Raw genomic sequence first — 72,089 nt, 5'->3', positions numbered from 1 at the left:
CACCATTTTTTTTAAATCATTTAGTTTTAAAAATAAAGTGAAGTTTGTGAAACATTTAGATTTATTACTTTTTAAATTTTTTTTAATATTTGAGAAAATATTTTAAATTAGTCATGTGAATGTAAAATACACTTTGTACAACAAAGAGATATTACATCAGATTTTTTTGATATATTACACTGATTTTATAACTGATGTTGTATTAGACAATCTAATAAGAGAAAAGCATGTTACATTAATTATTAAAACCGATGTAATATAATATATTATAACATTTGTTAAAAAAGAAGCGATTTAATAGAAAAAGTTGATTTAAGACCGGAAAAATGAATATTACATCAATTGTTCGTAGGAACCGATATAATATCTTGCACTGTTTTTTTTTTAAATATAGTACATGTTGCCCAGTACAACAGTTGGATATAGATTTTCATTTTTGTACCTCTAAAAATTTACATTGCATAAATTTATCCACAACATTTTCACCAAGAAAGCATCCAAGCACTACCGAAAACCAAAGACATGAAAAATTCTTCCAACAATGTAATATCACAATATTCTTATTATAAATTGTCCCAATCTTTCTGCATTTATCATTCCCTCTTCACAAATCGTCCCTACACAATATACCAAAAAGAAATTCATTTTACAAGAGTTTAGCATGACCACAATAGGATTAACAAGTTTCTGAAAACTCACTTTTAAGATACAAACATTCAAACAAACATTATACAAAAAATAAAACAATTTTATGTACTTATCAAAACTAGTTAATAATTTATGTTTTCATCCATTTCTCCCTTTCTCCCTTTACATTACCTATATGATGAAGTGGCATCACAATTAAACAGAAGCAATCAAATAATAGCACAATAAAAATGAGTAAGGAATAATACCTTCATCTTAGACTATTTCTCAGCATTCTGTTAGGAACAAGGCAATAAAGGAAAGAATAAAGGAGAGAAAAATAGACACAGAGAATTTAACGTAGTTTGGCGTACAATGTGTATGCCTACATCCACGACTACACTAGGAAGTATTTGTATTTCTAGTGTATCTTAAAGCTTTACATAGAGTCTCTTATATAGTAAAATAGAGAACCACATCTCACTATTCTAAGCGATGTGGGACTAAATCAAGCACCATAATTCTAACAATTCTCCCACTTGGGGTTTGATTTATATTACCACCTAGTGTAGTGCCTTCATCATCAACTTTCTCGAAGGCCAGTCGAGGCAATGCAAAGCCTCAACTTAGTTGTTGTGACAGTCTTGGTTAACATATCAGCTGGATTCTCTGCACCTGGAATCTTCAACAAAATCAAATCTCCATCATTTATCAAGTTTCTGATAAAATGATACTTCAATTCAATGTGTTTGCATCTGGAGTGAAGAATTGGATTTTTAGCAAGACAAATGGCACTTTGACTGTCACTGAACAATGAAGGTTCATCTTGCCCTTTTCCTAATTCTTTTAGAAGATTCTTCAACCATATCATCTCTTTTGTTGTTTCTGAAATAGCTATATATTCAGCTTCAGTGGTTGAAAGGGAGACTCTTCCTTGAAGTTTGGACTTCCAACTGATAGCTGTGCCACCCAACGTAAAAATATAACCTATTGTGCTCTTTCTACCATCCAAATCACCTCCCAAATCTGCATCAGAAAACCTCTGTAAAGTGAGATTACTTCTTTTAAAGGACAAATGCATCTTTGAAGTGCCCTTCAAATATCTCAATATCCACTTCACGCCTTCCCAATGCTCCTTTCTGGGATTGGATAGAAACCTGCTCACAACTCCCACTGCATGTGCTATATCAGGTCTGGTGCAAACCATAGCATACATCAAGCTCCCTACTGCAGATGCATATGGCACTTTAGACATGTGATTTTCTTCTTCCTCTGTCTGAGAAGATTGCCTTTTTGAGTACTTTAAGTGAGTTCCCAAAGGTGTATTCCTGGTTTTAGCATTTCTAACATTGAACCTACTAAGTAATTTTTCTATATATTTTTCCTGAGATAAATTTAGAATACCTTTAGATCTATCCCTGGAAATTCTCATACCAAGAATTTGCTTGGCTGGACCAAGATCCTTCATTTCAAAATTTTCTGACAATTGTTTCTTCAACCTGTCAATTTCTGCCATATTAGCACCAGCAATCAACATGTCATCAACATACAAGGCAAGAATGATATAACTATCAACATATTTCTTCACGTAACAACAATGATCTTCTTCACATCTGTGAAATCCTGAGTTTCTCATAAACTCATTAAACTTCTTATACCATTGTCGCGGTGCTTGTTTCAACCCATACAAACTTTTATGAAGCTTGCATACAAGATTCTATTTGCCTTGTACTTCAAAACCTTTTGGTTGTGTGATAAGTGCCAAAATTCAGTAAAGATTCATAACAAACTTTGGCACTTATGCTTTAAATTTGTGTTCATTTCATATTGATTCTCCCTAAATCTAAGTTTCAATCACAGGCTTCCAAGTTTTGAATTAAAGAAATCATTTGATCCTATTTTGTGTGTTTTTCAGGAGAGATTAAAGAGAACTCAAGAAGAGTGAAGGAGAAGCAAGAAATAGAGAAGAAAAGGAGGAAAATCTGCTACAGGTCGCTCAGAACTAAGGTGTTTCGCTCAAGCTAGGACAGGCTCGCCCAAAAGTTAAAGTCTTCTCGCCTAAGTGAGACACTTGCCGCCTTTCTCGCTCAAGCGAGCTTAATCTCGCTTAAGCGAGATTTCGTGAAGAAGCCATGCCAGTTTTTCAATTCTCGCCTAAGCAAGAACGTGGTCGCCCAAGCGAGACATTCCTTCAACGTGAAGAAATCTATCTCGCCTAAGCGAGAATGAGTGGCCCAAGCGAGACCCTTCCTTCATGCTGAAGTACTCTATCTCGCCCAAGCGAGATTCAGTAGCCCAAGCGAGAGTTCGGGCTGTATATATATTTTGGAGGTTCAGAACTGCAAATCAGCTTGGAATTTTGGGAGAGAAGAGGTCCGTGCTGCAGAGCTGCCACCAGGAGGAGCATCACAGTTTCTCATTTTCTTCTTCTTCTTAGCTCATAGGATTTTGTTGGCTACCATGAGTGGCTAATCTTCTCCTTTGGGATTGAATGTAATATACTCGAACTTGGATGTAATCTGGTGATATTTATATATAGCATTTTTGTTTTACTCAGTATTGGTATTATTGTTTTGCTCTTAATGCTTACTTCTATCTGATCAATAGATGTTTTGATTTTTATTTTTAGATCTGACTGGAAAGTATTTTTGAAAATCTGATTTGAACAATGATACTTGATATACTGTGATGCTAGGAATAGATCTCAATATATCAATTGCTTTTAACACTCGACCGTAATGCTGGATAGTTTGTTGAATATGTGAGGAATCAATATTCAGGAAACTAATCTTATGAATTTTATACGCGAGGGATCGGTATAAATGATTTTTGAGTGTGCATCAATATTGGTATTTTCAGATGTTATATATTATATTCATCCAGATTACAAACAAGGGAGATAGATGAAATTCAATCCCAGTTTCTTTTACTGTATTTTTCTAAACTTTTCTGCTTTTACTATATTAATTTCATGCAATAGTAATGTCAAATCAAATTAAAATCTTTGTATATATATGCTGATCGAGATAATTAGTTATTTTAACTGAATCCATTCCTCGTGGGTTCGACACTCCTACTTTAAATCATTATACTACAGTTGACTTTTGGTACGCTTGCCAAGAGGAACCAACAAGTATTTTTGGCGCCGTTGCCGGGGAACGGTGTTCTTTTGAAATTTCTAGTTATCTCATCCAGCTTTGTATATATTTTTCTTTATTAGATAGCTTATTAAATTTTTCCTTTGTATTAATCCTTGCTTGAGCTGTTTGATTTATGCTCTTAAGAGGTCAGGTTCCGGAAGATCGATTAGCATTTGACCCGGAGATAGAGAAGACAGCTAGAAGGAACAGAGGCAAAAGCAAAAAGAAGCAAGGAAAGACAAGGGAAGAATCTTCCAGTACTTCCATCACACCTCAATCAGAAAACATGGAGAATCAAAGACCAGCTCCAGCCAGGAAGACACTTGGAGACTATGCTATGCAACAAGGACCAAGATATTTTTCTAGCATAGCAATACCATCCACCACTAAAACTCTGGAGATGAAGCCAGCTTTCCTCAGCTTGATTAGTTCTCATCAATTCACTGGAATGGATAATGAAGATCCATACACTCATCTCTCTACATTCTATGAATTGATAGGAACCATGGGCTTTCAAGAAGGAGATCTTGAGCATGTATACATGCGGTTGTTTCCTTTTTCTTTGGCAGGTAAAGCAAAGGAATGGCTTAAGTCACATCCAAATCAGAGTTTGAATAGCTGGAAGGATGTTGAGGAGAAATTTTTGAACAGATTCTTTCCACCATCTCGCTACATCAAAGCCAAAGCTGATATTTCGACGTTTAGGCAAGGACCAGATGAGCCATTCTGTGAAGCTTGGGAGCGGTTCAATTCCTTATTGAGGAAATGCCCAAATCACGGATTTGAGGATATTGCTCAGTTGAACATATTCTGTAATGGTCTGAGGCCTGACACCAAGATGATATTAGATGCAGCAGCAGGTGGAACAATGATGAGTGTAGATGCGGAGCAAGCAACAAGAATCATTGAGGCATTAGCATCCACAGATCATCAAGCTCAGCATAATAGGCAAACTGTTCAGAGGAAGGGAGTGCTTGATCTTAGTACTACAGATGCGATTTTAGCTCAGAATAAGATTCTGACTCAACAGATTGAAGCACTGACGAAGCAAATGTCTAAATTACCAGAGCAGTTGCAAGTTGTGCAATCTTCTCCTAGTCAACAACCCATGAGATGTGACTTCTGTGGAGGAGATCATCCAAATGGTCATTGTTCTTATCAGAGTAGCTCACAAGGAGAAGTTCAATATGTGAGCAACCAAGGAAGACCAGGAAATTTCTCCAACAATAACAACTTTTCACAGGGGTGGAGAAACAATCCAAATCAGAATTTTGGATGGAAGCAAGATGCTGGTCCTTCAAACAGACAACCTCCTTATCAACAACAGCAACAACATTATCCTTCGGTGCATGACAGAACATCTAAACTGGAGGATACTTTAGAAAAGTTTATGCAAGCTTCTTTGACCAATCAGAAGAATACAGAAGCTTCAATCAGAAATCTTGAAGTACAGGTTGGACAGTTGGCTAAGCAATTATCAGATCAGCAAGCAGGTCAATTTTCAGCCAACACGCAGACTAATCCGAAGGAGCACTGTAATTCAATTACTACCAGAAGTGGTAAGATTGTGAGAAGAGGGATTGGAGACAACCTGGTTGCAGAGGAGGAGGTGTTGGAGGAACCAGAGAGAGAAAGAAAAAAATGAGTGTGAGGGAGAGGAAGAAAAAAATAAAAGAGAGTTTGTAAATAGAAGAGAAGAAAAAGAAGAAAAAAATAAAAATAAGGAGAAAAAGAGGGAGAAGGGTGAGAAACAGGTACCCCAGTTGAAAAACCTTCCATACCCTCAAAACCCTTCCAAAAAGGACAAAGAGAGGCAGTTTGCAAGGTTCATGGATATTTTCAAACGACTGCAGATTAATATTCCTTTTTTGGATGCTATGGAGCAGATGCCAACTTATGCAAAATTCATGAAAGAGCTCCTAACAAAGAAAAGAAAATTTTCTGAAGAGACAGTGGAGCTGGAAGCAGGGTGCAGTGCTATAATCCAGAAATCATTACCTCAGAAATCCAAAGACCCTGGGAGCTTCACAATTCCAGTCACAATTGGAACATTGCCAGTAGATAAAGCATTGCTCGATTTGGGTGCAAGTATAAATTTGATGCCTCTGTCTATGCTACGGAGAATAGGAGATCTAGAAGTAAAGCCTACAAGGATGACATTGCAATTAGCTGACAGATCTTTGAAGTATCCATATGGAGTGGCAGAGGATGTTTTAGTTAAAGTTGATAAATTCATATTCCCAGTCGATTTTGTTGTGATGGATATTGAGGAAGACATTGAAGTCCCTCTAATACTGGGAAGACCTTTCATGAAAATAGCCAAGGTCATTATTGATGTTGATGATGGCAAACTAAAGGTCAGAGTGCAGGATGATGAAGTCAACTTTACTGTATTCGAGGCAATGCAACATACTAAAGACAAACAACAATGTTTCAAAGTGGATGTGATAGATGAAACTTTTTTATCAGCTAGAAAGCAAGTGACAAAAGCGAACCCTTTAAAAAAGGCTTTAGCTGGTGTTCATGATGATGAGGCAGCAGGAGAAAAAAGAAAATTACAGCTGCCAGAATTGGAGGAAAGGAGACTCAGCGCTTATGAGTCCTCTAAGCTCTACAAGGAAAAGATGAAAGTTTATCATGACAAGAAAATTCTCAAAAGAGAATTTTATCCAGGCCAATTAGTGTTATGGTTCAATTCCAGGTTGAGATTATTCCCTGGAAAGCTAAAATCAAAGTGGTCAGGACCATTCCTTGTCAAAGACGTGAAATCCTATGGAGCCATTGAGCTAGAGGATCCTGAATCTAAAAAGAGCTGGGTTGTAAAGGGGCAAAGGTTGAAGCCCTATCTTGGTGGTGAGATTGATAGGCTCGCCACAATCATTCAACTGGATGAACCTTAAATGAAACAGGCGCCAGGCTCATGACGTTAAACAAGCGCTTCCTGGGAGGCAACCCAGTGTTTTAATTATGTTTTTGCACTTCAATTTCATCTTTTGTGTGATTAAATGTGTTTGTGTATGTAATTATGTGTTTGTGTTTATAGCTCTATGTTTGTGTGTGAAAAGGTGAATTTTAGCATCTAATCATCTCATTAAGGCAAACCATGCAATTTTGGTTGTTTTCAAACAAAACTGGAATTTTAAGCATGGGAATGAGTTTTGGTGCCAGAATTGAGATCATCAAATGCTAAAAATTACCTTGTTTTGGCCAAATTGTGAAATTTGAGTTTGGTAGCTTGATTTTTAGTTTATTGATGTGAAACCTTTTGGAAATGATAGATAATTGATTGAAGCATAGTTTGGTGTGTGTTTCTGAGTTATTTGAACTCAAAGGATCATGAATTGAGTGTGTGAAAGTTGAACCAAAAACTGAAAAGTGGCAAAATCAGTATGTGTCAAAACTGCACGAAAATCTCGCCCAAGCTAAACATGTCTCGCCTGGGCGAGATATGCAGAACCTGAGCCAACCAATTTTGCTGATATACTCGCTTAAGCAAGTAGTGGCTCGCCTGGGCGAGAATGCCCTGCACCAGGGGTGATTTGGGCGACACAGTCTCGCCTGCGCGAGACTTTTTGAATTTTCCTCTCACGCTCATCTCGCTTAAGCGAGACTGAGTCGCTTAAGCGAGAATTCGTGTTTAAGTGAGGGACAGGGGCAAAATTCACTCACTTTTCTTCCCCCAAACCCTCGCTCACAACTCTCGCCCAGAACTCTCCCCTCCTCAGCTTTGAGCGCGCCATCACTCAGTCTTTTCTCTGCATTTTAACTCAAAATTTTCTTGCTCTTTTTGCTAATTTCCCTTCAAGGTAAGTTCTACTCCTCATTCTCTACATTTCCATCAAGCATAGTCACGCTTTTGTGCTCTTGCAAACCCTAGGCAGTACCATAATCTGTTTTGATGCGTTTTGTGTTATATTGTGAGTTTTAATATGAATTGATACTGTTGCAGAATAATGTGGGTTGTTTATTCACGAATTGGTTCAAAAATTTCATATTTTAAGAGTGCATTCAAGCTGTTTGACAAAATGTGTGACTTAATTTCGTCTTGGTTGGTCTTTTAAGTTGTGAAAGCTGACTTGACATGTTTTTGGTGGGTTAAATTTCATCCTTGCAGGTCCATGGCTAGAACAAAGACCACAGCTAGACTTCCCACTACTGAACCCAGCAGAGGGAAGAGGAGAAGACGTGCAAGTAGCTTTTCTCCTGAAAGGCCAATAAGCAACCGTTTTAGGGACCCCGAAAGAGAAGAACGGTATGAGAAGATAAAGAACTGGGTCTTTATCAAAGAAAGAAAGGTGGTCCTACTTCCAGATGAATATGATCCATTCTTGAATGGCCTTATCAGGAGGAATTGGATGAAGTTGGCTGACCCGCTTCCCAAATTTGATCCAGAGATTGTGAGGGAGTTCTATGCAAATGCTTATTCTGAGGACAATCCTGGTGAAAAGAGATCTAAAGTTAGGGGGAGGTGGGTAAACTATGATCGAGCTGCCATCAGTGAATTCCTTGGTAATCCACTACCTCTACAACCAGGGCAACGCTGTGACTTCACAACAAGAAGGAGGAGTCATGAACCTTATGATGAAAATGAAGTAGCACTCCTTATATGCGCTGCCAACCGATCTTATCAAGTCGGACCCACTGGAAATCCCCTCAGAATTCTAAGAGGAGATATGAAAACCTTAGCCCAAGTCTGGACCACATTCTTACTTGCAAACATAGTGCCCATTGGCCACGTGTCAGACTTGAACGTCCCTAGATGTCATCTCCTTTATTGCATAATGAGGGAGGATCTGACTGTTGACGTCGCCACAATTATCTCTGAAGAAATCCACAAATTTGTGAGATACGAAGTCAACACTAGAAATGACAAGGCAAAAGGTGCTTTGGGTTTTCCGGCATTGATCACAGCTCTTTGCCAAGAACAAGGGGTGGAGGTAGATTTAACTGAAAAGATACGACCATCAATTACCAAGAGATTCATTGAACACTTTTGTACCCACCCAGAGGACTTGGAGCAACTAGAAGAGCCCCAGCTGGACCAACAAGCTGAAGACCAACCAGCAATGGAAGAACAACAAACAGGGCCCACACAGCAACCTCAACTCAACATGAATAATGAATTGCTTGAGCAGATGAGATATCTGAGGTTGCAGATGGAGCATACTCATCAGCAAAATGCTTCCATTCATAGAGGACAACTCCATCTTCAGGAGTACCTCCACCAGAATGTTCGCGGACCATACCCAGGCATGACTCCACCAGAATTCTTCACTTATCTACAGTGGCCTGGGGACAGTCCTATTTTCCTAGGGGGAGGTGGACCTGATGCAGGTGAGGGACCATCAGGAGCTGCTGACGCAGATGGAGCAGACATTGAGGATGAGATTGATTTTGGAGGAGATTGATTCACAGCACCATTCCACCCTTCAAACTCTATAAATACGGTTTCATTGTTCTTTTTCTTTTAGTATTCTGCAGTATTTATGTAATTACTACTATTTTGCTTTAGTTGTTTTGGCTAGAATGTTATATTATCTAGTTAATTAACTGTTTAACTTTACCTTTTGGCTTAGTATTTTGTGCATAATACTTAGAGACAGCTAAAATTTTTTGGGAATCATTTTGAAAATCTTTCTTGAGGAAGTTGGTTAAAGAGAAATCTGATTTCAGTAAGTATCCTGAGTCTAGAACAACTGAGTGAACTGAACACAGAGGAAAAAAAAGGAAATTTTGATTGAATTCACAATTAAACAGAATTAGGATATTAGTGCTGCATAGTTAGTCAAGATAATCAGTTGTAACAACAAGTGAGATACCAAGGAAATAAACCAGAAAACCCAGTGAGTGTGTGAATCCTTAAACAGTTTGAGTGTTTCCACTGTTTGTTGACAAATTGATATTGCTTGAGTTTTCATTTAATAACATCACATTTGAAGCATGGAAATGATTAAGGCAATTTTGTTGAAATTATAACTCAGTGCCAAATAGCCAACCTGTAAATAATCATCCTTTGTTGATAGCCCATTTGAGCCTAATTGTTTGACTGATGCACCTTAACCTTAACTTGAATTATTATCCTTTCCCTTTGCACACTTAGGGATAGAGAGCATAGGTGTATTTTTCAACTGTAAGGGTAATTGGTTGGTAGAATTGCACTTAAGGAAGAAAAGGGCTGAGTATCATAATTCACTCTCTAGTATTGTGTAGGAATGTATATATTTACTCAAAAAAAAAAGGGAAAGAAAAGAAAACAACAAAAAGAGATAAGAGTGAATTATGAATGAAAAAGAAACTTGGTGTATTGAGGTCTGAACTGTGAGGAATGGAGAGTAGAATTGAAATTGGGTTTGAATTGTAGTTATGCTCTCTTTTCTAAGTTGTGCTTTTGTGATCTTGAAAAACCATTATTCTTGAAAGCCTAGCCTCATTACAACCTTGAAAAGACCTTAAGATCCATGTTGATTGTGTGTTTGTTGTTGAATTGTAAATGACTGACAATGTTGATTTGTTCAATTTCAGTGGAAAATGAGAAAAACACATGCCTGTGAGATTTAAGAGAGAATTTCCTTGGTTAGAATCATTTGTTCTTACAATTGGTTTTCCTGAAAAATTAGCTGCACTCTTATCCTACTGTTGTTTGATAATTGGATTCACCATTTGCTTCTGATTTTGAATCTGTGGTTTGGAATGCAAAAGTTGTCTGGACAGGAACTGTGAAAATGATTTCTCAATAACCAATTTCAGTTTTAGTTTTGAATGGCTGTTGATTTTGTTACTTTGCTTGAGGACAAGCAAGATGCTAGGTTGGGGGGAGTTGATAAGTGCCAAAATTCAGTAAAGATTCATAACAAACTCTGGCACTTATGCTTTAAATTTGTGTTCATTTCATATTGATTCTCCCTAAATCTAAGTTTCAATCACAGGCTTCCAAGTTTTGAATTAAAGAAATCATTTGATCCTATTTTGTGTGTTTTTCAGGAGAGATTAAAGAGAACTCAAGAAGAGTGAAGGAGAAGCAAGAAATAGAGAAGAAAAGGAGGAAAATCTGCTACAGGTCGCTCAGAACTAAGGTGTTTCGCTCAAGCTAGGACAGGCTCGCCCAAAAGTTAAAGTCTTCTCGCCTAAGCGAGACACTTGCCGCCTTTCTCGCTCAAGCGAGCTTAATCTCGCTTAAGCGAGATTTCGTGAAGAAGCCATGCCAGTTTTTCAATTCTCGCCTAAGCAAGAACATGGTCGCCCAAGCGAGACATTCCTTCAACGTGAAGAAATCTATCTTGCCTAAGCGAGAATGAGTGGCCCAAGCGAGACCCTTCCTTCATGCTGAAGTACTCTATCTCGCCCAAGCGAGATTCAGTAGCCCAAGCGAGAGTTCGGGCTGTATATATATTTTGGAGGTTTAGAACTGCAAATCAGCTTGGAATTTTGGGAGAGAAGAGGTCCGTGCTGCAGAGCTGCCACCAGGAGGAGCATCACAGTTTCTCATTTTCTTCTTCTTCTTAGCTCATAGGATTTTGTTGGCTACCATGAGTGGCTAATCTTCTCCTTTGGGATTGAATGTAATATACTCGAACTTGGATGTAATCTGGTGATATTTATATATAGCATTTTTGTTTTACTCAGTATTGGTATTATTGTTTTGCTCTTAATGCTTACTTCTATCTGATCAATAGATGTTTTGATTTTTATTTTTAGATCTGACTGGAAAGTATTTCTGAAAATCTGATTTGAACAATGATACTTGATATACTGTGATGCTAGGAATAGATCTCAATATATCAATTGCTTTTAACACTCGACCGTAATGCTGGATAGTTTGTTGAATATGTGAGGAATCAATATTCAGGAAACTAATCTTATGAATTTTATACGCGAGGGATCGGTATAAATGATTTTTGAGTGTGCATCAATATTGGTATTTTCAGATGTTATATATTATATTCATCCAGATTACAAACAAGGGAGATAGATGAAATTCAATCCCAGTTTCTTTTACTGTATTTTTCTAAACTTTTCTGCTTTTACTATATTAATTTCATGCAATAGTAATGTCAAATCAAATTAAAATCTTTGTATATATATGTTGATCGAGATAATTAGTTATTTTAATTGAATCCGTTCCTCGTGGGTTCGACACTCCTACTTTAAATCATTATACTACAGTTGACTCTTGGTACGCTTGCCAAGAGGAACCAACAAGTATTTTTGTGCCATAAAGATTTCTTCCTTAAGATCTCCATGTAGGAATGCAGTTTTCACATCTAACTGCTCTAGATGAAGATTTTCTGCAGCTACTATACTCAAGATAACTCTGATGGTAGTCATCTTGACAACAGGAGAGAAAATTTCTGTGAAGTCAATTCCTTGTCTCTGTTGGAACCCTTTCACTACGAGTCTGGCCTTATATCGTTTGCTGCCATCTGGTTCTTCTTTTAACCGATAGACCCACCTATTTTGCAAAACCTTCTTTCCTTCTGGAAGCTTGGTTAAAGACCATGTTTTATTCTTTTGAAGAGACTTTATCTCATATTCCATTGCTAGCTCCCACTTAATAGATTCACCTCCCTGCATAGCCTCAACAAAATGCTTTGGCTCACCAGCATCAGTCAACAACAAGTAATGTAATGAAGGGGAGTACCTTTGTGGTGCTACAATTGTTCTGCTAGACCTTCTAGTTGGTAATTCAAGAGTTACTGACTCTACTATCTGTTCAGGTTCTGACCCAAACTCTGACTCGGGCTCTGACTCAGGCTCTACTTCTGTATTTTGCCTTCTGTTGGATACATCACTTTCTGAAATTTCTTCTAATGATACTTGTTCTGGCTTTTTATTTGCAAATTATGCAGTTCTGTCCTTATAGAACATGTTTTCATTAAAAGTAACATTTCTACTTCTGATAATTTTCTTATTTTGGTCATCCCAAAACCTGTAGCCATACATGTCAGATCCATAGCTTGGTTAAAGACCATGTTTTATTCTTCTAAAGAGACTTTATCTCATCTTCCATTGCTAGCTCCCACTTAATAGATTCACCTCCCTGCATAGCCTCAGCAAAATGCTCTGGCTCACCAGCATCAGTCAACAACAAGTAATGTAATGAAGGGGAGTACCTTTGTGGTGCTACAATTGTTCTGCTAGACCTTCTAGTCGGTAATTCAGGAGTTACTGACTCTACTATCTGTTCAGGTTCTGACCCAAACTCTGACTCGGGCTCTGACTCAGGCTCTACTTTTGTATTTTGCCTTCTGTTGGATACATCACTTTTTGAAATTTCTTCTAATGATACCTGCTCTGGCTTTTTATTTGCAAATTCTGCAGTTCTGTCCTTATAGAACATGTTTTCATTAAAAGTAACATTTCTACTTTTGATAATTTTCTTGTTTTGGTCATCCCAAAACCTGTAGCCATACATGTCAGATCCATAGCCAATGAAATAGCATTGCTTTGCCTTAGGGTCCAATTTATCTCTACTATTAGAGTTCAACAAAATATATGAAGCACAACCAAAAACTTTCAGATGTGAAAGGTTTACCTCATTTCCAGACCATACTTCTTCAGGTAACTGATAGCCTAAAGGAACTGATGGTCCTCTGTTTATGAGATAGGCTGTTGTGCTTATTGCATCTGCCCAAAATACCTTGGGTAATCCTGACTGGATTCTCATACATCTTGCTCTCTCATTCAAGGTTCTGTTCATTCTTTCTGCCACACCGTTTTGTTCTGGTGTTCTTGGAACCGTCTTGATCATTCTGATCCCATTCTCTGAACAAAACTCCTTGAATTGATTACTGTCATATTCTCCACCATTATCAGACTTCAAACATTTAATCTTTAAACCTGTTTGAGTCTCAACCTCCTGTTTCCACCTTTTAAACACAGAAAACACATCAGATTTATTTTTAAGAAAATAAACTCATACCTTTCTTGTAGAGTCATCAATGAAGGTTACGTAATACTGTGAACCTCCAAGAGATTTCATTGGAGCTGGCCCCCAAACATCTGTATGCACTAGTGCTAGTCTTTCAACTTTAGACGACTTACTTATTTTGGAGAAGCTAACCTTTTTCTGCTTTCCAAAGATACAATGTTCGCAAGGTCCAACGTTAACATGCTTCAAGTTAGGTATTTTACCTTTTGAGACCATGAGCTTCATTCCTTTCTCACTCATATGCCCAAGTCTCTGATGCCACAAAGAGGAACTGTTGCCAACTTCTACAACTGATATCATATCCTCATCTGCAATCATGTAAAGAGATCCTCGCTTCTTTCCACGAGCAACAACAAGGTTACCTTTCATTACTTTCCAGTGTCCATCTCCAAAGGTGGTGTAATGACCTTCATCATCCAACTGCTCTATAGATATTAAGTTTCTCTTTAAGGCAGGAATATGTCTGACATTATTCAAAGTCCACACACTTCCATTAGAGGTTCTGATATTGATATCACCTCTTCCTATAATATCAAGAGATTTCCCATCTGCAAGGTAGACCTTCCCAAACTTTCCTGGAACATAGTTAGATAATAGTTCTAAGGAAGGTGTAGTATGAAATGACGCACCTGAGTCCATAATCCATGAGTCAATAGAACTATCTAGACTACATAATAGTGCATCTTCAATTTCATCAGTTGCTGCATTTGCTGATTGATCACTATCTTGCCTCTTGTTGTTGTTGTTCTTCCTTGGAGCCCTATATTGATTTGTAAAGTGACCCCTTTTCTGACAATTCCAACAAGTGATATCATTCCGGAATTTTGGTTTTGATTTCTCTCTAGACTTTGATCTGCCTCGGCCTTGATTACGACCTTTCTGGCTACTTCTTCCTCTAGTTTCAGTACTCAATGTTGAACCAGAACTAGAACTGGAAGATTCCCCTGAACTTTTCCTGCGAACATCTTCGCTTAAGATCAAGTCACGGATGTTATCAAGCTTCAACTTACTATTACTTGCAGAATTACTAACTGCAGTAACAGTTGCACTCCAACTTTCCGGAAGATATGATAATAAAATTAATGCTTTCACCTCATCATCAAATGTTATCTGCACTGATGTCAACTGCGCAATAATTGTATTGAATTCACTAATATGATTAGTAATCGAGTTACCTTCACCCATTTTTAGGTTGACAAGCCTACGAATCAAATACACTTTATTGGCGGCAGATGGCTTCTCATACATATTTGACAATGCATTCATCAAATCTACGGTTGTGTTCTCGTTCATGATGTTGAACGCAACATTCTTGGCTAATGTCAACCGGATCACACCGAGTGTCTGCCGATCTAACAAATCCCATTCTGCCTGCTCCATGTCAGTTGGCTTCTGCCCTGTTAAGGGTAGATACAACTTCTTCTGATACAGGTAGTCCTCTATCTGCATCTTCCAGAACCCGAAGTCACTGCCATCAAACTTCTCAATCCTCGTCTTCCCTTCTTCCAATGCCATTGCTCTTGCTGCTTTGACGAAAGCTCCTGCTGCTTTTGACTAAAGCTCCTGCTGCGGCTTTTGACCAAAGCTTCTGCTGCCTTTTACCAAAGCTCCTGCTGCGGTTTTTGACCAAAGCTTCCACTACTTCTCTAAACTGAGATCCCCAAGAAGAAAAAATAGAAACCAAATCTTTTCTGATGTGGAAGATCAGACAATGCTGCAACCACAGAGCATACTAAGAAAAATGGCTCTTGATACCAATTGTTAGGAACACGGCAATAAAGGAAAGAATAAAGGAGAGAAAAATAGACACAGAGAATTTAACGTGGTTTGGCGTACAATGTGTATGCCTACGTCCACGACTACACTAGGAAGTATTTGTATTTCTGGTGTATCTTAAAGCTTTACATAGAGTCTCTTATATAGTAAAATAGAGAACCACATCTCACTATTCTAAGCGATGTGGGACTAAATCAAGCACCATACTTCTAACACATTCAACTTGCAAACCTCATAACGGATCTTCTTAGCGAAGAGTCTCCTTTGCCTCTTCTCCTTGTATCTCTGAACACTTGTCTCTCTCTACCCGAACTTCCAACCATTTTCTTCCTTCACATTTTTCTTGTTTGCCCCACAGTCTTAAATAACATTCCATGGCTTCCCAACCACACCATTGTGCTAACCATCCCATGCAACCTGTTAAAAAATAAAACAATTTTATGTACTTATCAAAACTAGTTAATAATTTATGTTTTCATCCATTTCTCCCTTTCTCCCTTTACATTACCTATATGATGAAGTGGCATCACAATTAAACAGAAGCAATCAAATAATAGCACAATAAAAATGAGTAAGGAATAATACCTTCATCTTAGACTATTTCTCAGCATTCAACTTGCAAACCTCATAACGGATCTTCTTAGCGAAGAGTCTCCTTTGCCTCTTCTCCTTGTATCTCTGAACACTTGTCTCTCTCTACCCAAACTTCCAACCATTTTCTTCCTTCACATTTTTCTTGTTTGCCCCACAGTCTTAAATAACATTCCATGGGTTCCTAACCACACCATTGTCCTAACCATCCCATGCAACATGTTAAAAAATGAACTCATGAGTTTAATTATTTGAACAATTACTCTAATCCCTACCCTTTACATTTGTATCTTCTTTCAATTTGTGGTCATCGTCTACCTTTCTGAGGTTAAATATTTATTCACTAATGATGACTGATAAAATAAAAGGACTGATGTACTATCATGTTTTTTTTAAATGATGTTATATTGTTTCTGGTATTTACGAAATTTTCACCGTATTTTCTATTACATCATTTCCTTAACAAGTGATGTTATATCTTATTATTATATCCACATTTTGCATTAATGATGATAAGTTGTCAAATTCATTCTCACGAAACTCTCTTCTAAATCATTTGGAACTAACTCACGTCCTATTACACAACTTAGTGAATAGATGCAACAAAGATGAATGAAAATAGAGAAATACAAAGACAGACCAATATATAGTAAATTATGTCTACACTAAGCTCCAAAAAATATTTATGAGATTTTTGCTCGTTCTATAATCAGATTTGGATAGTTAAAGCATTATCATCAACACAACATTTCGTTTGAAGATTAATACTCAATTAGGTCACAACAAAGGACAACTTGCTAAAAAAGGGGAATTTAAGTAGATAATTGTGTCCTTAATGTAGGAGCAGCGATGAAAATATAAGTCATATATTTTTCAAATGAAAAATATCAACTGAAGTAGCATGTGCTACAAATGGGCTGACATAACTTCTTTGATTCATAACTAGGCAAAGTAAAATTACCAACAATTTAGTATACCGGTAGTAAGTAACAAAGGTAACAAGGCATGAATGTGTATTTGAGTAACTAAATTTGGAATATATGGAGGCATATAGGAAATAGGTGATCTTTATGAATGAGCGGCTAAATATTGAAAAGATTTTTAGTTTGACCATGGCTACAAAACAAGTTTCGAAAGTAATCATTTAATATTCAGAATGGTGTCTTTGTTCCCTCAATTGCATATGCTCTTTGTCTATATAAAATTGTTATAAGAAAAAATAAATCACCTATATGCTAAATGAGATACTCAATTGTTGAAGAAAAATAAATCAATGGGCAAATCATGTGACCCGCACAATAGTTTGGAGGAGAATTGTGCAAAGAATACTTAAAGAAGCTTAGGAGGACTACCGAAGTACAAGAATTAGTCAATCCTACTATTGTTGTGTATAAGGCAAAGAGAAAGGGAGAAGGATTCACATGAAAACAATACCTTCTCATTTCTTTAATATCGCTTTGTATATGGGATGAAACACCTAAAGTATTTCCTTTATATTCACTATTATATATATATATATATATATATATATATATATATATATATATATATATATATAAAAGGTATCAAGACAATAAGGAGTTACTTTAATTATATATGCGAGTTATGACTTTAATTATTAGTATCAAGTGAACTTATTCAATATTTCTCTTCTGAATTGATTTTTTTTTTATTTGAATGTATTTGCATTTTTGTAATGTGATTTTGATGGCAAAGTTTTGGAGTAGGATGAGGTGGGGATGAATATTACAGTGGTGGGGTAAGAATTGATGTTGTGACATTTTAAATTGATATGCTTAGATATTTCATATACCTATGTATTGTTGCATTGTTTATTGTTTACTATATTATATGTTATGTTTGGTTTTAGCAACTTTAATGATAATTTTTTACATGTAAGCAAATGATGATGGTGCAAGTTCAAAACAACTATAAATGGATTGTGTTATGATGGATATGTTTTATATTATAATTTTCATTCTAATTATTTTGAAATAATTTTATATAATTCGTTTTATAAACTCATTTATTTAGGTATTTTTAAATTCTTTTTATGTGTGTGTAAGTTCAGGTTTTATCTTTTTTTTTTTTGTAAGTTATATAATTGGAAATGTTACATACAATATTTCTTTGCAAATGCTGAAAAGTGGTCCATGAATAAGGAAGGTTGATAGCAATTGAAAATAGGAGAATATTCAAAGAGAAGAACCAAATAATGAGAAAGATATCAAGTTAAATCTAAGTCTCATTACAAAGATGTGATGTGTCATTGTTGTCACAAAACATAATTATATACAACAAAATTGTTTAATGAGGAAAAGAAGAATAATGATACGGAAAATAAGAAAAAAAAATTGAAATCATATTGAAAATAATTATATTACTATTTGATCACTACTAAAAAAATTCATATTTCTTGTCAATTTTGTTTTGAAATTTTTTTTGCAAGAAATACTTGCAAATTTTGTTATGAAAAAAAATTTGCAGGAAATTGCTATCAAATTTTTTTGTAAAATATTTTATATGAAACGCTTTTCACAACAAATTTTGTAGGAAATTCTTACGAATTTTATAATTTTATAAGAAATAATTACTCACGAAAAAAATTTCTGCCAATTAATATTTTTAGAAAAAATAATAGGAAAAAAGTATTTTCTTGTAAATTTTTTTAACAAATTTACAATAAAAATCTCATGTAATATCAAAATTTTTAGTAGTGGATCATGATTTGATTTTATATCAAAGAAATCATTTAGATAATTAATTGAGGGACTACATTTCCTTTCCCATTGAGAAATAGTTTTTTACCTCTTAAATTTTAAGTGAATTTGAAGTATTTAAAATGGATTATGATATTAATGTAAGCTATTAAGGTTAATGATATTTTAATATGATTATTATTTAGGAGTTAAACATGTTTAAATGTTTGTCTTAGATTTATTATCAGAAGTGATATCGCAATTATGATAATCACTTTCATTCTCAAAAGTGAAAATTCAAATTCACTAAAGATAACACTTCGTAGCCATATAAGAGGCTCAAATACAGCAAAGTTTGAGAGGCATAGTATTATTTAGAAGATACATGATGAAAAGATATATAAAAGAAAAAACAAGACTAAAGAAGCTTTGGATCCGGAAATTAAAATCTGAATTCTCACTAAACTAAGTGAAGAAGGATAACCACTTTTTAATCACGAGATTCAATTAGAGTTATATATATATATATATCATAAATCAGTTCATCGTTAAAAAGCAATTTCAATGTCGCTTTTAGGTGATAAAGAACACAATATAATAAATCAATGAGCAATTCTACTATATTTAAAAAAGAAAATGCTATCTTAACTTTTAGGCCCCTAAATTATTTGAGAATTTTTAATTGGGTATTAATTATTTTTCGAATTGGATTTCTAAACTGTTTTTTTTTTTTTTAATTATCGCTAAAACCAAAGGCAAAATTAAATTGAGGGTGTGTTTAATTATGAAGATTGATTTGATGGAGAGCTAGATAATAGATTTGAATGGATTAGAGAATGAAATTTGTATTGTTTTTTCTAAGGGATTTGAATGTAAGAGTGAACGAATTTAGAATTAAGTTTATGAAAGATTGTAAATAATTTAATATTAAAAATTAAGTTTAATTGAAATTTTTTTTATCAAATTGTCTTTGATGTTGAAAGTAATCTAAAATTATATTTGGATGAGTTACATTTATTTTATAAAAAATATTTTAATAAATAAATTAAAAATATATATTTTAATGAAAAAATAATAAAAATACCATATATTTATTTCTTCATTTTTTTTATAAACAATTTAGAAATTGTGGCTAAAACCAAAGTAAAAGGCAAAAGTAAATTTAGGGTGTGTTTAATCATGAAGATTGATTTGCTGGAGATGACATATTTGAATAGATTAGAGGATGAAGTTTGTGTTATTCTTTCTAAGGTATTTGAAGGTAACAGTGAACAAATTTAGAAGTAAAGCTTCTAAAAGATCGTGAGTGATTTAAATTATGTGATATATTAAAAATTAAGTTTAATTAAAAGCAAAGAAAGATTACCAAATTGTCCTTGAGGTTGAAAGTAATCTAAAATTATATTTAGATGAGTTAGATTTATTTTATAAAAAATATTTAAATAAATAAATTAAAAAATTAAAAAATATATTTTAATGAAAAAACAATAAAAATAAAATATCTTTATTTCTTCAATTTTTTTATAAATAATTTAGAAATTGTCACTAAAACCAAAGTAAAATGCAAAATTAAATTTCGGGTGTGTTTAATTATGAAGATTGATTTGCTCGAGAGGTATATGATAGATTTGAATGGATTATAGGATAAAGTTTGTGTTGTTATTTTTAAGAGATTTGAAGGTAAGAGTGAACGAATTTGAAAGTAAAGTTTCTAAAAGATTGTGGGCGATTTAATTCATGTGATACATTAAAAATTAAGTTTAATTGAAAAAAAATAAAGATTGCAAAATTGTCCTTAATGTTGAAAGTAATATAAAATTATATTTAGATGAGCTAGATTTATTTTATAAACAATATTTAAATAAATAAATTTAAAAAAATATATTTTAATGAAATAATAATATTAATAATAATAAAATATATTTATATCTTCAACTTATTTTTTATACACAATTTGGAAATTGTTGTTAGAACCAAAGTAAAATGCAAAATTAAATTTAGGGTGTGTTTAATTATGAAGATCGATTTGTTGGAGAGATAGATGATAAATTTGAATGGATTAGAAGATGAAGATGAAGTTTGTGTTATTTTTTCTAAGGGATTTGAAGGTAAGAGTCAGCGAAGTTAGAAGTAAAGTTTATAAAAAATTGTGTGTGATTTAATTGATGTGATAGATTAAAAATTAAATTTAATTGAAAAAAGGAAGATTACTAAATTATCCTTGATGTTGAAAGTAATTTAAAATTATATTTGGATGAGTTAGATTTATTTTATAAAAAATATTTAAATAAATGAATTAAAAAATCTATATTTTAATGAAAAAATAATAAAAATACACTATATTTATTTTTTCAACTTTTTTATAAATAATTTTAAAATTTGGGATATTAATTACTGTTGTAAGTATAATTTTAAAAACCATATTTTTACCTTATTATCATAATTATGCAACATTATCAATAAATTAACGTGAATTAAGAAAAGAAAAAGTTTATTGAGGGCATAATGGTAATTTTCCTCCAATCACTCTCAAATCTCAAATAGTCTCACATGAAGATAAATGTAAAAATAAAAGAATCTCCATGTTCCTTTCTTTACCCCTCTCTCTTAAACTCAAATGTATAGAGGTGAACACCTAAAATTCACTCTCAAATCTTGCTTTTATAATCCCTCTCAAAATCAAATCTCTTTAAGTGAACACAACATTTGGTTCCAAATAAAAAATTTGAGTAGGAACCTAATTAAAAAGTTTTAAATAGTTCAAAAATATAAATTTAGATTTTGTGCTTGACTTTTTAGTATTGTTTTTTTCCTGAATCTTCAAAATATATTTAATAATATATATTTTGATATTTAAAATATATTTAAAAATATATATTTTGATATTTTAAAATATATTAAAAAAAATTCCAGGAAATCCAAACATTCTCTTGTTTGTGTGGTGCTGGGTACAATATATACTTTTTTGAACTATATTTGTTTGCAATGTTACCTTGTGGAAGGTCATTTAGGGTGTGTTCACATGAAAAGATGGAATTGAGAGAGAGTGTAAGGATGGATTTGAGTGGATATGAGTAGAATAATATGTGTGTTTTTTTGAATGGATTTAGAGGGTAAAGTGAGTGAATTTTGAGATCAATTTTGTGAAAGTTAGTGAGTGATTTGAGTGATGTGATAAATTAAAAAAATATTTTAATAGATAAAATTTGAAGATTACTAAATTATCCTTACTAATAAAAATGAAATTAAATAATTATTAGATGAATTAAAAATATTAATATTTAACAATGTTTATATATATAAATATTAATAATAAATAATAATAATTATATATATTATTCATTTTTAACAATATTTTAATTATTATTAATTAATATATATATATATATATATATTAATAATAATATTATATATATATATATATATATATATATATTATAATTTAATACATATATTAAAACAACAATGACAAAAATAAAAATAAACAATTATTGAATAAAATATTAATTTTAAAAAAAAATATTACTTTTAATAATTATTATACCTATTTTTATTATTTATAAATATTATACATAGTAATAAAATAATTATATACATATATATATATATATATATATATATCAATCAATAAATATATTATTAATCATAATATATATTTTTAATAATTAATGATTATTAATTATTATTAAGTATATTATTAAGTATTATATATATATATATATTACTTATTATTATTAATTTATTATATATATAATATAAGAAGGGTATATAAGTAAAATGTTTATAAATCATTTTAGATCTTTGCAAAATAGAGAGAATGAGATTTCACAAATAATTTACAAATCCATCTTAGCTTTTTCTTTGAAATCATGTAATACAAACATGATATTTTTTTGAAATCCATCTCTGCATATCATTGCATTCTTACCATCTGTTGAACAGACCCTTAAGGGTACGAAGGATGGTTCAAAATGAATTTGAATTATTTTGGATTTTTGGTACTGTTTTGTTTTTTGAGTTTTTAATGCATACTGATTTTAATATTTTAAAATATATTAAAAAAAAGTTAATATATTAATATTAATGTATTTTAAAGATTTAGTAGAGAGATATATAAAAATGTATTTATCTTTTTTTTTTCTAAAACGCTAGAGTGGAAGCATTTATTTCTTAAAGCAGTGATTTAAAGATTGGAACTTCCTGTTCTTTTTGGTCTCTTTTTATTTATTTTTATTCTATTTGCCAAATGACTGACTGCATTCTTTTCCATTTAGTTTTTTTTTTTGGGTTCTTCTACTATTGTGGGTTCTTTTTCTTATACACTAGTATGAGACCTGTGTCACGGGCCATATTTTTTGTTTTTTTTTTATTTGGATAAAAAATTTAACATAATAATTATTATATTTGAATCAATTATTTATTTATGTAATTATATTATACTATTATATAATTAAAATAATTATTGCTATATTAATAATAATAATACAATTAAAAAATAATAATTAAATATGATTTTATTTATTTTAAATTATAAAATTGACACTAATTAATTAGTAATTCGTAATAAAATTACATGATTAAAATTTAAATTATACTTTTAAGTTATATACTATATTAAAATAAAATGTGTATGCAAGGTCGTTGTTAAAATAAAATGTAGGTACATTGTGTAATATGTTCCCGTACAAAATAAATATAACATGAAATTGATGTTAAAATTTTTTAAATAAAAATACATGTAGAAATAAATACATGTATATTATATTAAAATGAAATGCATATACACATGTTGTTAAGATAAAATGTAGGCATATTGTGTAATATGGTCTCATACAAAATAAATACAACATAGAATTGATGTTAAAATTTTTAAATAGAAACACATGTAGATATACATATGCTTGTATGTTTTATTAAAATAGAATGTGTATGCACGGATTATTGTTAGAGTAAAATGTAGACATATTATACAATACGATCTTGTACAACATAAATCCAACATGAAGTTAATATTAAAAAACTAACTGCGGAATACAAAGTTTAAGTTAAAAGTTGAATTCTCACACCAATTCAAAGTGACGACTTATAAAATTATTTAAACTAAGAATAATAATAATGTTAATATCAATGCTAATAATAATGATGTTAATGTTAATAATAATAGTAGTAACATTACTATTACTAATAATAATAATCTCAATAATAATAATGTTAGTAATATTATTGCTCATATTAATTCAAATAATAAAATGATTATGTAGAAAATATGCACATAATCGAAATATGGTCCTGCAGAAAATAAAAATAACATGAAATTAGTGTTAAAATTTATAAATAGAAACACATATAGATATCGACAAACACATACAAAACAAAGATACTAAAATATATTGATATATAAAATCAAACATAATAGTACTAACATTACTGCTACTAATAATAATAATCTCAATAATAATAATAATAATAATGTTACTATTACTACCGCTCATATTAATTCAAATAATAATATAATCATGTAGAAAATATGCACAAAATCGAAATATGGTCTTATAGAAAATAAAAATAACATGAAATTAATGTTAAAATTTATAAATAGAAACACATGTAGATATCGACAAACACATACAAAGATATTAAAATATATTGATATATTAAATTACAGCTAATAGTACTAACATTACTAATAATAATAATAATAATAATAATAATAATAATAATGTTACTAATAATACTGCTATATTAATTCAAATAATAATATGATCATGTAAAAAATATGTACATGATCAAAATATGGTCCCGTAGAAAATAAAAATAACATGAAATTAATGTTAAAATTTATAAATAGAAACTCAGGTAGATATCGATAAACACATACAAATATATTAAAATATATTGATATATAAAATCAAAGATAATAGTACTAACATTACTGCTACTAATAATAATAATCTCAACAATAATAGTGTTACTAATATTACTGCTCATATTAATTCAAATAATAATAATATGATCATATAGAAAATATGCACATAATCGAAATATGGTCCCGTAGAAAATAAAAATAACGTAAAATTAATGTAACACATGTAAATATAGACAAACACATACAAAAATATTAAAATATATTGATATATAAAATCAAAGGTATTATTATTTTTAGATGATAAATATTAAAATTAAAAAGTAACAATTGAATCAACAGTTAAACATTAAAATAGTTAAAACTAAATGCAAAACTACCACTATAAAATGTAATAAAAATTATAAAAAAGTAATTAAATATAAAAAAACAACTACCAAGTAACAAACTAAAAATAATTACTAAAAACCATTTAAATAAAAATATATAGATATATTTTTATGGTTTAGGGTTCAGTAGATATGGATATCTAGAATTAGTGTTTAAACATATTTGAAGGTATTATATATTGAAAAGTAAACTTAATTTAAATTAAAATTTAAAATAATATATCTTTTTTTAATACTTTTCTATAATTTATCTATTTCAATTATACTGCAGTTACTTTATCACTTTTCTACTTTTCTAATTCAAGTAATGCATTTATATTATTTTTAAAGACATTTATAAATATCCACTTAATAAATTTCAACACAATATTGCAGGCTGCAGGTGCTATTGGAGGCATTGCTTCTTCTCTTGTTCGGGTTCCAAGAGAGGTAATTAGCTTTACTTCTTTGATTGCGATGCATTTTCTGCTTTCTTGAACTTGGAATATATCCATGTCTTTCTAGGTTGTTAAGCAAAGGATGCAGATTGGGCAATTTAGATCAGCTCCAGATGATGTTCGTCTCATTGTCTCAAATGAGGGTTTTAAAGGTCTTTATGCGCTATGTATGACTAAATTTCACATCTTTGGAATCACCATTCATTAGTTACTAATTTCTACTTTAAAAATATTTTTCCTTGTGGTGCCTTTTACTCAGAGAACTCTGAAAGGCAGTTTTATACAAGTGAGAAGAGATATGATGTTCCGAGTGATCAGAACCTTAATGCCTTTTTATATTATTTTTTTAGCTTTCAAATGCTATTTGAATATTATAATGAACTTTTTTTTGCTTTTTGATATTGTAGGGATATGGATCTTTCTTGTTGCAAGAGTTACCATTTGATGCCATAGAATTGGCATTTATGAGCAACTCCGTATTGGGTATAAATTAGTGGTAAGCTTGCAATTTGAAGTCTCAATTGATTTTTATGAAATTTTATAAAAAGTTGTTTTTGATTTTAAACCATGTATTAAAAAAAGAAACTTATGTTTCATGTAAAATTGTATATCTCATTTTGTCTGAGATGAAGAAAAGAAGTGCATAAAATTAGTTATTATTGTAGTTAACTCAGGAATAAGGATTTCAAGCATATATATTAATACTATCAGATTTATTACAACAGGCTCTTTCTCTTTGCTTGAATGAGGTTACAACAAAAGGATCGCTAGAGGTACTTCATTTTTCCTGAATTTTTGTTTTTTTACAGGCAAAAAGAGATCCTAATGATCCAGAAAATGCTATGCTTGGGACAGTGGCTGGTACTAAAACCTCTCTGTTCTGCCGAACTTGATTTGTTTGAACTGAGAATGGTGAATTTGATACCTGACAGGTGCCATAACCGAAGCAGTCACAACTCCTCTTGATGTGGTAAAGACCAAATTGATGGTTCAGGTACACAGAGATACAACAATTTCATTAAGTTCATTTAAGAAATAAGTGATACAACAACCACCTCACCCCTTAGCGGTTCAGTGAAGCAAAATCTCACCTTTAGTTTTTCTCCTCTGCTTCCTTAACTTTTATCATTTATAAGCAAATTTAGAATTTCCTCATATTTTAAGATCATATCTTATATTATCGGTTGTCCGAGTCAGATTCACCAACACCATTCAAGACCAACATCGTCTAGAATAAATTATAATACAATAATTTTACTACATTCAAACTCTTCACTGATATGTAAAAACAACAAAGTAAAACAAGACAAATGTCACCTCCTTCCAAAATGACTCAAAGCCAAAGTTTTGTAAGCCTCACTATAATTCTATCTTTCCATTGTGGGACTCAATCCCAGCACAAGTACATCTTACACATTGGCTATGAGTTGCAGATTTATTAACTAAAATCCAACCAAAATTTGCATGTCAAAATGATAATGAAAAAATTCATAGAATTCAAAGATATACAAATAAGTAATAACCATCAACTCATCGTCACAATCAATTGCGGATGTAAAGTATATTTCGATACCATGACTTACCTACAATGTCCCATGACTTAGACATTTGAAGCAGTTGCTCATCGATTTTGGAATTCTCCATGCTGAAAACACCAATAAGACTTCCATCTTGTCACAATCTGCATATAAACATTATCTGTTGCATTACAAAGGAACATCAAAATCAGAAATCAAAACATAAAACTATGCGAATTGTAGAGAACAACATTCTTTGCAAAACATCTTTTTACATAAACTACTCACAAATTCTCATGATATTTCTTTCAGTTAAGTAATCACCTAAAGCCTTTGCACATCAATAATCACCTAGAGCCTTCGCACATCTTCAGTTCGAAGTACTGAATAACATGCATTTCCTCTGGGGCAATTTATTATATTGTATCAATTCTAAATTTTCATCCTACATTACATTGGAAGCAAGTAGAAAAATAACCTAAGATTCTAAAATTTGTCATACGCATTCTTAATTGCAACAGACCTTGCTTTCAAATGCAGAAAGATTCCCCTAATGCAATAAGGATCAAGCTTTTATAAGATAACAATAAGGATCAATTAATAATTGAAGCATTAATTTAAAAAGATTAAGTTAACCATACTCATTGCATAGCAAACTATCTAAATGAATCATGCCTTCAACATATGAAAAAATCAAAGTTAAAATCATGTCAACAGTGACAAAATTAAAAAACCAAATTTTAGAAAAGCAAAGAATGAAAATTACAAATTTATAATCATCTGTATCAATTACAATCAAAAAATGAAGTTCAATAACAAATAGAAAGGGTCTTTACTTAAATTCTAATACAAAAAAAAATCAAAAATTGTTCAATATTAAAGTAGTCAAATGGCCTTGGATCTTAGATGATGAAACCTAGAACACCATAACCACAATAAACGAAGATGGGATAAACCACTTCCACAATATGTCCATGGGATGAAAAAATGATTTCTTCAAATAAAATAATTGAAAAATGGACATGTTCTTTCACAGAGTGCAAAGAAAGTAATAGGAGAAGATATATTACCTAGAAACATGCCCTAACAGATTCCCGCATCAAGATCGCAATCCTCACAAACAGAAAAAGAAGTAGGATCCCAAGCACCAAGATTGGAGCCAACGCTTGTTCTTGCCTTCGTCCTCGATATCACAACTTTCCTTGATATGTAGAACTTCTCCAAAAAAAAATCCAATGAACCATGAAATAAAATCAAATAAGGAAACAAAACCTAGAAAACCTAAAAATAAAATCAAGGTTACCGGGAAGAACAAAACTATCTGTGCATGTGTTTATTTGAAAAAATTCCCATCAATAGAAAAAAAATATTTACTTCAACAATCCAAACCTGAAAAATTCAAAACCAAAGTTCCCAAAAAATTAACACAAAAATTTCGGTTGAATCTAGGAAAAAACAAAAGCCCCAAACTTGAAAAATACTTCAACAATCTCTTCTGTCAACAACGACCTACTTTAGAAAAAGGAAAAAATGAGAAGCATTTGAAACATAAAAAGAAAAAAAAAGACTAAAAATCAAATATTTTATAATTCCCTTTTACAAACCACCTTAAATCCTTACTTCCAAGCCTTATTTCACCAAACCTGAAAAATTCAAAACCAAAAGTTTCCATAAAATTAACACAAAAATTTCAACCAAAAATTTCAATGATTGAATATGAGAAAAAACAAAAGTCTCAAACCTGAAAAATACTTCGACAATTCCCTCTGTCAACAGGGACTACAAAAGTTTAGAAAAATGAAAAAATGAGAAGCATTTGAAGCATAAAAAGAAAAAAAAAGACTAAAAATCAAATCTTTTTTAATTCCTTTTTACAAACCACCTTAAATCCTTACCTCCAAGTCTTGTTTCTCCAAATCTGCAAAATTCAAAACCAAAAGTTCACAAAAAAATAACACAAAAAATTTAAAGGTTGAATATGGGAAAAAACAAAACTTCCAACCCTGAAGAATTCAAAACCAAAAGTTTCCAAAAAATAACCCAAAAATTTCAACAGTTGAATCTGGGAAAAACAAAAATTGAATCTCAGAACCAAAAAATGGAGGAGCAAGAAGGGGGTTTAGGAGGAAGGAGACAACAAAAGATTTAAATTTCTCGTAAGCCAGAATTCCAAGAGATGGATCTTTAACTGAGCGGGAAAAGGGAAGAGTTAAAAGGGTCAAAAGAGAAGAATGACAAAAAATCTCATTTTTTTTCTTGGAACTGAAAAAATGGAGGAGGAGCAAAAATGGATTTTAGGAGGGAGGAGGAGCAGAAAGGGTGTTTATGAGGGAGAGAAGATGAAAGGGTGTGTAGGAATGAGAGAAGACGAAAGAACTTTGAAATTCACAACCCATCGTCATAAGCCACAAAACCTAAAAGATGAGTGGGAAGGGAAGCGGAAAGGTTAAAAAAGTTAAAAGAGGAGAATGACAAGAAAACCAAACAATTGGACAGATGTCGAAAAATTATATATGAGTATAAGGGTAACTTCCAAATATGTTTGTTTTTATATAGTTTAAATTTCTTCTCATATCAATCATATATCTTTATTTGGATGGTAGAAAAGGTTTTTCACGAAATATTTTTAATATTCCAAACTTGTCTCTTTCTCATTCTTTTATTAACATAAGTAGTATTTTCAGTCTTTTTAATTGAAATAGTATTTTTCACATTTACATTTTATTCAGCCCAAGTTTTCATTCACATGTCTTTCTTACATAACTTAATCGACTGCGAAGATGAAGAAAGAAAGAATAAGAGAGTGAAGTGGCAATTAGTTTTAAAAAAGATAAAATAAATAAAAATTTTTGTAATAAATGTATTTATTGTGATAAAAAAACTACTTATGTTATATAATTAATTACTAATTTCATTAGTTGTAATTTATTGAAAATTGGTATAACCTAAATTTGAATGATGAATAATTATGAAATAGTTAGTTTATATAATGCAAAAAAATATATTTATAATTTATAATTTTTTAATTTTATATATATATATATATATATATATATATAATAAATTGGAAATGAGGTTGAAACATTTTTCCGTACAACTATGTAAAATTGGATTTAGAAACTAAATTTAAAAATATCTTTAATAAAAAAAATTAATATATGACTCAAATTATATATTGTTGATTACAAATATTGAATAAAAAATAAATAAAATTATAAAAAACAATAACATACATAAATCGCGTGACTATCTCATATTGTATTAATTATTTGATGAAACCGTAAAGTTAGTAAGAAATAATATTTAAACCTAACCGAAGTCTCTGCATATTTGGTTTAACATATTACCATCATGATAATAAAGGTTAATGTGAACATGAGAGTCTTTATTTGTACTTTTGGAGTTTTTTTGGTCAAGGTTATGGGTCATTGTAATCCCTCTCATGTTGACTACATTTTTCTTTTCAAATATCAATCATTTAGTAGTTTAAATCCTTCATGCAAAAGAACACAAGTTATAAAAAGAGCACAAGACAAAAACGTGTCATTACTCTCATTTTTACAGATGTTGAATGATATGATGTGACCTATTAATGTCAATATTATGTTTCCTTTGGCCACATCATTAAGATATCGTCATGCAGGAGTTGTGCATAATTATTATCACAACGACTTTGAATATTAACATAAACACAATGTAATAATTTGTCATCATCGTTCTCGTTTCTACCATCAAAATAAGTAAAATAGATAACTCTTCCACTCTTAGAGCAAATTGTCTAATTCTTGATTATTGTCTCCTTTAGATTGTGTTTCTATAAAAAGATGAATTTGGAAAAAGTGTAAACATGGATTTAGGTGAATTTGAATAGATGAATAAGTGTGTTTTTTTGGATAAATTTGAAGAATAAAATGAGTAGATTTGAAGATAGATTTTGAGTTATTAATGTGATAGATTAAAAAAAGTTTAATATATAAAATTTAAAAAATTACTAAATTACCCCTAATGATAAAAATAAAATTAAATAAGTTAAAATTTGTAGAATTTAACAATATTTTAATATATATATATATATATATATATATATATTATTAATTATTATACACAAATATAAATAATAATTATTATTATTATATGTTATTATTTTTTTAACAATATTTTAATTATTATTAATTATTATACATATTTATATATATTATTATTGTTAATTATTATAAACATATACTATTAATATTAATGATTATTTTATATGTATTACTAATTACTAAATATAAATATTTTAATCATTACACTCTTAATAATATTTTAATTATTATATATATATATATATATATATATATATATATATATATATATATATATTTTGTGTATGGTCATGTACGTCCCAACCTGATAAGAAGCAAATGGTCGCGTTCACCCTGGCTCGAGTATGCGGCGCCTTCGCGCTCTAGCCTAGTTGTTGGGGTATTTCTCCAGCACAACACAGAGGGCCCAATAAGTGTGATAGCCAGGTACATCCCAGCCTTTTTGGCCGTATACATCCCAGCCTAATGTAGTGACAGACGGAAATGGGATTATGGCGTAGGAGTGCAGAAGAGAAGCGCGCAATCTCAGCCAAGAAAAGAAGGAGTTGATATGAGGAGAAGTACAAACGGACATACCCTAAAAAGGAAAGAGTCGATATTTAGAGAAGTACAAATAGACAAATCTCATAATGGAAAGAGCTGATCTTTGACAAAAGTACAGACGAACAAATCTCAGAATGGAAAAAGTTGATCTTTAACAAAGGCACAAACGAGCAATCTCGTTCAAAAGGAAAGAGTTGATCTTTGACAAAATGCAAACACACAATCTTAGTCAATAAGGAAAGAACCGACGCGTACAACCATAGTCGGAAAGGGAAAGAATTGATCCTCAAATACAAACAGCCTGCAAATAATACTAACAGGTCCATTAAGAAATTAGTATAAATTAAGGCCTAGTGAACACGTAAAGGTATGCTTTTCTCACTGAACCAATCACACCTCATATCGAATCACTTTCTGACTTGAGCATCGGAGTGCCTGCAGGTACCCCCACCCCCGGAGTGCAGACGACCGGGAGATCTAGGAGGTGTCCAGGGAGGAATAGGAGGATGTTCGACACAGAGGGTTCTTGAGATCGTCTGGTTCTGCACCAAAATAGTATTGATCAGGTACAATTGGCGCCCACCGTGGGGCCAGGCTATTCTCAAGAAGGATGGTGTCGACAAGAGCAGCAATCGATCAAAGTATAGTAGCAACGGAGATGCACGAGAGATGAACCGTCAGTTGGAGGAATTGAGACGCAAAAACGAAGAAGAGATAAATGCCCTTAGAGAGGAGAACCAGCGGATGCGAAGGCAAATTGAGCAAAATTCCCAACAAAGGGAAGAATCTCATAGGAATGGAGAAGGAGAGGGCGGCACAGGACGAGACGAATCCAGGGTGCAGACCACCAACCAAACAGGCGCGAGACTAAGAACAACCAAACGCCACCCCTTCGTGGACAGGATCATGGAGGTAGAACTTCCCGCACGCTAGAAGGGGTTGACTATGAGCCAGTACGATGACACTACTGATCTAGAGGAGCATGTGGACGTATTCACCACCCAAGCAGGATTATATACCTCAAACGACGCAATTCTTTGTCGTGTGTTTCCAACGTCGTTGAAGGGTCCTGCACTCAACTGGTTCACACGATTACCACCTAATTCTATTGATTGTTTTGATACGTTGGTCACCCGTTTCGACATTCAGTTCTACACCAGTAAGCCACACCATCTCACTTCTCTAGCGTTAGTAAATATACAACAGGAGAAGGGAGAATCTCTGCGGGAGTTTATGGAGCGCTTCGGGAAGATATCGTTGAATATCTCTAATCTAAATCCTGAGGTCGCCATGCACCACCTTGTAACAGTGTTGGAGCCTGACCCGTTTGTTGACAGTCTGTGCAAGAAGCCCATGAGCAATCTGGACGAGCTTCGAACCAGGGCAACCAAATTCATGCAGATGAAAGAATTAAAGGAGTTTCGCAGTATGACTCGATCAGACACTCGGGATAAGAAATACATTGACAGAGAAAGGGTGCTAGTGCCGCGACCTGACAGTAGGTTCAAGGACTCTAGACAACCAAAGTACAACAAGTACACACCCTTCGTGTCTAACAGAGCGAGAATTTTGGAGGAGGCCTTGAATGCCGACCTAATAGCAACCCCTCAAAGGGTCTCGACTCCCCCAAACGTGGATACCACTAAGCATTGTCGGTATCATCGGAATTATGAGCACACGACAGAGGATTGTTTTACCTTGAAAGATAAAATCGAAGAGCTTATACAAGCAGGACACTTGAGAAGATTTGTCAAACGGGAGGAAGAGGGATTCTCTTCCAAAGAAGAGAAAGAAGGTAGATATGTGGAGCGACCACGAAGAACGTTAGGGTACCAGGAGAGGCGAGAAGAAGGCACCAGAAGGAGGGTTGAGTCCGAGAAAGATGATGAGCAGGATGTGAGGTAGAAGCCATTGAGAGGAGTGATCAACTATATATCAGGAGGTTTCGCAGGATGCAGAGCCACTATGTCTGCGAGGAAAAAGTACGTTCGAGCAATCCAAAATGTCAATGTCGTATCTACATGTTCTCGGCGGCACATGCCACCCATCACATTATGTGATGATGATTTCCAAGCCATTGACCCCCAACACAATAACCCAATGGTGATCTCAATGGAGATTGAAGACTTTGCAATAAGTAAAACCTTGGTAGACTAGGGTAGTTCAGTGGATATCCTGTACTGAGGCACTTTAAAAAAGTTACGAATTTCGGAAGCAAAAATCTAATAATACTCGGAGCCAATTATGGGCTTCTCAAGGGAGCGAGTGAATACAAAGGGCTATATTGATTTGTTCACCAAATTCGGAGCATGGAGAACGACGCAAACGATAAAAATTTGATACCTTACTGTTGACGCTCACACCTCTTATAATATTTTGCTAGGGAGACCTTCGTTGAACATGCTTGGTGCGGTGATATCCACATATCACTTAGTTATAAAATTTTCGTCAACTTCGGGAGACATAGTCACTGTACATGTAGACCAGCCAACTGCGCGAGATGCTACGTAGACAGTCTGAGAGAAAGACTCATACACCAAGTTGAGAGCCCAGCACCACTACAATACCAAAATCAAACTCAAATCTTTTCACCAGGGAAATCTAGTGCGGCGAATGGCAAGTGCTGCCCGGAAACACGAGGGGAAATTCTTGCCCAACTGGGAATAGGTCCATTCCGTGTCAAGGAAGTTGTGGGTAAATGCGCATACAAATGGGAACACTTATCAGGTGTCTCTATTCCAGCAACCTGGAACGCCTCACTTCTGAAGTATTACAGTTAGTTTGTTAAATGCTTATTTTTAATTTTCAGACTTCTTACGAACGATTTGTGGATTGATTGCATAATAAATGGTGTACTCTTTCCTACCTTGATCTTTTTTTTTTCTAACAAGGGATTTGGTCAAGAAGGTTTTAACGAGGCATCGTAGCAATAAATAAAACATAATTTTTCATCATTATTACTCTACGCTTACATTTTCAGTCGCTAAAGCATGCACACATTTAAATCAAATGCATCAATCAAATACTTTTTTAGCAATTCTCTCTATGGGAAAGGAAGCTTCATCAAACCAGGTGATCCCCCCATATTTGTATCAATGGGAAAAGAAGTTTCATCATCCTAGATGATCCCCCCATATATGTATCAATGGGAAATGAAGCTTCATCGTCCTAGATGATCGCCCATAATGATAAAATAAATATGACAAATATAACACACAACAACACACAAAGGCAGACTTACTGACCCAGGAGGGCAAGAGGCCTGCCACATTCCGGCCAGGAATGGCCAGGTTCGGCCAAGACATATGTTGGCAGCGTCACAACCACATCCCAGCCAGGAATGGTCGGGTACATCTCGGTCAACTACACTCTTTCTTTCCTTCATACTCAATTTTACACATTTCAGCCTCTTGTTTCACTATGTTCACTACGAGAATGGGGGGTTGGTGTTGGTGTATGGTCGGGTACGTCCCGGCCTGATAAGAAGCAAATGGTCGGGTTCACCTTGGCCCAAGTATGGGGCGCCCTCGCGCTCTAGCCTAGTTGTTAGGGTACTTCTCCAGCACAACACAAAGGGCCCAATAAGTGTGATGGCCGGGTACATCCTGGCCTTTTTGGTCGTATACATCCCAGCCCAATGGAGTAACAGACGGAAATGGGATTATGGCGCAGAAGTGCCGAAGAGAAGAGTGCAATCTCAGCCAAAAAAGGAAGGAGTTGATATGAGGAGAAGTACAGACGGACAAACCCTAAAAAGGAAAGAGTCGATATTTAGAGAAGTACAAACGGACAAATCTCAGAATAGAAAGAGCTGATCTTTGACAAAAGTACAGACGAACTAATCTCAGAATGGGAAGAGCTGATCTTTGACAAAAGTATAGACGAATAAATCTCAGAATGGAAAGAGTTGATCTTTAACAAAGGCACAAACGAGCAATCTCGTTCAAAAGGAAAGAGTTGATCTTTGACAAAATGCAGACACACAATCTCAGTCAATAAGGAAAGAACTGACGCGTACAACCATATTCGGAAAGGGAAAGAATTGATCCTCGAATACAAATGGCCCGTAAATAATAATAACAGGTCTGTTAAGAAATTAATATAAATTAAGGCCTAGTGAACACGTAAAGGTATGCTTTTCTCACTGAACCAATCACACTTCATATCGAATCACTTTCTGACTTGAGCGTCGGAGTGCCTGTAGGTACCCCCACCCCCGGAGTGTAGACGGCCGGGAGATCCAGGAGGAGTCCAGGGAGGAACAAGAAGAGGTTCGACATAGAGAGTTCTTAAGATCGTCTGGTTCTGTACCAAAATAATAACGATCAGGTATATATATATATATATATATATATATATATATATATATATATATATATATATATATATATATATATATATATATATATATAAACATCAAAATAATGTATTTCTTTAATAAGTTTATCATTATAGCTTCTTACAGATACTAGAAAATCACCAAATCAATTTGCTAATATCGTCCATAGGTCCATCAGAACATATATCATTTATAAGCTATAAACAATATATGAGCTTGTTTAAACTTCAACTCACAAGTTAGAATGTTCAATAAGTGTTTATGCATGATCATATCATCAAAACTCAACTCATAGATGATTTATTAGATCATCTAGTGTCTAATTAGATTCAACTGTCTAGACCACCTAATTAGATTTGTTTGTCTAGATAATCTAACGAAAGTCATCTATCTAGAACGTCTAACATCTTCGAAGAATTAAAAAAATTGATTTTGATCAATAATTTCAAGTAAAACTCAATTAGTTCCAGTTAAAATAATGGATTTATAATTAAGTATAATTCAACACATATAAGATTAAGTGTACTAAATGTGATTCAAAATGTAATCATCATCTTGTAAGGATAAGGTCGTCAAAGTAATCACCTCATGACATAAATCTTTCTAAAGACTAAAATGCCAGATGTTAAGAAAATACAAATCTTATTATAACAGAAAGAAAAATCTATTACCTTCGGATGGACAATGATTTTGCTCTCATAATCACCATAATATTTCTTCATTTATTACTCAGTTGTGAAATATTGTGCATTATGTAACAAAAATGGAGAAAGGAAATAAGTTTGAAACATAGTTTTTGTTATGGAGATGAATTACTTCTTTACTCTTTTTATATAGGAGATCTCTTTGTTGCTTTGGTTTTGAAGATGACGACGACATTTTTAAAACCTGCACACATTAACAAATTAAGGATTATATTTTTCTATAACAATTTAAATATTAACAAAATAAAAAAGATAATTAAATTATTTTAATTTTATATTAGTTTATATATGAATAAATAAAGAAATATAATAACAGAATTTAGATTTAATTTTAATAATCTCTTTATCTTAATGACATATTAGTTTACCATTGATAAAAATATTTTCTTTCACTACAAGAAAATGTCTTATTAGTAACCAATTTTAGTGACTAAAAGTTGTTAGTCACTATAGTGACCAATTTAGATACTAATTTACAAAATTAAAATTTATTGGTTACTAAAATAGTCACTAATATAAAAAAAAAATTATAATTGGCACTAAATTTGTCACTAATTAATTAGAAAGCAATTTAGTAATTAAGTTATTTTGATAGCTAATTTTTAGTGACTAGTTTATTTGATAAGCAAAACTATGATAGCTAATTTTAAAAACCAATTTAGTAACTAATTATAATTTTTTTATTCATAATAGTAACTATTTTAATAACCAATAATGTTTTTACTTTGTAAACTTGTATCTAAATTAGTAATTATAGTAACTAACAATTTTTTATCACTAAAATTGGTTACTAATGAAGCATTTTCTTGTAGTGTTTTTAAACCAAAGCCATGATCAATGATTTTTGCAGAGCATGCAGGGTGGGGCATCACTAGTATAATTTAACATCCCTTAATACGATAAAAATTAGGAAATGATAAATAACGGAACCACATAACATATTATGATTGTTTGCATAATCATTTATAGTTAGACATAATCCATTACATGTGTCACTCTAATTAAGGTTCCAAAATTGGTTATTTATTATGCATGCAAATCCATAGTTGCCACTGTTAAAGCTACGCGGCACAACCAAAACTAAAATGTGGTCATCAACATTAAGTAAAGTCGCCACAATCAATTGAAAACTGAAACACGATTTCTTTGACAAAGTTTATGTCATCTAATTTTGAATTGTTGTGAATTTTAATGAAAATAATGTTAGGTATAACAATGTAGATGTGGATAGTTTTATAAGAGAAAGAAAGCACAACGTATAAAACAAAGCCTGATATTGTGAAATGCAATAACAACAAAGACTTTGGACCAAGTATTTAACGTATGCAAAGGGAGAATGGTGGATGTGGTGGACTTCTAGAATGTTACAAACGCATATCAAAGTGGGGAAAGATGGTGATGGTAGCATGCATGCATGTGTCACATGAATGGCCAATGCATGTGATAAGAGTTGCTTATAAAATAAAAGTTTTCAAAGTTATACAACGCAATACTTTGTTTAGATGTGCATGAAAGAAACATCTTGAAAGAGACCATTGTTCTCACGTAAACCCATAAGACACGTATGTATTATTTCACCATTTTGAGTTCTCCGATGTCACAATTTTTTGTTGGAGGACTTCGTACTTTGGTCACATGCAACACTTTCATCATTATTTCACTTAGAACATTACCTCTTTGAAAATATCCTGTGTGTTGGACATATTTTTACAAGATAATTAAATATATTTTGTCTCTTGATTTATATGAGGATTTTTTTTTATTTCGGAGTCCTTTTGACCATAAATTTGTAAAATAGGGTCTTTTAAAAATTTTATTGTAAAATTGGGTTAAGTCGTTATGGGGAAGGACGACATTAAAGGTGAAGTCGTCCTTCATCCAACCGGTTTCTTATTTTTATTTTAATTTTTGCAAAAAGCAAATTTGTCATAGTAGGGGACGGTTTCTGTTATTGTGAACAGTGAAGTCGTCGTTTTATATAACAACTTCACTTTTAGTTTTTTTTTTTTTGTTTTAACGTTGCAGATTTATATTTTTTTTTTCAAAATTTTCACTTTTCAATTTTTTTAACCTTGTAGTTTATATATATATATATATATATATATATATATATATATATATATATATATTTTACAAAATTTTGTTAACGGTAGAGATTATATTTCTTTTTTTTTTGTAATTTTTTTTATTAGTACAATAAATTAATTTAATAAAATATATTAGATAATAAAAATGACATAATAAAAATGGCTTTTTTATTTTTACTACTTATTGTTCCAATTAAAAAAAAAACCTAAAAGTGAAGTCGTCATCTATGACGACGACTTCACTCTTCACATGAAGAGAAACTAAACTCCTATACGACGACTTTGCTTTTTTTAAAAAAAAAATAAGAAACTGGTTGGGTGGAGAACAACTTCATCTCTAATGTCGTCCTCCACCCTGACGACTTGATCTTGTTTCGCAAAAAAAATTTACACGGACCCTTTTTTATAAATTCGAATTAAAATCGACCCCCAAATACAAAAAAGCCTTTAGATGTGAAATTGAAATTTGTTCATATTATAAACTTGAATGCATCTTAGTCTTGAACTTAAAAAATAAATGAATTTTGTCATTTTAATCTAACGATATCAAATTTATGTGTTAAAGAATGTTCTAAGATTGTATTTGAGTTTAAAAGTGTCAATTGGTGTATACAACTCAAACATCATCCTAAAATATTGTTTCACATTGAAAATATTTCACACAATTAGATTATAAAGATTATGTTTATTCATTTTTAAACTTTGAAGACCAAAGTATATCAAAATTAATGACAAAGACGAATTTCAAATTTACATTTAAGTTTAGAAACTAAAAACATATGATTATATTAACAAATCAATTTAAAAGTACAGTCCAATATGGGATAAAATAATTGCTTGAATATTAAAATAAAAACTATCTTAAATAATTTTTTTTTAAAATAAAAACGAACTAACAATGAGAAATCTAAATATGCTTTATATTTTTATTTTTTATTTTGAATTTGTTATTGACGAGTAGTATAACAAATTTACACTTATAAATTTCTTATTCTAAGAAACTCTTGTTGTATAAACAAGGCAATATTTCATAATTTTTTATTCTAAAAACAAATTTTTAAAGCATCGAGAAGTTTTAAAAGTGATTATTTAAAAAATATAGCGTCTAGTGCAGAAACTGTATTAAAATTCATGTTTAGGATAAAAATGATACAACTTTGGCTTTACGCCAATATGTTTCGTCTAATGTCATAAAGCTTAAGTAAATTGCCCATTGTTGATAATTACTTATGCTTTTTTATATAATAAATTATGTCTCAAAATGATTATGTTAATCAACATAAATATAATAGAGTAATATATTTTATATAGTTAACCAGCAATGCATTTTACAGTATAAACATATGTGAGAAATGTGGAATAAATAATTACTTATAACATGATAAAAAATTAACTCGAATAATTAAAAATAACATTTCACAAAATCAAATAACTGGAGAATAAAAAAACTCTATTCAGAGAATGAAAAAGTATACTTAAGCCACTGGTGTATTTTAATCTTTGTGGAAGTGGGATGTGATATCTTAGAGTAAAAGTTTCAATAGCAAATGAAAAGAAATTTGAAACATAGTTTTTATTGTCAAAACACTTTTTATTCATGAAGTGGCACTTTTAATGTGATACTATTAATACCCTCATTTAAAAGAATTAATTAACTCACTGAATTTTCTTTCTTATCTTTACTAAACATTTTTATTTTTTAGTGGAAAATTTAGACTCACGCATTAATTATCTTACATATATCTTTTTCAATTTTGAACAATCCAACATCTATATAATGATTAAATGAATGATGAAGTAATGAAGAATCAACGAGTGATGAAGATTAGAAAAAAGTGAAAGTTTGACTTGGTGTTTTTGTTTTGGAGCCCAAGTGGAGCCCAAGTTTGGTACCCGAAAGTTGAGAAAAGGAAGTTTGGGCCCACGGGCACGAACACCCCATATGAACTTTGGTACTCAAAAATGAATTCAACTGTCCTCTGGCCCCCCTTCTCTTCTCTCTAATCTTATCATTTCTCACTGTCCTTATCTTTAATCACTGTTCATTAATGGCTTCTTCCATTCCAACATCAACCTACCCAACATCGTACTACAATCTTAACCAATGGCCTTCTCCTACACTTTCATGCTTTGAACATCGCACATGTATCAAATTTCCAACACAAGACAATATGTCTTTTCTTTATCACCAACTCATGTTAAAGCATACTATAAAAAAAAGTTAAAGTTTTGATCTTTAACTTCGATAAAAAAGAATTGAAATTCTATCATTATCTCAAATTTAAATACATTTTAATTTTTAAACTTTAAAAATAAATAAATATAATTATTTTAGTTTAATAGTTTTAATTTTTTGAAATTTATTAGATAATATTTTAGACGGTTAAAATATTTTAAATGATGTAAGTAACTTAAATGTAAGTAACGTGATTTAATAAAAACTATTTAATTTTCAACTGAAAATCACAGTTTTCAATACAAATAAGTAAAGTAAGAAAAAAAATCTATCAATCATATCGACACGTTTTAAACTAAATTTATAATTAAGGTTGGTTTTGAATACATGTTTCGATTAACCTTTTAAACTATGCCACCACCCCAATCAACAAGGTTTTGAATCAATTATTCAATTGGAAAAGAAAAATTCAGATACTCCTTTATAGTTGATGTAAAAGCTACCACGTTCTTTGAATGAGAGGAAGTAGCTTTCAAATAATAATTTTGGGTTTTTTATTATTTATGTCCAAGATTGCATACACTTGTCCTAGAAGCAAAATGGTCACAAAAAGATAAACAAGTTGAGTTTGATTAACTATGTTGGTTGAATGAAAATATCTTCCACGTATTAAATTCTTAAATAATTATGATTAGAGAACTAAGATAGTAAATAGTTGAGAAAAAAAAAATTTTAACCATGCCCCTAATCCAATGATCATAGGTTTTCTACTTTTGTTTTCATTTCCTAATTATGGATAGATCCTGCATGAGTTAAAGCTAATTTCAGTAAAGTGCACAACTTATTCCTAATTTTAGTAAACGGGAGTTTGAGTTGCGTGCAAAAAAGGAAGTTCAAAATTAAATACACAAGATCCGGCTGAGATATTTTGAAGGATGATGGCATGATTCAGAAGATTCCATATCAAAAGTCATGTTTTTATAAAACAATTTGCTCAATAAATTATTTTATAAAATTTTCACTTCTCAACAAGTAAATACAATAAAAAGTTGACAAAACTGAACTCATTCAACTTAAGAAAACCTATATTTGGAAAATTTAAACAAGATATTCTTGGAACTCCTCTTCCTATATTCTTCAAATGATAATTAAAAGATTTCTAAAAGAATCAATATCTAATTATATAACTATTTCAATAGTTATGTTGTGAAGAATTTGTTGAATGATATTAAGTACATATAGTTTGTTTTTCTCATATTTTTTATATTTAGTTTTGTCCATAATATATATTTATCTTCCTTCTGTGTTATGATGGGAGGCATTACATTATTGATAATTAATTAATAAGGAGTTGAATATTCTTTGATAGTTAAAAAAATACACTTTGAATGGTACCCACAACGTTCTATTATTAGGAACAAAATTTTGGTACTTTTTACTAAGTCAAACATCCCTTTCATAGTAGTTCTTCAAAATGATTATATCCCCTTACATGGTTGGAACGCTGAAGCCACGTCTCAAACTCAAACCCCTTCTTTCAGATTCCAAACCAACACAGGTTTTCGCGTAAACTGTGTCTGCCATTCATCACCTATTCAGAGGAAGAAGACATGAGTGTTTCTCCCAATCAAAAACAGAGAACATGCGACTATTGTGGGGACTTCACTGCTCTTCTATATTGCAGAGCCGATTCTGCAAAGTTATGCTTTTTCTGTGACCGCAAAGTTCACTTCCAAAACCAGCTTTTCTCCAAGCACTCGCGCACACAGCTCTGTGATGGGTGTGGCGATTCCCCTGCATCGGTGCTCTGTTATTCTGAGAACTCTGTTTTCTGCCACCACTGTGACTTCCAAACACATAACCACCACTTGCTGTCTCACCAACACCAACGGAAACCCCTTCAGGCTTTCTCTGGCTGCCCTTCTGTCACTCAGATGTTAATGATTTTGGGTCTCACTCAAAAAACTCTGCTTTCAACTGAGGGAGGAAGTTTCCATCACGATTTGCACGTGTGGAATGCTCCTTCTGTGTTTGGTCTTCAAGATTTCATCGCTTCCTCTTCTTACAAGGTATGTTTTTTCGCTTTCGTGTTAAAAAGTGCACATGAAAATCCTTGAGTATTGCTACGATTTTTTTGACATGTTTCAGGATATTGTTATTGAATCAGAATGGTAAAGGTGCGTGCGGGAGACAGAAAGAAGAGATTCTGAGTCAGCTTCGTGAACTAATAAAGTTGGAGCCTGACTTGATTCATGGAGAAGTAGATGCTGAACCACGACAGCTATTTGAAAATTTGTCTACTGGTTTTGAACGTGACATAGAGACCAATATGTTTCCTTCATACGAGGTAAACCTTACATTTCATTTGTCAGTGGTTTTGAGGGTTGAATATGTGAATGGATTAATTTGGTTGAAATTCCGAAGGTGCAGGCAGGTGTGTTTTGTTGGCATGGAGAAAGCAGTGACCGTGCAAATCAAATTGTTCCTTGTGATACGTCAGTGAGTGATTATGGCGAGGTGGTTTCAGCTAAAGATCCAAGCTTTATTAGCATCCCTGCAAGTCACACCTATTGTAACAACCAAGAAGAAGCATCAAATTATTTTAAGCCTGAAAACTTGTCTCCTACTACTCCTAAAGCTACTCCTTGTGAGTTAACGAGTCATGAAAGAGATTCAGCATTATTGCGTTACAGAGAGAAGAAGAAAACAAGAAGGTACTCCTTTGCTTGCCACGTGTGGTTTACATTATGAATCTGTTTGATACAAATTTAATGCACCTCTTATGCGGTGCCGAAATCTTTGAAAACTAAATGCCAAGTTTAAAGAATTATAATTTATTCATACTTTTATGTTTTGATCTTGATGATGCTTGACGTGGAAACAGGTATGAGAAGCACATCAGATACGAATCACGAAAAGTTCGGGCAGAAAGCAGAATGAGAATTAAGGGTCGGTTTGTGAAAGATGAAACACAAAAACAATAGTAAATTATTAGCAGTTGCTGATTAGAGCTAACTATGTGCACCTAAGAAGACAATTCTTTGGTGTTTTGTGTTTTTAATTGCTCGTTTGTATAATTATAAACTATAATTTGGCCCTTTTGTACGTGATTAAATGGAATGAGTGGTGGCCAATTTTGATTGCTTCAAAGTTAGATCTTCAAATTTCACTTGACTTCATGTTTTACTAATTTTAGGGTTTGATGTAAGGTCACATGAATATGAAATGGAATTAAAAGAGCAGATAAGAATAAAACCCTATCAGAGTATTTGTATGATAGCGCAGAAAAGCCATGCTTATGAGATTTCTATAAAGCCAGATGAGGTATTTGGGTACAAGAAGACGCCCAAATCTTATTCAAACCAAAACTTCTTCTTTTCCTTGCTGTTAGTTTACAGGCATAATTTATATACAACTTTTGTTCTTCATAATCAATTATTTTTACCTTTTTCAAATATCTGACACCAGTAATTTCATAGTAACTCCTGAAATGTTGTTATACTCATTATTTTTTAAATTATGAATACCTTAAATACTAATAACTATGTGAATGTATCTTTTTTTTTTTAATATTGGATTTGGTGCACCAGAAAATTTTCTTAAAAAAATGTGACCATAATAATTGAATCGAGATCGGATATATTATATTATTAATAATAAGATTCATAAACATTAAAAAAATTAACACATATTTAAATATATAAATATAAATATGTAAAGATACAATTAATAACAAAACAATTTTACAGTAAAAAAGAGCGGATGCATTTATATCCATATTTAATATACAATTTCAGTAATATAATCTTCAAAAAAGTAGCGTGATCATTGCATAAAATTCCTATGGTTATTTAACATTAAACAAGTTATGCATTATAGTGATTTATAAAATAAGTTTCATTGTTGTTGTTGTTGCATAATTATTGCAGATTATGATTGTTCTTTATACATACTAAACAACCTCAAAAAATCTATGTTACTCAAATTCTTTACCTTTTTTTTAATGTCTTTAACTTCTTTCTCGCCTTTTACTATAAATTTTCCATTGATCTTGACATTTATGTTTCTAGAATTAAAGAAAAACAGAAATTTTTAGTTCTATTTTATTAAACTTTCAAGTTTTAACTTTTAAAAACTTTAAATAAAAATAATTATTTCTTTTCCGTTTTTTATTAGAATTCCCTCTTCAACATCAAAATACTCAATGTTAATTCATCCATGAAGAATCAGTAGATAAACAAGATTTTTTTTTCAATAATACATTCATCATTCGACTCAATATTCAATAAACATATGTGATCGTAATTTTTTCCCTCCTCTCGTCTACTTTTTTTGTCTCATCTTAAGTTGAAGATTCTACTTTACATACACAAAAGCATTTAATTTTTGTTGTTCCAATAAATTTTTTCTTAGCATGTACTTGGTCAAATGTGCTCAAATTCCATGCACGCCACATTGCACTACTTGTGAGGCTAAAAACTTTTATGGCTACCTTTTGTAGCCTTTTACATTCTCCTCCATAACTATACCACCAAAGAGCCATCAAAACAAACAAGTATTCACTTATATTGCACACAAATCTCTTTAGGTTGGATGAGTATACAATCTATAAGTTATACGTTCTTAATCTTCCCTTAAGATTAACGACTTTCAATAATGTAAAGAGAAACTCTTAAAAAAAAAAAGAACATCCAAAGCACACTAGGGTAAAGTTCACAAAGTGAAAATTATTCCAATATCTTTTCACACTCATTGTTTACATAAACTAGACAATTGTTGTAGATGTTTTAAGTTCAGTCATTTGAATTTTTTTTTTCTCTTTTTCTTTTTCACTTGTTGGTTTTCATTCATATTTTGTTCTTATGTTGTTTTATTTATATTTGTTTCTTCAATTTCAATCCATTTTTATAATTATAGAAAAGATGACCATTGAAGCGTTTCAAAATGAATTTATTTGAAACTGCATACGAGGAAAGTTCTGATGGAGTCTTGAAGTTCATCTTTAGATAATCTTCCTCGATATTCTTTTATCACGAAATATCTTTGTTTGAAGCTTTAATCTATAACTTGATATTTTCTCCAATGTTTAGAATTTTTCATTGTTAAAAGAAACCTTTTCAACAAATTATATGAATTTATCACATTACCAGCATAATTAAATAATATTAGATATAAGATCAAGAAAATTTAAATAATGTCAGGCTTCTATATAAGTGCAAATATGATATTTCTATATATAGAGATAAAATGAATGTGAACAATTAAAGTAATTTGAATTTTAAGATGTATGATTTTGTTTATAAAATCCTTCAATTTAAATTTAATCATGTAGAAACACTTTTATCATTTCATTTTGTTAGTTTCATTTAACTCTTAAACTAAGCAAATCAAAAATAATCAAGATATTGACAACAAAATGAGTCAAACAATATATTATATTTGTCTAATAAGATCTACAAGTTGATCATTTGATCAATATCAATTATTGAATTGTTTTATCTTTGAAAGAGATGTATCATTTAATCCTATTAAAGACTAATCATCTACTTCTCTCGTAACTCTTAATAACAAGAGCTTATTGTCTTGAGATATATATATATATATATATATATATATATATATATATATATATATATATATATATATATATATATATATATATATATATCATGTAAAACTAAATATTTTAGTTGAACACTAACATTTACTTTCACAACATAGTGTTTAATATCATCAAAACTACTTCCAGATTTCATCCAATAGGGTGTGTTGTAAGGTTTAGTTTTAACAACTCTCTTTTTTATTTAGCCGATTTTGAAAAGCAAGACTCCTGCTTTCCCACTCTTGTCGCAATTTGCTACTCTTGTTGTTCTTTAGTTTCACTGAGTTCATGCTAAAATGGTTTGAGGAGAAGCAGAGAAACCATGTCCGCATGTTTTTGTTGTGTTCACGGTTCAAAGAAAACAAAATTAAGGTTTTTTTATCAAACCGGGTTGGTTCACACTTTAAAATCCAAATACATATTTAGTGAGATTTAAGCATACATACGAAAATCGCGATTCATGTACTTACTACCATGAATGTGACATTAATAATGCAAAGAGCATATTAAACCCACTTTACGATTCCTTTTCAAAAAAAAAAATACAATTTTTCATGTATTAAGAGTCAAGTTTTGCGTTTGTGCAAAGTTAAGGAAATGCCCAGGCCCAAACCCATAAATGTTAGCCCGGCCCATCATAAGCTATAGCAGTATTAGTATTCCGTTACGTTTGACCATTATGACCCCAAAAGCATAGATTGTTAGTGACGTTGAAGATCTTGTTGTAAATTTCTGTTTCGGAAGTGGCTATTGGCAACACCTTTTTAACACAATCTCTGTCTTTTTCTTTTCAATTCAATCTTGTATTCATATCATTTTTAAACTTCTTTCCTACTGAAAATTAACTCTATCTTCCATAATTCTCACTTTTTACAAATTATTCCATTTATTTGTATAACAGATATCAATTTATTGACATATTCAAAGTTACAAATATGAAAACACCCAACTTAAATAAATAAGAAAAGTTTAAGTAGCAAAGAACAAACTTTATTGAGAGTGATAGTTGAGGTTTTATTGGTTAGGATAATTTACAATATGATTTAAAAAGAGAGGAGACGAGAAAGGAATCTTTTAAATTTTACTCAGAATAGCAAAATAATTGAAAGAAGAGAAGAGGAAGGAAGCTAAGTGTTTTTCCTTCTATTTTGACCTTCCTTTTCCAACATCAATCTTTATTTAACTTTCATACTTTTAAATAACTGTAATTAAACCCAAAAATTATTAACACATACCGAATTATCAATACCTATCCTCTTCAATAATATTTAGAAGGATAAATCCATGTATTATGAAGGTGAATTAAGATATTATAAATAAATAAAAAAAACTCTTATTATTGGAGATGCTTTGAAGTGAAAAATAATAACTTTTTTTTTTCAATTCTCTGGCATTCTCTCTTTCTTCGAACCAAACACAGGGGTAGGTAGTAGTTGTGGGTCCACAGTGCTGTGGTGTTGTAAAAACTTTTTTCTGGTTTTTGCTAACTTTAAGAAAGTATTGATTTTACTTGTGTGGAAAATAACGTCAGCCAGGGATGAACTTTTTTAGCACACTGTTTATCGAAGACAAAATAGCTTTTCTAATCAAAATTATGGTTTTGTTTAAGATCTGCCAATCATAACAACTCCAACATTTGAATTAACCTAATTTTGGTAAACTAGATTTGCAAACTTTTTTTATGTGGTTATTATGAGTAGTAGTAATATTCGGTGGCATTAATTGATTACTGCCGTGAAAAAAGATTATACTAATGCGTAATTAAAGTATAAAATCATGATAATTAGTGGGTGTGCACTCTAAAAGAAGCCGAAGTTTTTATTGAAATTCAGAACGGTTACAAAATGAGATGTTACATCATAAGTGTGTATTGATGAATGGTAGAGAGAGATAAGTGTATTTGGCATGTTTTTACGAAGATGATGAAAATGGTTAATTGGAATTTGAATGTGTAAAGTTAAAGGGGACTGGGTTTTGTAATGATGCAGCATCCATTTGGCAGTGTAATATAATGATGAGAGTGGGAAAGAAGAGTGGTAAAATGAGAATGAATGATATGAGAGTGAATTTAATGATGAAAGGACCATAGTAATAAGGGAATAAAAATCATCATCATCATCAACTTGAAACGTGTGGCCATCATCATCCAATGAAACAAACCCTATTTCTTTTCTTTTCTTTTCTTTTCTTTTCTTTATTTATTCACCTCTTTCTACCTCTCTTCACTCTTGCACACTGCTAATCTTACTTCATATTAAATTAATTAACAACTAATTCAAAGATTTACTAAGGAAAAAATGCATCCATATACAACAATAATAAAACCTCAGACCAACTTAGATATATTTAAAATTCAAAATCTTAAAATAATAAATTTATGAAATCTTTATATTTAATATTATGTAATGGATTATGTGCACTGTGGAAATACTCCGATAGATATAAAAGCTAAGCTCATTATTGCAGAAAAGTAAGTACGAGAATAAGGTAATTAATTTTTTATTTTTATACACTTTAACAATGTTATGATTCGTTAAACATTATTTATCTCTTTTTATGATGCCACCTTATACATTATATATATCTTTACGTTATTATGTTATATACAAACATTAATGAATTGTGTTGAGATAAAATAAAATAGTTAAAATAGTGATATTTAATTTTAATTTTTGGAAGAGTGATGGTGGGTGGTGTGTGTTAGGAATAGTAAAGAAAAGAGGAAGATATGATGAGGTGGTGCGTCTTAGAAAATAGTAATGGAGGTGAATGCAGAGAAAAAGCTGATGAACCCATCCTATGTCACCGAATCTATCACGTGCCTCTTCTCTTCTTTTCTACTCTCACCATATTTACTACCTCTCTTACTTTTTTTCTTTACTCTTTTTATTTCTATTTTTTTTCCCTATTCATTTTTATAATTCTCAAACATTTTTTAAAAACGATTTCATAATATAATAATATAGTTATTACTCTACGAACTTCAAACAAAAATAATTCTAATAAAAAAAAAACTGCAAACACCCGCAAGTCAGCAACGAGTTTATGACCGAAAGGAATACGAGGTTTTCAAATTTGATGACAGGTCTGCACCGCGGCTCAACAAGTACTTCAACCTCAATAATGCTCCTTTTTCATCTACATCAACTGCTTTTACAAAACTATTTTTCATTTTTAGATTATAAGATCAAATTCAAAAATAAGCTTATTTTACTCATTTTTATACTTATATTAACTGTATTTTGTTTTTCTTAAAAAAAATACTTCTGCAGAATACGAATTGGTTTCAAAATTGTTATAAAAGAAGTTGTATCCCAAACACCCTATGTAAACAAAAAGGTTCTTCACAAGTCGTGGAAAATAAAATTTAAAGGGTTTCGAATATTTGGAACAACTACTCGGTATGATTGATTTCGTGCTACTTTACGATAAATGGTTTCTAATACTTCAGAGACCAGAGCAGATATGACCATTTTAAAACTCCTAAAGATCAAAAATTAACTTCCAAAATTTCATTCTAAAAGGTTAACTATTTTACTATACTTTTAAAATTATGCTTTTTGATTATTTTATAGAATCGATCTTTCTAAACCAAAAGCTAACAAACCTTAAAAACTTTGAGAGAATTTCATCTTAACTACGAAGTTCGACGAGACTAGAACAAGCATACAGGTGAATTTTACTGGGGTGAATTTGCGTATTATACTACTAACTTCAGCTTTAACCATATTCTCTAGAACGAAAAAAGTTATCACAAAGTCTGGTGTAGGCAACCAAAATGAAATTGAATGCATATTCTAGTAAAAAACGATCGAAAGTTGGAACCGCACTTTTAAAATGCAGAAACCTTTCCACTAGGCTAAGTCATTTCTCCATTCACATGGGGCGACCCTGTTGTCATTCCGATTGTTTACTGCACAGCACCAATCGATTCTAAATAGAACAAAAGAAAACATGGCATAATTAAATCAGATCCTTCAACATTGTTGAAAACAACAAATAAGGTTTGCATTAGAATATAATTACTAAGTTTTTTTATTCCTTCCCACCGCATAATTTTAATGATAATAACAAAGTCCACCGATATTTTAGTAAGAGCGGGGTAACATGCATATAAAAGTATGCACAGGGTCCATAAATAATAAAAACTATCCTATGCCACATCTAACAACAAGGTTCCGATCTCTTTATCAGAATTGGTGTCTCCTTGCTCAGCCAAAGAGTAAAACGAATGGCTATCGAGCTCAAGCCTTTTCATGTCATATACCTCCTCCTGTAACTAGCTCAAACACCAACCATAACAGCAACAGTTCTAGGCATGTACCTGCATCAACAACTCTGTCATAATAAATCCCATTGCTCGTTCCACAGCAAAATCACTCAAGAAATTCTTAACGCAGAATCATCTTCCATTCTCCACACATAGCCTGGCATGTCCGATCTTGGCCCAGAAACAGTCCTGTATATGTATAGCTTCTCAACAGGACTACTATCCGGCCTTGAATCTGGAGGTCCTCTTTCATCAATCACCTCAACATTAAGCATCGGCAATTTCTGACCCAGAAGTTTACATGCTCCATAACTCACCAAGCAAGCGGACATCCAAAGGGATCGCATTGTCTCCAGCTTTGCAGCATTGGCCAAGAGGGCTTTGTCACCAAAGGGGCAGTCCCTGATCTCCAGCTTCCTAAGGTTGTCACACCCAGACAGCACATGATGGAGTCCCAAATCGCTATCTCCGGCAAAAGCCACAGAAAGCATCTCAAGCTTCTTACCGTAAGTCCCAATATACTCAAACACGCGGTCAGTGAGAAGCCCAGAAAGGGAAAGGCGACGAAGATCCTTGCAATGCTCTACAATAGCTCCAAAACCAGCATCCAGAGGATCTTGGGTAAGATAGTCTGGAACTTGTGGCTCAATAATACACAGTCTAAAACGAGTCATGTTAGGCCTGTTCCTGGCAATTGTAAGCAAGGCTACATTAGACATTTGACGACAAAAATATAGAACGGACTGGAGCTTGGAGCAGCCTTCAGACACAGAAACAAGGCCCTGCTCGGTCAATGCCACATTTGGTTCTAACCCAAATGGATCAGACGGAAACACCCTCAACTCCCTCAGATCCTTACACGACGCAGCAATCACTTCAAGGCCAGCATCTTCAATGTAATCCAGCACCTATTCCACAAATACCTTCTGATCATCAGCATGGGAATTTACAGAACTGCTTTGAAACAGTGAACAAAGATACAAACACAAACATGCAATAAGAACGGAAAGAATATATAGATCAGACTTACCCATAACCGTTGTAAATTCTCGCACTGACTAACAAGCTTGATAAGGTCAGGGCTTTGAATAGTTGCATAACTCATGTTTAGTGATGTCATGTTGGAGCAGATGGGATAAACAGCTGGAAGGTAGGAGGGGAGCACATCCCAAAATCCAGACAAGCTTTTCAATTGCTTGCACCCAGCAAATGCTTCAGCCAGGTTTGAAAAGACCTCCGGTCGCATCTCACTGGTGTAGGCTCCTGTGCCTAACTCAACTAACTGAGGAGCTCCGCGAAGAAGGTTGGCCAGCTTATCTAGGGGCACAGCACGGTTGAGGCGGAGAGTCTGCAGATTGGGACACCTACTAACCAGACGCTCTAGGGCAGACAGATTCACCTCATTGCCTAAGCAAGAAATGTTAAGGGAAACCAAGGATGTGTATGAATCGGGAAAATGGCTAAGCCAGTGCCCACAAATGTCCTCCACTTCACTCTCCCGTAACTCCAACTCCCTCAAATTCCTACAATTTGTTACCACAATGGATTTATCAGAACCATGTTCAGAAAGTCAAAAAAAAAAAAACTACTTAGACAAAATACAGAATGCAGTCAAAAGAATCACACTGAACCAAATTACAACACAACGGTCATTGTCATTAACAATACTGACACATCAAAAACAGAATAGAATAACAAACAACTCTATCAGATTGTCAAAATCTTCCCACCATTAACATAAACTCCTAAAAAACTTAAAAAAAAAAAAAAGACTTAAAAAGTTAAATGTTATGAACGATTTCTTATAATTTCCAAACATTTTCCAGTGAGATCCTTACTTTAACCTTTTTAACACCAAAAAGAAAAGGTAATCAAACCAATCTCATCAACATTTCACTTTGAAATTGAGTTTGCAAACTGAAAGGGGAAACAAAAGAATAAGCTATGAAACCTGCAATGGGCGGCAATGGCAGCAAGTCCATCAGTGGTGAAACCCTCGCAAGAAGTGAGCACCAGCACACCGAAATTCTTGAACGATTTGGCGATAAGCTCCAAGCATTCGTCCGTGACGACCATCCTCTTGAGCCTGATCTCCTGGAGCCAGGGGTAGGCAGCCGCCATGGCCTTGATCCAAGGGCCGACGTAAGCGCCCCAACCCTCAGGGACCAAATTGAAGTCAGCAAAGTGCGGTTTGCCCTTGATAGTGATGGATCTCACTTTGGGGAAGCGGTTGACGACGGTGGCTGGAGAGACCGCATAGCAGTTTCCGACAAAGACTCTCCGGCGGCACCAGCGCTCGATCTCATACCAGGACTTGCAGACGAGGGAGATCGAGCCACGGTCCTTGTCACACTCGATAAAGGAGAACACGTGCTCCAGCACCTCCTCGGGGAAGGAGTAGGCTAGTTTGGGCCGCATGTCCAACGGAATATAACCGAAAACGCTGTCGTTCTGGAAGCAACGGAGATGAAGAACAAGAGCGACAATAATAGGAATACTAAGAACAGAGCAGCGTCTAGATCTGAGACCCCATTGGAATAGCGAGGTTGTGCTGTGGAGTTGTTGAAGTTGGCACAGACAGAGAGAGAGAAATAGAAAGTGAGGGTGAGGAGGATAAGGAGTTTGTGTTGTACCGGGGAGGTTAGAAAGTAACTAGGGTTAAATAGGTGGGATGGAGAGGAGGTTTGCGAAGGGTGCAGGATCGGTGAGTGAGGGAGGGACACGTGGACATGAGTGAGTTGGAGTCGTTGGATGGGCGGCGTTTGATGATGGTCTTATCCGTTGAGACGAGACGAGTCGTGGTGGTTTGATGAGGTGTTATCATGCCTACCGTAATGGGTGTGGAAGGGAATCTCATGATTCCCGTTGCATGGCTTCATCTCCAGAGATGGTGATGGATGGATGCACCCAGGGACCACATTTTCACCATCACATTAATTCACTTCTAAATTATTTATATTTTTTTCCTTTTTATATTATATTCGCCTGCAACTCTACACTCTTTTCCACGTCCTTCCATCGAAATTCTAAATCATTCAAATATTTTCTTTTCAATTTACTTTCAACCACACCATGTGCATGGGATATAACTTTTTTAGAATTATCACTGCTAATTATATTTTACCACCTTATATTCAGTGTAGTTTATTTGGTGAAAAATGGTTTTTCACTCGATCATATTTATTTCAAAAGTCAACGCTGATAATTGGGATAAAAGTTCAAATTTAATTAAAAGATCTAAAAAAAATGTACATCCATTCCTTAAATACCAATGCCTCCTCTGTTACACAACAACCAACAAGAAAAGAAAAAGCATTGGGAAAATGAGATTCCTACCTTCTCCTGGACCAATTTCTCATGTTGGGATAAAGTAGCAAAAAAGAAAAGAATTTTGAGTAACTTATGAGTTGTAATAAAATATTTTCTCTTTTGTGTTTGGATTTGCATCTGTATTATTTATGGAAATGGAAAATAAATTACGGTATTTTATTCTATTAATTTATTAATTTATGCTAATTTGAAAGAACAAATTTGTACAATAGCAGATTTTAGCTTTCTAGATTCAAGAGAAATATATGAAAAAACAAGTCAAAATTACTTCATTATTTCTATTATTTCTATTTTCTATGTTTAACTATTTAATTTACTTATATTTATATTACTTTATTTTATATTTTAAATATATATATATTAATAAATACTATTATTATAATAATTAGTATTTTGTAATAAAATGTATATAATAATTATATATATATAATTACTATTTTTTAATATTAATAATAATAATTATTATAATTATTATAATGATTATCATTATATAATAATAATATTATTATTATTTAAATAAATATTTTTATAGATAAATTAATTATATAAATTAAATTAAATTTAAATAAATGTGGAGATATAATTAAATAGTCTATATTATAAATTATTTCAAGTTATCATTGAAAATAATAATAATTTCTTTTAAATTATTAATGACAATATTAATATATTATATTTTTCTAATTTTAAATAATATTTTTAATTTTATTTTAATTTCATGTCTTCTATTTATAATAAAAGGTAAAATGGTAATCATACAATTTACTCCATTAAAAATTATAATTTATTAAATATTATCAATCACATCATAAACACTTTTATAAACTTCCCGTTCATATCCACTCAAATCATAGCATCTTTCCCTTGATCCAAATAACCTCATCTTTACTAACAAATAACTCAAATCAACGCAAATTCACTCCTCCAAATTCACACCCCAATCCAAACACAACATTATAAACAAGCAACAAACTTGAAAATAAATTTATTTTTCTTTCTAATTGTATTTACATTTAGACAACATTGAATAAAAGGTTTTTTTTTATTTGAATTTGATTCAAAGGATGTGTGAGGTGAAGTTCGAAAATCATAACATCATAGTCCTACAATGATTCTTGTAGCACTAAGATGTTGTTAGTATATTTTGAAAAAAAAAAAGAGTATTAAGTGTTGATTTGAAAAGGATTTTGAGAAACTTCTCAATTGTAACAAAATTCGTTCCCATATAAACAAGCAAGAAACTTAGAAAAGAATACCTCTTATTAAACAATAAATGTATCTTTTTGTTTTAATTGTATTAACATTTAAACAGTATTGAATAAAAGATTATTTTTTATTTGAATTCGATCCAAAAGATGTGTGAGATGAAGTCTGGAAATCATGACATCATAGTCGTCCAATAATTCTTGTAGCATTGAGATATTGTTGGTATATTTTGATAGAAAGAGAGTATTAAGTGGTGATTTGAAAAGAATTTTGAAGAACTTCTGAGTTGTAACAAAATTCGTTCCTTTATAAATAAACAAGAAACTTGAAAAAGAATATCTCTTATTAAACAATAAATGTCTATTTTTGTATTAATTGTATTTACATTTAAATAGTATTGAATAAAAGGTTATTTTTTATTTGAATCTGATCAAAAAAATGTGTGAGGTGAAGTCCGGAAGTCATGACATCATAGTCATCCAATGATTCTTGTAGCACAGAGATGTTGTTGGTATATTTTGACAGAAAAAGAGTATTAAGTGGTTATTTGAAAAGAATTTTGAGGAACTTCTAAGTTGTAACAAAATTTATTCCCTTATAAACAAGCAAAGTACTTGAAAAAGAATAATTCTGATTAAACAATAAATGTATCTTTTTGTTTTAATTGTATTAACATTTAAACAATATTGAATAAAAGTTTATTTTTTATTTGAATCCCATCCCAAGGATGTGTGAGGTGAAGTCTAGAAATCATGACTTCATAGCCTTCTAATGATTCTTGTAGCACTGAGATTTTGTTGGTATATTTTGATAGAAAGGTAGTATTAAATGGTGATTTGAAAATAATTTTGTGGAACTTCTCAGTTGTAACAAAATTTGTTTCCTTATAAACAAGTAAGAAACTTGAAAAAGAATACCTTTGATTAAATAATAAATGTATCTTTTTGTTTTAATTGTATTAGCATTTAAACAGTATTGAATAAAAGGTTATTTTTTATTTGAATCATATCCAAAGGATGTGTGAGGTGAAGTCCGAAAATCATGACATCATAGTTGTCCAATTATTCTTGTAGCACTGAGATGTTGTTGGTGTATTTTGACAGAAAGAGAGAATTAAGTGGTGATTTGAAAAGAATTTTGAGGAACTTCTGAGTTGTAACAAAATTTGTTCCCTTATAAACAAGCAAGAAACTTGAAAAAACAATACCTATGATTAAACAATAAATGTATATTTTTGTTTTAATTGTATTTACATTTAAATTGTATTGAATAAAAGGTTATTTTTTATTTGAATCTGATCATAAGGATGTGTGAGGTGAAGTCCGGAAATCATGATATCATAGCCGTCCAATGATTCTTGTAGCACAAAGATGCTGGCATATTTTGACAAAAAAGAGAGTATTAAGTGTTGATTTGAAAAGAATTTTGAGAACTTCTAAGTTGTAACAAAATATGTTCCCTTATAAAGAAGCAAAAAACTTGAAAAAGAATAATTCTGATTAAACAATAAATGTATCTTTTTGTTTTAATTGTATTTACATTTAAATAGTATTGAATAAAAGATTCTTTTTTATTTGAATTTGATGCAAAGGATATGTGAGGTGAAGTCCGAAAATCAATCATGACATCATAACTGTCAAACGATTCTTGTTGCACTTAAATGTCTTTATTATAGTTTGAAAAAAAAGAGAGTATTAAGTGGATTTGAAAAGAATTTTGAGGAACTTCTGAGATATAATAAAATTTGTTCCTTTATAAACAAGTAAGAAACTTAAAAAAGAATACCTCTGTTTAAACAATAAAGGTATCTTTTTGTTTTAATTGTATTTACATTTAAATATTATTGAATAAAAGGTTATTTTTTATTTGAATCTGATCAGAAGGATGTGTAAGGTGAAGTCCAGAAATCATGACATCATAGTTGTCCAATGATTCTTGTAGCACAGAGATGTTGTTTGTATATTTTGACAGAAAAAGAGTATTAAGTGGTGATTTGAAAAGAATTTTGACCAACTTCTGAGTTGTAACAAAATTTGTTCCCTTGTAAACAATCAAAAAACTTCAAAAAGAATAATTCTGATTAAACAATAAATGAACAATAAATGTATCTTTTTGTTTTAATTGTATTTACATTTAAATAGTATTGAATAAAAGGTTATTTTTTCTTTGAATTTGATGCAAAGGATGTGTGAGGTGAAGTTCGAAAATCAATCATGACATCATAATCGTCCAATGATTCTTGTAGCACTTAACTGTTGTTTGCATATTTTGAAAAAAAAAAGAGTATTAAGTGGTGATTTGAAAAGAATTTTGAGGAACTTGTAATAAAATTTGTTCCCATATAAACAAGCAAGAAACTTGAAAAGGAATACCTCTGATTGAACAATAAATGTATCTTTTTGTTTTAATTGTATTTACATTTAAATAATATTGAATAAAAGGTTCTTTTTTATTTGAATCTGATCAAAAGGATGTGTGAGGTGATGTCCAGAAATCATGACATCATAGCCGTCCAATGATTCTTGTGGCCCAAAGATGTTGGTTGTATATTTTGAAAGAAAAAGAGTATTAAGTGGTGATTTGAAAAGAATTTTGAGAAACTTCTGAGTTGTAACAAAATTTGTTCCCTTATAAACAAGCAAAAAACTTGAAAAATAATAATTTTGATTAAACAATAAATGTATCTTTTTGTTTTAATTGTATTTACATTTAAATAGTATTGAATAAAATGTTATTTTTTATTTGAATTTGATGCAAAGGATATGTGAGGTGAAGTCCAAAAATCATTCATGACATCATAATCATCCAATGATTCTTGTAGCACTTAGATGCCATTAATATATTCTGAAAAAAAGAAGTATTAAGTGGTGATTTGAAAAGAATTTTGAAAACCTTCTCAGTTGTAACAAAATTTGTTTCCCTTATAAAACAAGCAAGAAATTTAAAAAAGAATACCTCTGATTAAACAATAAATGTATCTTTTTGTTTTAATTGTATTAACATTTAAATAATATTGAATAAAATGTTATTTTTTATTTGAATCCGATCCAAAGGATGTGTGTGAGGTGAAGTCTGGAAATCATGACATCATAGCCTTCTAATGATTCTTGTAGCATTGAGATTTTGTTGGTATATTTTGACAGAAAGAGAGTATTAAGTGGTGATTTGAAAATAATTTTATAGAACTTCTCAGTTATAACAAAATTCGTTCCCTTATAAACAAGCAAGAAACTTAAAAAAGAATACCTCTAATTAAACAATAAATGTGTCTTTTGTTGTAATTGTATTTACATCAAACAATATTAAATAAAATGTTATTTTTCATTTGAATTTGACTCAAAGGATATGTGAGGTGAAGTCCGAAAATCATGACATCATAGTCGTCTTATGATTCTTGCAGCATTGAGAGTTTGCTTGTATATTTTGACAAAAAAATAGAGTATTAAGTGATAATTTGAAAATAATTTTAAAGATCTTCTGAATTGTAATAAAATTTATTCCCTCGTACACAAAGAAGAAACTTAAGAAAAAATACTTCTGATTAAACAAAAATTATATCTTTTTGTTTTAATTATATTTATATTAAAATAATATTAAATAAAATATTATTTTTTTATTTGATTTCGATCCAAGAGATATGTGAATTAAAGTCCAAAAATTATGACGTGATAACCGGTCCAGTGATTCTTGTTGGTATAATTTGACAGTAGAAGAGTATTAAGTGGTAATTTGGATGGACGTATATAAATTTGATCTGAGTTGATTTTGGGAAGAAGTGTTTGCAGAAAAAGAAGAGAGTTGTATGGAAGTGATTAATGAGAGAAGTGGGTAATGTGGCCCACATTTTAATGAGGGTAGCATCTATTCTAATGATCGATTCCATTATTTATCTTATCGATGGTACAAGTATGATATGAATGAGCCAGCTATCATACCAGTGTTCCTGTTCCTCTTCAAATCCTAAAATCTACTTCCATCAATTTAAGTCTCCTATGTTTCCATAATTATTGCTCTCCTTAACCAACCAAATAAATGCAACATAATCATAATACTTCTTCAACTTTATCTTCCATAAAAAAAATCACATTCCATCAGATATTTTTTTATCATATTTTTTAATATATTTTAATTAATAATATCATATTAGTCTACCAATATTAACATCAACAGTGACCGATTATCTGAAAAATCTTCTATTTTCCAGGTACTGATAACCATCATCCAACATGATCTGATCCGTGCAAGGAGAAAAAACATGTTTAAGAAACCAATAATTGATTAGCATTTAAAAAATAAATTATAAATAAGGATATGCTTTTAAACTGCTATTAAAGAACGTAAAGAAACACAGAAAATTAAAACAAAAAATTGAAGTGCACATGACTCCTTAGCTAGTGTAGGATTGCACTGAATGACAATTTTTACGCTGTCCTTTTGCTATATGTTATTATTATTTCTTGAGAAAGTTAGTAAATCATTAGTTTAAAATGTATAAATAATGAACATTTTTGTTTGTATTATACACAGAATTAAATTATTGAAGATTAAAACTTTAGTCAACAAAATACAATGGTGGGTACTTTGTTTGTAATATTCATAAAACCATTCTTGACCATTAAGTTTATAGCGTTGTTTAACTTTTCTTTTTAAATAGACATTTAAGATGTTTTTAAGGAGCAGTATTTTAAAAACATCGTATGTCTACAAAAGGTTGCTCTTGACCAATAAAAATCAAGAAACTTATTTAAGAGAAAGTTTTTATTATTGTTCACTCATTTGTCATCAATATAATTTTTTGTATTACATGATTTTATTATTTATTAAATTAAAATAATTTTATTATTTGATAAAATAATTTTCTTAAAAGTAATTACGTAGTTTTCATTGATTCAAACAATATCTTCACTCCCATTGATTCACTCTTATTCTCTCTTTTTTTTTTTCTTTTTTTTTTATATTTTAAAGGCAGCACCAGTTCTAAAAATAGTACTTGATCCTAATGGCAAATAACTCAATGGACCTTCATATCTTAGCGTGGCGTGACCAACTTAAAATACATTATATTATACACAACAGATATGAGAAGGCCAATGTTATAAATACAGCTGTATCTTGTGCCTGTATTCAAATACATTCATAAATAAATACACAACTTTAATGTGTTAATTATCATTATTTTTAATATTATTTTTTAATCAAAATTATTAGTTTAAGACATAGTACCCACATTTTATAATACTAAGAAGTTGTTCTTAAAATGGTGCTAAATCATTACATTAATCTCTCTCCTTCTCGATTTTCGTCCAATAATTTGAATAAAACACATAGAGGGCTGAGTTGTCTTGCACGGATCATTACTTTTTTTATATAGAAGATATCGTGATTAAGATTTAAAGATGCATTAATTAATTGAGATTATCAATGGTTTAATATTAAGCCCACGCACGGTTCTCCGGGAATCTCTCTCTATCCTTGGAGCGGAATTGGCTTGGACTTTGTTGAACACGCTATTATATTAATACTTCACAAATATGTTCTTGAAAATTAAAATCTGAAAACAAGTATAATAAATGCGATTAAAAGAGGTCTAAAGTCTAACTCAATTACTTGGTACCAAAATAATATAATAATAGTCTTAGCTTTGATGAGTAGTATTAAATTCTGCTCTTGCTTTGCTCTTATTCTTGCTCACTCATACTTTTCAACAATATATGTTTAATTATGTATTAATGAGTTAAAAGACTTAGGTTTCTTATTCTATGTCAATTCTCTCCTGCACGTAAAGTGACACTGCCAAGAAGGTCCATCTTCAAGGAACATAAATAAAGAAAAAGACAAACTGTACCTAAAGACAGTTCAAGAATTAAAAAAGTGAAAGAAAAAATACATTAATTCATTTTTATGACTTCTTTATATATTGTTGTTATTACATATTTTTATTTTTTCAATATATATAAATATAAGAGTGGTATATAGTTTGATATGCATGAAATAGTTCAATGATAAAATCATGAATTAACTTGGTTATAGAAAAAATGGATGGAAAGAGATAATGAATTTTATAGTTTGATATATGGATGAAAGTAGAGAAAAGTTTGGTTAAAATTTGGTTTGGTTAGATTGAGAGAAAATAGTAGTTGAAGAAGAGTTGAGAGTTGTAACTTGTAACCAGCTGAATCCTGTTAACATGGATCACTCTACGACAAAATCTATTTAACTATGATGTCTCATAATTCACAACTCATTCACTAGCCTTAATTACTTGATGTTGATGTATACACAACTTTCCTCCCTATTTTCATACCACAACAAAACAAGTATTTCAATAAATTTATTCCAAAATGTAACTTTTAATATATTTTATCTTTATTTTATATAACAATCATGTGGTCAAATTATTTGTATTTTTAATGTGTCACATATAATTCAGTTTACCAGGCTGTATATTTCACGGCCATTTATTTATTTTTTACCTGTGACAAACTATATAATAATTGCCTCTTATCTGCATTACATTATCAATTATCAATTTATAAAAAAATTAAAATACAACAGGGTTATATTTTTTGCAAAATTCCATAAGGGGGACTAATAATCAAATTTTTACTTGTACTATTATATTTATACATTTGTATATTATAAAGTTCTATTAAGTTTAGTAAATAACTAATTTTTTAAGAATTCATTCTAAATATAAGTTGGTAGATGAAGGATCTATCTGTGCTCATGAAGCTGCGTGGAGGCAGCTATTGAATTCACAAGAATGTTTTATCATCCTTTCACACACATCACTCTCCCATTTCTTTTATAAATACACAATGCAAACACCTCTTTCAGTGGTATTTTTAACTAAAAGCTAAAACTTTTCAAGTGATGTTCACCTTCCATGATACATCCAACCACCAATAAAATGAACATATATTTAAAATTATAAACATGACATGTAACATTCAAAGTTTATTGAATTTATAAAACATATTTAATAATTACGTATATTTTACTAAAATTATTACATGAAACTCCTAAGAATTAAATGGAACTCCTAAGTATATTGTAAACTCCCATCCAAACCCACACTAGAGAACTGGTTTTACAGTTGTGTCAGTTACATTAAGCCACATGGCACTATATACATTATCATCCCCTTAAACTTTTGGTGGTTTTTTGAAGCACCATATGTTTATCACGAAAGGATTGAAAAAAGTCTCTAGACAGAGGTTTTGTGAGAACTTCAACAATCTGAAGTTTGCCAAGAAGATGCAAAAGTTGAATGAGATTTTTGTGAACATTATCACTTATGAAATGAATACCAAGCTCAAAGTGCTTAGACTGAGAATGGAGAATAGAATTGGCAACCAACAAAAACAACTCCTAGATTATCATAGTAGAGAACTGCTTTTACAAGATATATGTGCAATCGATGAAGAAGAGATTTGATCCATGTGAGTCAGCCTAATGGTGCTTCTTGAGACAACACATTGCTTTTAAGAGATCCAAGAGACAATGTTCTTTTCAAGGTATATGCAAAAGCCAATTGTTGATTTCTTAACACCTAGATCAGACCCCAGTTAGCATCAATACAACCAGTGATGGAAGATGAAGTAGAAGGTCGAAGAAGAAGGTCTAGTGAAGAGTTCCAACAAGATATTTGGGAATCCTTAGGAGTTTGGAACATAAATATCTTCTCCATCACCTGCAAACAATGAAACAAAACGATCATCATATGAATTTTAAATAAAAATAATTCAATAACAAATAGCATCAAACAAAGTCAAATAATTACTCTCAACATCAAATCCATGTTTCTAATTAAAAGTGTAGATAGTTGCTTCCACATTCTCAAGCAAAAGTTGATTCCTATATTTATTAAAAATCTGAGACTCAATGTTAAATGAAGATTTAATTGTGCTAGCCTTATTTTTCTTTTATCAGTTTCAACCGTTCCAAATTCTTTGTCAATATCATCTTCCTTAATCTCATTTTCACAAATGAGTATTAACATCATTTTCATCCATTCTAATTTCTAAATTCAAATTTAACTTCCTGATTATAATTACACTAATGTTCAATATCATATTCAATTCAATATCATATTCAATTCAATATCAACAAATTGCCAATACAATATTATCAAATCACCAATAAAATATAAGCAAAATCAACAATACAATACTAGCAAATCAACAAATCAAGTTGAATAATTTATTGCTATATGGAAGTTACCCAGACAGTTACTACTAAAATAATTTATTGTATTTGAACACCATGAACAAATAACTCAGGTCAAAGTCATATACATATATAATATTTATCCCAAATGATATCGACTTCACAAAATATACGAACAAAAACAATATTGTACCTTCAATATACATGTTTCATTGGAAGGGAAATAAGATGGTGGGAGGCAAGAGAGGAGATGTCGTGCCACTAACTGGAACCAACACCGCCGTTGTTGGTGGACCATCATCGTTGGGAGGGTGCACCGTTGGCTAGGATCAACAATGTTGGCAATAAATGTCCCCGCTAATGCAGGGAAGAGGCGTTGCTAGAAGAGATGCACATGCTGTGAGAAGAGATGTGCCCGACGAGAAAGATGAACAAACGAGAACAAAGAAAACTATGTATGCTGTGAGAAAGGCCAACAAATGAACAAATGATAATATAACAGAGAAACAAACCTGACCTGAGTGAGTGATGGCACGAGAAAGACGAGACGAACGCGAAAAGAGTAGAGAAAGAACACTAACTTGGGTTGGGGGGTTGCACAAAGACGAGACAAACGAACACAAAGAAAAGAAAAGAGTAGGGAGAGAGATAGAGGAGGCTATGTGTGTTCCGAAAATCAAATTCAATTTTGATGAATTATGGGAGATTTGCTGGCTTGCGGGTCAGCCCCCGTGCTCCTTCTAAGCCTGCGCAAACTACGAGTTATGCAAGCCGGGTTCAAAACCAAAGTCGACCTCGCGCTTTACGTTGTAGGCCTTCAGACTGACCAATGTGGCATGCCTGCATTGTCACTCCTAGTTATGGACATGGATAAGGAAAAAAAAATATAAACTTTCTCATACTTCAATTGGTATTTATGCCTAGTACGTTGCATTAAAACATTGTTATAAGATGTCTACACATATGTTAGCCTACACAAACTATAAGTAGGCACTTTGTTTGATTGGAAAGTAGACATATATGTTATTATTGATTTTGTATAGTGCATTATAAATCAGGCTTCAAAGATATATTCAAATAGCTTGGGAAAGATATGGTAAAAAATAATGCGATTATGCACAAAAATCAAGATTGCATAAACATATCACCACTGTAGGGTTATCGCTTACCCAAATTAGACCTAATCTATAGGATTTTATTTGCAAGGATGAACACAAGTGGAAGACAAAACTAGGAGGAAAATCTCCCTAACATATCCACAACAAGAACAACCTCATCCCATAAGTATTGTTGAAACCTGACTAAACATATTTATGGCATGGACAAGGAGTAGGGCAATACAAGAAAAAATAATGATATTGCTGAGACAGATGAAATTTGTAATGTGTCGGCTTGCATGCTTTTCCTCACATTTATACCTATGGGTACAAGAGCTAGCAAAGTTTCCAAGAACATCAGGACCAAGCTTCATATGGAAACGAAGGTAGTTTAATAATTTAATTTGTGTCCTGGAATCATAGCTAAGTGAAAGTGATGAATGATAAAAAAAAGTTGACAAACTATAGGCATGGACTATTGCAGGGAGTATAGCAACACAATTTTTGTATGCTTAATGAATATGTTCTCCCTTGCAATTGCATGCCAATCTCTCTTTGTTTGTACGATATATGTGCTAAGACCAACATTGTTTGAATAAAGGGTAGGGATCTTTTTTAGTCAAATGTACAAGTCATTAACCTTGACATATGAGGGTTGAATGATTGTACATACTTTTTGTATACGGGTTTAGACACCTGAAGATCACTTATGAGTATACCAATATAGAGGCCATGGGATATGTGTGAGAATTATATTAATTAGAAATAAAATTAACAATTAATAATATAACAATTTTAACATACATCAAGAGTGTGGGTGGGAGAGTGTTAAAGAAAAATTGCATGAGGTTCGTTAAGAAAAATATGGCTTCAAAGGCATGGTGGATAACTACTTCTTTTAAAGAGTATGACTTTATTAATGTAATTATATACAAAATTTGGAAATTTGATATTCATAACAAGAAACTATCAGTGACATTTGTATTAGAAAATAATTATTGCAAGAATTTTAAATGACTAACTATAATTTATCTATTTAAAAATTGCACATGTAGATAGTTATAGTAAAATAAATTTGTTCCTTAATTAGTCATTGGATGAATAAAGTTTGCATTTCAACTTTCTAGTCATGCATTGGATGAGTGAGTTAGAAGGTTCAATAATTCATATACATCGTGTTTCAAAGCAAATTGATTTAAAGCATATTTCCTAAAAGTGAAACAATGGAATTTGTTGAGAGTTGGAGAATCCCAAGTCCAACTCATTAAACATATAAAAGCAATATAAATAATATCACTTTAAAGAATATCACAAATATAAATATTGAAGTTCACATTCTCAAGTGTCATTTAATCTACTCAAAGTAAGATTGTAAATTTGTAGAAATGCAATACTAATTACTTATAATTTAAATGATTATCTTTAGAGGTGCATTGTCATTCATTTGAAGGAGAAACAAGTCCAAATATGATAAATGGCAAATAAGATGACTAATGTAAAGCAAAAGAGAATAAAATAAATAAGAGAGTGAAACAAGATAAGCGATAAGAACAACTACGAATATAAAAAATATTTTAAAAAGTGAAAAAGAGACAAGAAAGATAAAAAAGAACATGTAGATAAATATTTACAAGAGTAATATATTTATAACCACTTTTCATACTAAATCAATTCTCAACAAACTCCTATACAAAATCTTATTTTTATATATTAATAACTTAATATATATATATACATACATATATATATATATATATATATATATATATATATAATTTAGTTACTAAAACTTTATTTTTCTTTTATAATTATGTTGTTGAATCAAGAATTATAGTTTTGGATGTAAGACCCGTGAAAATTAATTAATTAAATAATTAATAAATACAGGTTGGAAGAGCCTTTATGGCATTAAATGTTGTTTGGTGTGACATGGAAAAGTACTAACTCAAGTGGTTGAGAGTACTTTATTGTGTGGGAGGACTTGAATGGACTTGGGTTCAAGTCCTATCCTATCGGGATGTTACATTGGAACATAGAGTTTCTCGACTTTAAAAGATATATGTTCTTACATAGCGAAATACTTTCTATAAGAGATCCCTTCACACTCTTTGATCTTCACACTAAGATGTTCACCCTTCACTTTTAGGTAATTCGAGATGTGCTAGGTCCAAAGTATCTTCAACATTTGAGATGGAGTGTTCATGCAAAAGACACTATGATTCTTAGGTAAAGTATTGTTGGGAAAAACACATAATTAAGAACATTATCGTCTTTAACCCCAAGAATCACCTCATTAACAAAGAAATAAGATAAAAACAATGAACATAAGAATATAACGTGGAAACCCCAAAACCAAAGAAAAACCACGACCGTTATCTAATGACAACTATAGAATAACACTATGTGAAAATTTGTATAATACATAGACTACCCTCTCATGCCCTTTAGTCCCAAGTACACTCACCTTCTCCAAAGGAAGAATTAAACACAAATCTCATAACACTCTATTACAATAGTATAAGAAAAGTCAAATACAAGCTTAAAAAGTGTTTGACAGGGGCAACAAATACCATGGACTTATATAGTCACCAACACCCACTCCCTAGCTTATCTTAGGATATATGAGACTTTTCAAGACGTATTATTTTCATCAGCCCAACAATCTCCATCTTGATTAAAATAAACATATATTCATTGTGTATACCAGGAATCATATTCCACCATAGAGAGTATACTCACTTGGAATTAAACTATCCCAATGCACACTGCATCAATGCTAACCAACGCCTGTGTATAATCACTGCACACCTTGCATAAAAATTAGTCAATGCTCGTGCATAAATAAACATCAATGTTAACCAATGCTTGTGTATAATCCATGTGCACCTTGCATCAATATTAGTCAATACCCGTGTATAAAATTACCACTTGAAAACTCATCCTAACACTCACAGTCAACCCAACGAAGAGCTGTCATGTGTCACAGTCCTCCACTTTCAAATTTGACTAACCAAGATATGCCACATGTCACAATCCTCTACTATCATATCTAACTAAGCTGTCACGTAATCTCCTTCTTCCTCAATCTGCAACACGGCCAACACTTCAGCGCACAACCATCATCGACCCTCCATGCAGTCACCACAGCAACCAAACCAACACCCTTCATCGAAAACCACGCTACCACCTCACCGCCACAACACCACGACACAACACCTATCGCCGATGAAGCATCACGCAAGACATGAAAAATGCTACCGTTGGAGATCTCGAGCTCCACCTTCACCATGCAGATCCAACGTTACCAAACACCATAATCCACCCCATGCAACAACTCAAATCCACGAGCTACATCGCACGAACCATCAAAGCACATTTGTAAACCACATAGCACTTCCTCCACACATATGTCGCAAACTACGACTCACATATATCATATCTCCATCGTACATCACTCACTAGGCCACACAAGTGTTGACAAAAAGAAGAAGATGAACATCTTCCTCTAATAAGGAGTTTTGATGATGATGATGACTTATGAAAAAGTATGGAAGACTTGATGATGATGCATGAAAAAAATGTTGAAGACTTAAAAGAATGCTTCGATTCAAGAGATACATTGAAGACTTATGGGTTTAGTTATTTAGGTTTTGTAATATGTGTATGTTATTTGAAATAAGTATGTCAAGAGTCAAAAGGCAAAACCCATGTAGTAGAGCACTAAGAGAATTTTATATATTTGCAAAACTCACTGGAATAATCGATTATTCTTAGTGATAATCGATTATCTCAATTAAAACTGATTTTTGAGAAAAGCCTCTGGAATAATCGATTATCACTGCTGATAATCGATTATCACCTGCTGATAATAGATTATCCTGACTGATAATAGATTATCACAGCAAGAAAAATATTTTCATAAAAGTTTCTGTGATAATCGATTATCACTTATGATAATCGATTATTTATGGCAGTTGCGACTTAACTTTTCATATTCTTAACCTAATTTCTAAATAGGCTTCTATAAATAGAGTGGTAGGCTTTCATTATAAAACACAGAAGTTAGAGAAGTCTGAGTACTTGAGAACTCTCTGTGGAAAGGCTTTGAAAAACCTAGTGTGGGTAGAGCGATAACTTTCATCAAGTGGGATCTTGAGTGATTGAGTGCTGCTGCTGTTGCTAGGAGAAGCCGATCATCCTTTGTGGGATTCAAAGGAGGTGTTCATTCCTTGTGTGATTCAAGGAAGGTGTTTTCATCCCTTGTGGATTTCAAGGGAGGTGTCTTCATCTCTTGTGTGATTCAAGAGAGGTGTTTTCTAAACCCTAATCTTTCTTATCATTGATTGTAAGTTTGGTTTATTTTAGTGATTTAGTTAATCTCGTTTTTGAAAGATTAACAACTAGACGTAGGGTCTTTTGATCCGAACCAGTATAAATACTTTGTGCAATTTTCTCTTCTCTACTCTCTTTATTTTATTGTGTTTATTAAAATAAAGGAAAGATTTTTAATTGATCTTTGATACAAAAAGGGAAAATATTAAAAGCACAATTTTTATTAAGAACCCAATTCACCCTCCTCTTAGTTTTTGTCTGCACGCTCAAACATTCCGCTGCGCGATACCAACAACAAGCACCAACTACAACCTCCTCCACATATCCAAGAGCACACTTGAAAGAAAACACAAACTCAACTACTAAGTAATGCAACTCACAGTCCTTGCACCTCCACAAACCAAATTCCAAATTCACCATGTCAATATGACGTTGACAATGATACTTCCATCAAATTTCTCATTGCAACTTCAACAAACGAGGATGATCCTTTAATAATAAGGAATTAATCTTTTCTGATGTGGAAAATCAGATTACGCTGCAACCACAGAGCATACTAAGAAAAATCCTATCAAACCATAGCTTTTGTCACCACTTGTTGGGAAAATCGCTTAATTAATTAAGAACATTATCTTCTTTACCCACAAGAATCACCCTATTAACAAAGAAATAAACTAAAAACAAGAAACACAAGAATATAATGTGGAAACCTCAAAATTGAAGAAAAACCACGACCGTTGTCTAATGACAACTAGAGAATAACACTATGTGAAAATTTGTACAACACATAGACTACCCTCACGTGCCCTTTGGCCTCAAGTTCACTCACACTCTTCAAAGCAAGAATTAAACTCAAATCTCATCACATTCTACTACAAAAGTATGAGAAAAATTAAATGTTAGCTTAAAATGTGTTTGACTGGGACAAGGAACATAATGGACTTAGAGTCCATTATATAGTCACCACCAACGCCCACTCACTAGCTTATCCTAAACAATGTGAAACTTTTTAAGACATATTATTTTCATAGGCCAATAAGTATGTGCCTCAAAATAAACGTTATAGTGAATGTGTAATTACTTACCATATGAATTGTGCTATTTATAGTAGAATTATGAATTTTTACTTGGTTTGGCCTAGGTTGTCTAGGTGATTACCTTCCTTAAGTTTTTTAGGATTTTGTTAATCTAAAATATGTCTAAATATCTTTATTAATTATGAGTGATCTATACTAGTTGATATCGAGATGGGGTCACACTGTATTGCTCGTGATATTCTCATTCATTACAATATAATTTTTTTTTTTATAAATCGTCCAACAAGTCATCTTAATATTTCATAAAAAAATATTAAACGCAAAACACGTAGAGTATTAATAGAAACATAAAAAGAGTTAATAGAAAAATAATAAAATATTACTATTTTGGTCATGTAATGCAAGAATCTTACACAACTAATTTTCGAAAAAATATTTGTACGATAAACAATCGTATTCAATTTATATATAATCACTCGGAACTAAAAGTTATCCATTTCAACATCTATCACAACTTATAATGAAGAACAAAACACAAAACTGTTACAATGATGGAGTTTCGTTACATATTAGTCTTGATTAACGGAATATAAATCCAACGATAAAGAATCTGTAAAAGGGATGTTTTATATATAAAAGGAAAGTTTATTACAAAAAAAAAAAGAGGATAAAGTGAAATAAAATGCATAGAATAAAGAGAATTGGGTGTTAGCATTAGCAGGGTGGCGTGCGAAGGAACGAGTCCGACAATGTGATATCTATTGCACAAAACACACAGAAACAGATTTAGAAAACTAAGCAACGTGCGAATTTCAGTGACCTAAAAGTTAGGGTAAAGGGATTTCATAACATCCCAATTTCAACACAATTTGACTTTCCCAAACCAAATCCAATCACAGACAACTAATTAGGTTACAAAATTTAATATTTTAATAATTCACCGTTATATATAGAATTTGAAAATCACCAACTTTTACCACTTTTAGCTTTCAATTTATTTTACCCCAAAAGTTAGAATCTGTGGCACGTAGAAAAAGTAGGTTTACGTGAGTAGATGGGTATCTATCTATCTATCATATCAAGTTTATGATTAGTGATTAGTTTAATAATCCATATCTCCTTTTTATTTTGGTTGGTTTATAAATAAAAATATATGAGAAGTGAAAGATAAAGATTTTGAGCATGAAATGAAACAGGAGGTGCAGCTAACTTTTGTTGACCATGTATGTGATCGAATATGATTGACTACTGTATATTACTTTGGGAAAATCATCCTTAGGAAATTAGGTATCATTCACTGCTTCTTAATCATTCCATTTGAAAATTACAACCTTAAAGTCACATAAAAAAGATAACAAGCCTTCATCTTTTACTTTACTGCCACATCCATATCAGATTGTTAAATCAATTTTTATTTTTATTTAATCATGCCCAACCTTCTTGTCAACATCAACTTTCCCATTTCATTTTCGCCCAAACTAATAACCATGGATTTCTTCCTAATAAATCTTCTTTTTTCTTTCCCATGTATGCTTCAGAAACGTTTTTTAGCTTCTCTTCTTCTTTTTTTTTTTTTTTACTTTTTTTGCCAGTTAAAATGTTCATTTAACCATAAGCTTCAAATAGCATTTGGCTTCTAACTTGTATCCTCCCTTGATTTATTGTGAAATGGCAGATAATATTTTGTTAATTATTTTTTAAGATATTTTTATATTTTACTTTTTTTTTAATTTTAACCATCACATTATTCGTATTATTTAGGATTAACATATTTTTAGTTCATAAAATTCATGCTTTTTTTAATCATTAAAAATTAAAACGGCTTCTATTGACATCTTACTTTTCTCTCATCATATTTAATACAAAATGTCATATGTGTTTCTTTATTTCAATACACGACAAATTCAAAATGACGATTTATTTTGAAATACTAAAAATGAATAATAATGTTCGGTTTGGAGGAGAAAATAAATTTGTTTTTGTAAAGTATTCCCCCGCAATTCTTGATTTCTTTGGATTTTGTTCGATTTTATTGGTGTTTTCGGTTTGCTCTCTCGAGTCAATCTCAATTTTAATTAATCTTATAATAAATATGTGCGGAAAGATCTTATTTACCTTACCTAAGATATTTATTTATTATTCATA

At 31.7% G+C, this 72,089-nt stretch overlaps 3 protein-coding genes, 1 long non-coding RNA gene, 1 other non-coding gene and 2 pseudogenes across 8 annotated transcripts; 4 read left to right on the top strand and 3 right to left on the bottom strand.

Annotated features, from left to right (window-relative positions):
* LOC146884754 (uncharacterized) overlaps window positions 1–6,667 on the top strand; it is a 24,217-nt pseudogene extending 17,550 nt beyond the window's left edge.
* On the bottom strand, window positions 4,444–4,550 carry LOC114192842 (small nucleolar RNA R71). The gene has a single exon (XR_003606161.1). It is a non-coding gene; the product is annotated as a small nucleolar RNA R71 (small nucleolar RNA).
* Window positions 6,668–25,517: 18,850 nt separating the features above from the next.
* On the top strand, window positions 25,518–26,616 carry LOC146884753 (putative S-adenosylmethionine carrier 2, chloroplastic; annotated as a pseudogene).
* Window positions 26,163–29,345, bottom strand: LOC146884752 (uncharacterized). Its single transcript, XR_014996449.1, has 5 exons — window positions 28,863–29,345; window positions 28,709–28,746; window positions 28,038–28,610; window positions 27,034–27,131; window positions 26,163–26,375 (listed from the first exon to the last, which is right to left on the bottom strand). It is a non-coding gene; the product is annotated as an uncharacterized LOC146884752 (long non-coding RNA).
* Window positions 29,346–32,540: 3,195 nt separating this feature from the next.
* On the top strand, window positions 32,541–33,500 carry LOC114191287 (uncharacterized). The gene has a single exon (XM_028080459.2). It carries the CDS (start codon window positions 32,541–32,543, stop codon window positions 33,498–33,500), a length of 960 nt encoding a protein of 319 aa, XP_027936260.1.
* Window positions 33,501–42,332: 8,832 nt separating this feature from the next.
* Window positions 42,333–44,156, top strand: LOC114189938 (zinc finger protein CONSTANS-LIKE 13). 4 transcript variants are annotated; one of them, XM_028078667.2, is made up of 4 exons: window positions 42,333–42,970; window positions 43,069–43,248; window positions 43,332–43,615; window positions 43,786–44,156. In XM_028078667.2, the coding sequence occupies exons 1-4, from the start codon at window positions 42,512–42,514 to the stop codon at window positions 43,883–43,885; spliced, it is 1,023 nt and encodes a 340-aa protein (XP_027934468.2). In that variant the 5' UTR covers window positions 42,333–42,511; the 3' UTR covers window positions 43,886–44,156. The 4 variants fall into 4 exon arrangements, with proteins under 4 accessions (XP_027934468.2, XP_027934467.2, XP_085531745.1 ...); XM_028078666.2 differs by having other exon boundaries at window positions 43,326–43,615; XM_085675619.1 differs by having other exon boundaries at window positions 42,334–42,970; window positions 43,050–43,248.
* A 6,358-nt stretch (window positions 44,157–50,514) lies between these two features.
* Window positions 50,515–53,398, bottom strand: LOC114191518 (protein TRANSPORT INHIBITOR RESPONSE 1-like). Its single transcript, XM_028080729.2, has 3 exons — window positions 52,725–53,398; window positions 51,804–52,296; window positions 50,515–51,681 (listed from the first exon to the last, which is right to left on the bottom strand). Exons 1-3 carry the CDS (start codon window positions 53,189–53,191, stop codon window positions 50,884–50,886), a joined length of 1,758 nt encoding a protein of 585 aa, XP_027936530.1. The 5' UTR covers window positions 53,192–53,398; the 3' UTR covers window positions 50,515–50,883.
* Window positions 53,399–72,089: the final 18,691 nt, after the last annotated feature.

This window comes from Vigna unguiculata, chromosome 7 (genome assembly GCF_037176805.1).
Source record: "Vigna unguiculata cultivar grain cowpea cultivar isolate G323 ecotype 2 chromosome 7, ASM3717680v1, whole genome shotgun sequence".
Classification (NCBI taxonomy): domain Eukaryota; kingdom Viridiplantae; phylum Streptophyta; class Magnoliopsida; order Fabales; family Fabaceae; genus Vigna; species Vigna unguiculata.
Note: the sequence above shows the minus strand (reverse complement) of the source record. Positions and strands in the feature narration are given on the sequence as shown.

What these genes read in the sequence shown, in the direction of transcription:
- LOC114189938 (XM_028078666.2), top strand. Translation starts at nt 42,512, where the DNA reads ATGAGTGTTTCTCCCAATCAAAAACAGAGAACATGCGACTATTGTGGG. An exon ending in TCGCTTCCTCTTCTTACAAG is followed by an intron (nt 42,971 to 43,068) that starts GTATGTTTTTTC and finishes TTATTGAATCAG; the next exon opens with AATGGTAAAGGTGCGTGCGG. An exon ending in ATATGTTTCCTTCATACGAG is followed by an intron (nt 43,249 to 43,325) that starts GTAAACCTTACA and finishes GAAATTCCGAAG; the next exon opens with GTGCAGGCAGGTGTGTTTTG.
- LOC114191518 (XM_028080729.2), bottom strand. Translation starts at nt 53,191, where the DNA reads ATGCGGCCCAAACTAGCCTACTCCTTCCCCGAGGAGGTGCTGGAGCAC. An exon ending in GCCATTGCCGCCCATTGCAG is followed by an intron (nt 52,297 to 52,724) that starts GTTTCATAGCTT and finishes AACAAATTGTAG; the next exon opens with GAATTTGAGGGAGTTGGAGT. An exon ending in AGAATTTACAACGGTTATGG is followed by an intron (nt 51,682 to 51,803) that starts GTAAGTCTGATC and finishes TTTGTGGAATAG; the next exon opens with GTGCTGGATTACATTGAAGA.
- LOC114191287 (XM_028080459.2), top strand. Translation starts at nt 32,541, where the DNA reads ATGAGCCAGTACGATGACACTACTGATCTAGAGGAGCATGTGGACGTA.